General features: G+C 34.2%; 4 long non-coding RNA genes across 5 annotated transcripts; all 4 read right to left on the reverse strand.

The window, feature by feature from the left end:
* Window positions 1–17,350: 17,350 nt before the first annotated feature.
* Window positions 17,351–20,158, reverse strand: LOC130014591 (uncharacterized). The gene is made up of 3 exons (XR_007638447.2): window positions 19,996–20,158; window positions 18,653–18,738; window positions 17,351–17,431 (listed from the first exon to the last, which is right to left on the reverse strand). It is a non-coding gene; the product is annotated as an uncharacterized LOC130014591 (long non-coding RNA).
* A 4,307-nt stretch (window positions 20,159–24,465) lies between these two features.
* On the reverse strand, window positions 24,466–27,295 carry LOC126669331 (uncharacterized). Its single transcript, XR_007638449.1, has 3 exons — window positions 27,110–27,295; window positions 25,768–25,853; window positions 24,466–24,546 (listed from the first exon to the last, which is right to left on the reverse strand). It is a non-coding gene; the product is annotated as an uncharacterized LOC126669331 (long non-coding RNA).
* A 4,283-nt stretch (window positions 27,296–31,578) lies between these two features.
* On the reverse strand, window positions 31,579–34,408 carry LOC130014572 (uncharacterized). The gene is made up of 3 exons (XR_007638451.1): window positions 34,223–34,408; window positions 32,881–32,966; window positions 31,579–31,659 (listed from the first exon to the last, which is right to left on the reverse strand). It is a non-coding gene; the product is annotated as an uncharacterized LOC130014572 (long non-coding RNA).
* Window positions 34,409–38,692: 4,284 nt separating this feature from the next.
* LOC126669332 (uncharacterized) lies at window positions 38,693–41,211 on the reverse strand. Of its 2 annotated transcripts, none has more exons than XR_007638460.1 (2): window positions 41,159–41,211; window positions 38,693–38,773 (listed from the first exon to the last, which is right to left on the reverse strand). It is a non-coding gene; the product is annotated as an uncharacterized LOC126669332 (long non-coding RNA). The 2 variants fall into 2 exon arrangements; XR_007638461.2 differs by lacking the exon at window positions 41,159–41,211 and adding an exon at window positions 39,995–40,076.
* Window positions 41,212–72,089: the final 30,878 nt, after the last annotated feature.

Below are 72,089 nucleotides of genomic sequence, written 5' to 3' on the forward strand. Positions count from 1 at the left end.
AGCGTCGGTTACGATGCTGAGGAAATCGGATCGTGACAACTTTATTTATAAGAACACTGCTTATTCAATAAATTATTTTTATGAGAGAAAAGTAATTTAAGAATACCAGTCCTTTGCATATTATCCTTACATGTCTCTCCATATAACCAGAAAATAATGAGGATTAAGTTCTTTAAGTTTAACATAAATAAGAGGAGTTACAATGTCCATTTTGAAAACATGAGAGCTACTTTAACATAAAGAAGTGCATAAAGAGCATATGTGCTCTCCGTTTAGGATCATTTTGTATTTTTTTCTATTGTTTAAATTACAATTGACATGTTATCCACATATTTATTTTAGGCCTAATCACTCAAAAAACCCTCACCTTTAATTTTTTTTTCAATTCCACCCCGACGTTGAAAATTTGTCAATTTTACCCACTTTTGAATTTTCCGTTTTCAATTGTACCCCAATTTTTTAATTTTCGTTAATTTTTTAACTTAAATGATGAAATCATTCAATTAACTAAGTTTAAATATGAAATTAAATTCTTTTTTATTCAAAAAAGTACAAATAAGTCCTTTATTTTTAAAAACTAACTAAAACCCATAATCATATTAACACTAACTTAAATTCTTAATTAATTTAACTAAATTTAAATAAATTTTAAAAACATACAATTAATATATGCTAGACATGGAGAATGTTTTAAACAAATTTCCAAACGAAAAATACGTTAATTTAATTTTTCAGGGTACAATTGAAACACAAAAATGCAAAATAGGGTAAAATTGACAAATTTTCAACGTCAGGGTATGATTGAAAAGGGGTTAAAAGGTCGGGGGTTTTTAAGACATTAGACCTTTATTTTATATAAACTGAAATTTCTAATTGGGATAATGTCAAAAAAAATCACGAGCTTTACATGTTTTCTCATTTTAATCACGCAATTTAAATTTTATCATTTTCATACACGAACTACCACTTTTTCCCAAATTCATACACGGTGCTGAGCTGTCATGGTTTCATTGGTGTAATTTGCTGAGGTGAAGATCATTTTACACCAATGAATGAGTGACACCTCAGCGCCGTGTATGAATTTGGAAAAAAGTGGTAGTTCGTGCATGAAAATGACAAAATTTAAACTTCGTGATTAAAATGAAAAAACATGTAAAGTTCGTGATTTTTTTTTGACATTAACCCTTTCTAATTCAAACTCTTTCATTCACATTACATAAACTGACTATCTATCTTCACGTATATTGCTGAAAGGTTTACTTTTGTATTCATTCGAAGAATTATCAATTTTTTTTCATAAACTATGTTTTTGTAATTCTAAGCACTTAGAAGTGTAAAAAATTAAAATAATTTGCACTAACCTGACATAAAATAAAACGGTTGAACAATTATGTTTATAGCATTGTTCACAACCCGCCTTGTAAAAAAAATATAAAATTTCATAACTGTTTTAACATAAAAAGAATCAAATTTCTAATTTTATAACAGAAGACTCACAAATTATCCACAAAAGAGTGGCATACAAATCTTTCATAAAAAAACGATAGACATGGTTTTTTTAATAAAAAAAGACATGCAATAAAATATAATATTTGAAAAAAATATTATAGTTCCTAAATGATTCAATATTTGTAGTAAAATGGTATTGATCTATTTTTGATTTTTGATTCATGTACAAATTTAATTTGATATGTGCTTTTTCAATGAATTAAATTAACCACAAAAAAAAGATGGTTTTTTTTTATACTTTTTATATTTTATAAAAATAAAGCAACATAAAAAATAAAATGGCCACCGTTAATGGTAAAAATTATTTTATAGTCTATTGTTTAAATTATTTCTCTATCATACAAATAATTTATTAAATAATCAAACATTATTCTTTTATATAATTTAAATAAGTGAATAAAAGCACATAAAATAGATAATTCAACATACAAAAAAAATAGTCAGTGTCTCGAATTGCAAAAATATGAAAGTTCATGATATTCCCAAAATTAAAAATACATGTTAAATATGCAAAACACGTTAAAGTTGGTGATTATTCGTGCAATGAAGCCATTATTAGATGGAGAAGACCTTTCACACATGGCATGCTCCGATGTCCACATAAACAGCTTGACGAATTCAACCGGTGTCTCGAATTGCATAAAATGTGAAAGTTCATGTTTGCCAAAATTTAAAGTACATGTTAAATATATAAAAGATGTTAAAATTGGTGATTTTTCGTACAATAAAGCCATCTAAATATAAAGCATGTTCATCATAAAGAGTAAATAATATTACACAAATCTATATGTTTTTTTTGTGAATATAAATCTATATGTTACTTTAAACAGTACACTGAGCAGCAAATTTGAAAGCCTCAACGGAAAATCATATGATCCCTATTTGTGCTACTGCCTCAAACTGAAAAATGGCAAGACTCACTAATTGTAGCCTCGAATTTATTAATCCTTAAATAACAATTTAACTATATAAGAAAATTTCGGTGAACTTTTACTTAAAATAGTCTGTGAAAATGAAGTAATTTATATTTGTTGTTTTACAATTATGGAGATAGCATGAACAAGTCAAACCTCTAAATTTAGCTAGCTAGCTATTTAGGAAACATAACAAAAGAAAATCCCAGTTTACAAGTTTTAATAATAATTTTAAAACACAAATTATTTAATAATAATTTTAGTCAAACCTCTAAAATTATTTGATAATAATTTTAAAACACAAATTTTGTAAAAAAGTAAATTAATCCAAGAAGATGGGTTACAAATGTTTGGTGAGAATGAGAATGATAGTGCTGTGTACAATGTTTATAATGGGAAATGGACAAGAAAAAGCAACAATAGCACAATGTATAAGCGATTGCATGCCAATCTGCATGAGATTAGAATATGCATTTGCTGATTCTTGTGCAAAAGGATGTAATATTGGATGTGAACAATTACAAGGTAGAGGTCCTCCCCATGATATCAACACTTCCAAAACCAAAGAAGAGGATAACACTCAATTTTAATTCTTTCAGTAAGCCCTCCCTCTTCTTTTTTTCTATTCAATGTACAATTTCTAACCTTTCATTTTCAGGGAGAAAGAAAAGTTAATTACAATATAGCCATTCCGTTTCATTGTCGTATATTTTCTCCCGTTTAAAATGAATTTATCTCGGATGCTATTTAAATATGGCTTAAATGCATCAAAATTACCGACTTTTGCGTTTGTTTGGTATTTTAATAAACTTTAAATTTTGCATATTTAACATGAACTATCCAATTTTGCAATTATGTATTACGTTTGTGTTTTTTATTTAAAACGGTGCCGTTTTATATCCAAAACGGCGCCGTTTTATACCCAAAATGGTATCGGTGTCATTATTGTAAAATTTTGAAAGTTCATATATGTATATGCCAAAATTAAAAGTTCATGTTAAATATCAAAAACTCGCGAAAATTGATGTTCTTTATGCATTTAAACCTTTAAATATTTATATATGACAATACCCTTAAAATAAGAGATTCTAATTTTTAAAATGTAATATCATTGTTGCTAAATATATCTACAAATACAATGATTGCGATTGGTCAGGATGAAGATTTAAACCAAATAGTACTATAAGTATTACCAATATCTATTAATAAGGGGATAACTTATAATCCTGATGGTTTCTAATCTGTTAATTTTTTTTATATTGGCGATTAAGCTTTAAATTGTTTTTATTTGATTTATAAACTTTAATCATTTTTTATTTTGGTTTTTTCTGATATATAGCTGGCAGCCGAACATTGTTAAATGGTAGCCGGATTTTACTATTTTTATGTTGGAAACTTATCAAATATACATAATTTTTATTTTAGAGGGATGTTTTTAGTTCAAGTTTTCAGGTAAAAGTAAATATATTATGACAGCCACCTAAGCATTTACTTTTCGAAAAAACAAAATGAAAAACAAAATAGTAACTAAAAAACAATTCAGTCATCAAAATAAAAAAAATAGTTTAGATACTCTTGGCAACAATTCATAATAAATCAGGCTTCTCGTAAGTTTATTTTTTTTTAATCAACTTCTTATTAAGTTAAAACAATTTTAATCAGATGATCATAAAGTAATTTTTGACAAACGGCTCTCCAACTTTACTATTCCTCCACCATCAATTTTTAATATATAAAATGTATTCAAACAGTCTTCTTATTCCAAATTTATTTTTCAATTGCCCTTCCATAAGTTTTTTTGTTAATTCTATCAATTTTTATGACATGACATCCCATTTAGACGGCTGATTGATTTTTCTTTTGGCTCTATAGCTCATGCCACAAATTAAACCACATAATCACCATGTCACCCCCTATATGTATTCTAGAAAACAGCTATTTAGAGAGAGAACTTTTCATCATTAAATGTCTCATATCTGTCGCTAATCGCGTTTAACGATGCATTAGCGACGGGAAAAAATCCATCATTAAACGGTTAGCAACAGCAAAACAAATTATCATTAAATTAGCGATAAATTTACGACAACGATAAATTGATTTGCAAAGGAGATATTGATTTTTCAAAAAATTCGCGATCATTTAACGTAGAATTAGTTATAGATTTTCTTAAATCGCAAGAGATAGGAAGATTTACACTCTATACCACAATAAGATAAAATTTTACAAACATACTATCTTATCTGTTTTTTTTTTTAAAATTTTTCTTTATTTCTAAAAATATTACCTTTCTCTTTTATTAAAAAAAAAAAAACATTTTCCTCTTTTTTTTCATCTTCTCCATCCAAACCCTAATTTTATTTTTTCTCTACCTCCACTAACATCGTAACCAAATTTCATTTTCAAACCACACCACCACCATTCTTCTTCTGTCACTGCCACTCTCCCCTCACGCCGTCCTCCTCGCTCTCGCTGCACGCACTCGCCGCCGCCCTCTCTTACGACCTCGCTGCTGCTCTCCTCGCACACTGTCACCGCTGCCGTTATATGTTTACGCCGCCATCTGAGTATATTTTTCGAAATGAAATCTAAAATGTTATGAAATCATATTTGTATGTGTAGATTTATGATTTATATGTCTAGAACTATAACTTGTTTTGTCTTTGTATGTATAGGTCTAGGATTTATTATATATGATTTGTAATTTGAATTTTCAAATCTTAACACTTGATTATCAATTGTCTTTTTGGTTTTGGATTTTCTGTCTGTCTTCATCCTCATCTCCTCTATTCTTTAGATATGATATTTTTAGATCTGAATTTTTTTTTAAATTGTGTACGATCTGTATTATATACAAATTATATACGAATTAATTATAAATTTAAAAAATTATATACAGATAACATACATATTATATCTATATTATATACCAAATAAATACAAAAACTGGAAAATTTGAAATTTTATATAAAAATCGTATTTTTGTAATTATTTTTTGTATTTCAGTTAAAAAAATACATGTGGCATGTTTGTAAATATTTTCATTTTGTCCGGTATTTATATAAAAACCTCTAATATATATTCATTTTAACTACTACTCAATCCATCAATCACCCAATAGGTCACCAAATCAATTTATCGATTCCCCTATAGGTCATGTACCTGAGATTTTTGCAAACTTCCTAGAAACGTTATACCATTAGTCCAACCCAAGACTCTTTAACTCTCAGGTTCCCTCACACTTACCTCCATCTTAACCAACTCAGATTTTTATTACATATCAATCTAAATTATATTAATATAACTAAAAAACAAATATTTACTCCCGCATTTTAAATAATTATTATTTATTAAAGAATATAATTATGTAGATAATTATATTTTAAATTTTTTTCTTTTTAAATAAATTTTTTCTTTAAATAATTACTTTTTCAAAATAAGTTTTTAAATAAGTTTTTGTATCAATAATTTTTTTTTATTATTAACAAAAATAAAAAAGTAATTTAATTAATTTTTTATTTTTAGCGACGGATTAACGAGGTACTTCTGTCATGACCCAAATTATTGAGCCGAGACCGGCGGTACGAAATGGGAGTGGTAGCTCCAAAACCCGTAGCAAGCCTAAAACCATAAAAACGTTTTTGCAAATAACAATTATATTAGGACTAAACAAACAGAAGCACATACACAAACATGTACACATATATATACACTAGTCGATCGATCAAACATATGGGCATCTAACTTCCGTACCACGTACGTACTAGCCCCACAATACTATATACATACTAGTGTATCTAGGTCATATCACGGGTAACTGACTACGTGAACCAAAATACAACAACTGGCGTAGCCTACAAATGATATACATAAAGACAACAAACATATAACAAACACAATACATGGTTGTCAAGGCCATGACTCTGTCAACAGAGGACTACTAATGCAGCTCTACGGAAGTTAGGAACTATACATGCAACTGTAGAATTCTGAACCCAAAAAGGTGGAATCTAGCCAAGTCAAGACTCTAAGAACCTGATATTGTTAAACACAACGAGTCTAATTCTTTTTTCCAAGACTTACCCGACACTAGTGATCACACAGCCTATTGACACCCAATAAGTAGCTTGTTCCCTCGGATCACACACCAGATTCTTATACTTAAAACAATCAATCAACGATATACTATATAAATCAAATCATATAATATGCGATGTAAGCGATAATACTATATATAATATATCAAATAGCTTTTACTAATAGTGCACGAAAGTAAAATGTAACTCACATGGACTGCTATCCAATCTACTAGGTTATCGATATATGATAGTAAGCCTGTACTAATCCAAATTCGTCGACCTCGTAGCTTGCCAGTATGTCTGTTACATGTTCAAATCAAATACACGTTTAGTATATAAACGTGAACCTTGCATATCTAAGCAAAACCCTAAGTTACAAACTTAGGTTATTGCAATTCGATCCTAATACGGTTCGTAAACTCGATAATCTTAAATCACATTCTTACACTTGGTTAGTACCATTCCTGGTATTCAACTAATCGATTGCTTTGTTTGATGTATCCCTTTTGAAAACCTAACTCAAAACGCCAAGTTCTATCTCCAATTTCATTATTTTCGGAGTCCAAAACGTGGTATCGGGCGAGGGTACGTCATGTCGGGCCTCGGCACGTCGTACCCAAACTAAAACAGGTTGGGCACGACGTGTCGTGCCTTCTCATGACGTGAGAGGGTTGTCTCGTGACATGAGAGGGTTGTCTCACGCCGTGAGACATCAGTCTCACATCATGAGACAGTCGAGACTAGCTCTTAAAGCTGTTCCGACACGTCTTTGATGTAAAAAATGCCTCAAATCAACCCCAACCTGTTACCACTTCAATATCACACAAAATCCATCTCTAAAACCATCAATACGACGATAACAACATGATTCCGACGTGTTCGATTCGACCGAACACAACATAACTCAAAACGACCCTATTATCATCAAAAACTTAAGCCAAGAACATATCGTTAACTTGTGCTGATGCTTCAGGAGGATAGAGGATTGAATTTCGGAGAGATCGATATGAAGAACGCCCGATTACGTCAAGAATTGATCAAACCCTAGCCATCACAACTTTTTCTTTGAATTTCTCTATCTCAAGCCTTTTTTCCTTCTTGAATTCATATGATTCATATGAATTTGTATATATATTATGGCTAATTGACATCTTTAATCCTTCACTTCTTTAATCAATACAATTTTTTCTTTTAACTTTCCTTTTAATAAAACGGTCAATTGCTCACTTTAACTCAAATACATATGTATTATTTATACCCAAATAAATAATACTAATTCATAATTATTATTTTCCGTCGATAATCTTTTAATTGCAGTTCCCGATAATTAATTTATTATTTACCAATTTGAGATTTAACTTTATTTTAATAACTTTTCTTACCGTTTTCTTTAGTCCCAATTTTTATCCTTTAATCTAATTCTAATATCAAATTTTAGATATTAGAATTCTCAAAACCGATCTACTCGGGTCTCGTCTTTAGTATATAGCTTCAATATTCTTCATACTACTAGCTCGGGTTATCAAAAAGAGACAAATTGCCTACTTTGGCAACGTCAAACGTACAGGGTATTGTAGCTAATTAGCAACGGAATTCATTGCTAAATGAGGCGCCAAACTTGCCGCATTTCATTGTAGGAATTTAGCGACGAATATAATTTCTCCAAAAAAAAGGCGCCAAAGTTGGCGCCTCATTTAGCAACGGATTCCGTTGTTAAATGTTAGCGCCTAATTCCCGCTCAATTTAGCGACAAAATCCGTCTCTAATCTGTAAGAAATATAGCAACAGAATGTAATGTCGCTAAATAAAAAATTAGTGACGAAAATAGAGTCTATCCCTAAAATGTTGTTTTTTAGTATTGTATGTCGCAACGATAAAAATTAACTTATTTTAATTTTTAAATAAAAAAATTGTTGTCATTAAACTTTTTTAAAAAATAACATTGATGACGGCAATGTTAATAGCATGTGTAGTGTAAGGGTGAAATATAAAGAAATTGTTTTTTTTGTTTTTTAGCACATGTGGAAACCACGTGTAATATGTGGATGATACCATTGTGATTTAGTGTGTGACATAAGAAAAAACACATCGTCAGCCGTCCAAGTGGAAGGCCATGTCTTCAAAATTATATAATTAACAAATAACTAATAGCAAAAACTGTTGGAATATAAATCGAAGGATATTAAACTCTATAAATCGTTAGAATTTTCTCAAACTTTAAAAAAGTTATTAAACATATTTTTCTTACAAAATAGTTACTGGACTATATTGTTGTTACAAAAATATTTCTATTGTATAAAAAGAACACTGAATTTTTTGTGAATTACAAAAAATTATTAGATTATACCTTTTATTACAAAAAGGTCACTTGACTATATCCCTTTATATAATTTCTTCTTTCCACTTAAATAAAATATTTTGTTTTTACGTCAAAACGATATGTTTTATATGGGTAAACCCCTTTGTATCAAAAGGTATAATTCATTGACCATTTTATAATAAACGTTTGCTTAGTGATTTTTCTGTAATTTGAGAAAAGTCTGATGACCTACAGAGTTCAATATTTAAAAATTGAAATTTAAATCTATTAGGATATATTTTGAATTTTAGAAGCATTCGGGAGAGACAAACAAAAATTAGAAAACCATTGATGAAAATTATCTGATTATTGTACCATTTGATGGTATATGCTTTTTTTAGACAAGATGGCAATATATAAACGCTTTTATTAAAATAATCAAGCAAAAGATTTAATAAATTTTTCTTATTGATGGAGTCTACCTTCTGATCCGCTGGATTAACCTGCAAAACAGAGTAGATGGCTAACCGGACGGTGGTTTTCCGATTAACTCTCCGATGCTAAAGTCAGTATTTAGCTTTGAGCAGTGTTTTTGAGTATATCAATGTAGTTGCGTGTTTCGGTATACCTCATGCTCCTTTTAATAGTAGATGATTGCATACCTATTAGAGTTGTAGTAGGAAAGGCAATCATACTTGGTAGAATTTAACCCTCATTAAGAGTGTCCTTCCTTATTCAGACAGGAGTCCTATTTAGGAACGTCTTCCTAAATAGTCTCGTCTTCCTAAGTTAGAGTCTGTACCCAAATAGGAAAGATACTTCGAGATTATAGAGTATATCTGGTAATTTATCCGAATCCCAATGGTCGACGCGCTTTGTCCGAGTTCTCAAGGATTCGGTCTTTATCTTGTTGGATGATGTTATGTTCCAGTCTAGGCGGATCCTGAGGATTCGGCCACTGGTTTATCTTGATTCAGCCCTTTGGGCGGGATTCTGGTGTCGTCTGAGAATAGATCTTCTACGACTCGGCTCCATTATAAGTAGAATATGATTTGGTATCAATCATTAGCCCCCCTGCAAGTGAGCTGAAGTCATAGTATTTTATGCCTTGTATTCCGGCGCTCCTTTTTGCTTCTTGAGCAAGTTTTCCATTTTTCTCCTCTTCGCCATGTGCCGACCATCAACAAGTAGAGTTTATTAGATGATGGACAAGTGTCATTTTGAAATGACATTTATCACTCATCCGGAGCGACCCTTAGGGTTCTGCCTTTTCGACTTTGTAATCCCAATTTTTTGGGTATAAAGTGTTCATCTTCATTTTCTCTTTACACTTTCATTTTCTGCAAATTTTCCAATCTTCAGAGCCATTTCTTTCTTTGTTGTGTTAACTGCAAGATTTCTCATTTTACGGTTGCTCCCTATCTTTCATTCCATCCTGCATATTTAATCTCAAGTTATTGTGCTTCCCTTTTATTCCTTTAAACTTGCGCTTTTTGATTTCTGGGATTCTTTTTCTTCTGTTCTTCGTGTTCATCTACTTTTCTTTACTTTTTTCTTTGCTTTGATCCTTTTGAATTTGAAATTCTTCTGCTTCCCCTGTTTCCCCCTATTAATTTTGATTTTCAAAATGTCTGAGAGTGAGATGACTCAGGGTGCTCGTGAGGATTTAGATGTAGTCCGTTCTTGTTTGTCTGCTGAGCAAATTATTGAATATGCTCAGGAGTTTGACATTCCCAAATCTTACCAGGTGATGAGGCCTGGAGAAGTGTCGGGCGAATCAGTCGGAAAATTATTGTCTTCCATGAGCAGCTTCAAGCTGGTCTTAGGTTTCCCCTAGAACCTCATTCGGCATAAATCTTAATAAATCTTCGAATTCCTCTAGCTCAACTTCATCCCAACGCGATTCGCGTTATATTCGTTGAGAATTGCGTTTCTCGAGATCAGCTTCCTTCTTTGAGTTTTTTTAATTATTTTTAATCTTTTTCTCGTCGCAAAGATGAAGACTTTATCTTTGCTGGTGGTAAGGCGAATCGCTTGCTTGTTTCTCTTCCATCCTCCCCCAAGGGTTGGACTCCAAAGTTTTTCTTGGTTAAGCACGAGTCGTTTGCTTCTTTTACTCAGGAGTTTACGAGTCGTAAAGTATCCCTCTCTTCTCTTTGTTCCCTTTCTGCTATCGAGACAAGCTTCACCGAGGTGCTTTTTTCTGAGTGCAGGGCTGATAAACCGAAATCAGATATTCTTTTAGGGAAATATTTGATTCGCCGTTCTTCCTCTTTGATTAGTTCTTCACGAGGTATGTTTCTAACTTTATTTTATCATTTTGTAGGATGTCGACTTCCCTTGATCATCTGCTAGAAAATTTTAACGTGGACCTCTCTGTAGATATGGGCGAGGTGTCCGGGGGAGTTTCTTTTCTAAAGGCTGTAGATACGAGTCCAAGCTCGACAGCTGTACTGAGCCATGAAGCTAGCAAGGTTCCAGGCGTGGAGTAGGAGGCTATTCTTCCTCGAGATAATGATGCTGAGATTCCGAAGGCGCATTCGACGTCACGTGGTAAGAAGAGATCGTCTGAGGATCAGGCGGACCCTTCATACAAGAGGCTGAAGAAAGCTCACAAAAAGGCATTCGCCAACGGAGCGCCTCGTTTTGCTGATTAGGCATATCAACAGGATCCGCCCAGGCTTTCTAATGCTAAGGTTCTCCGTGCTTGCATGGAGAATATTTCTTTGAAGTAGGACGTCGAGTCCATCAATCGTGATCATGGCGATGATCTTGCTGAGCTCGCTTGCCTTGACGACTTTTCGGTGAGTTTAATTTTTATTGTTCCTCTTTTTTTTATATTGCTACAACTTATCGTTTCACCTTCTTCTCTTTTGTAGGTGGTTCAATCGATTCCCGTTCTGGAGAGACGCTGCCGAGACGCTATTGATCAACTGGAGAAACTCCGTTCAGAATGCAAATCTTGGCAATCTGAGAAAGAGAAGATGGAGCTGGAACTTGGCGAGGCCGAGGGTCTCACCCAACAGATGCGCTCTTCCTCAACTGCTAAGGATAAGACAATAGCAGTTTTAGAGACTCGAGTTCAGACTTTGTCTGAAGACACCTAGTCTCTGAAGTCCTCTTAGATGCTCTTACTAATGGAACGGGAGTGCCTTCGCCGTCGGCTGGCCGAGTCAGGGAGTTTTTATTCCCAGGTGATGACTCAGTATCGGCTGGCCATTGGGGTGAAGTTGCGGGAGAAGAACCCTGGCATCGACCTCTCCGGGGTGAATCGGTTAGATCCAGCCTCTCTGGCCAAGGAGGTCAAGGCGAAGCTTGATCTGCAGAAGTTCGAGGCTCTTATGAGAGTATCTTAGGTTTTTGTATATTTTTTGTATTTGCGTCTCTGACTCCTCCATGTAATGGCTTTCGATCAATTAATATAAAGATGTTTCCATTTTGCTTGTTGTTTGTTGTTTATTCCAAGTTAATTTATACTCGCATGTATTTGCTTTCTTTGTGTATTTTTCGCGAATCTTCACGGTAGCTTTGAATGTGTTTTCTTTATTCCGAGTTAGTTTAAACTCGTTCTTGTTTTTGTTTTTCCTTGTATATGTTTCACGAATCTAGTTGAGATTCGGATATGTTTTTTGTTTACATAGATCCAAACAGATCCTTTGTATTTTTAGGCTCAAGCGAGTCTATTATTTTAATGTGAGCTCAAACGAGCCTTGTTAGATTTTAAGGTGACCTCAAGTGAGCCTTGTTAAATTTTACAGTAAATTTAGGCGAATCATCTGGATTTTTAAATCATGAATGAAATTTTGTTACATGCTACATGGCAGTCTACTGGTAGTATTTCCTCAAGTGCTCCACATTCCAATATCTTGGGACTATAGATCTAGTCAACTTTTTAAGCTTGTAAGCGCCTTTCCCAATAGATTCTTCGACTATATAGGGTCCTTCCCAATTTGGCTGCATCTTTTTAACTTCGGCGTTTCCTCTTCCTATCTTGGAGTTTTGTAGGACGAGATCTCCCACTTTGAATTCCCTTGGGCTAATTCTTCTGTCGTGATATTTAGCGGTATGCTTCTTATAAGCTGCGGCTCAGATTGCTACTTGATTTCTTCGCTCTTCCAGGAAATCTAGACATAGTCTTATCATTGCTTCATTCCTCTCTTCTTCTAAGTAGTCTACACGGATGCTTGGTATTACGGCTTCGGTTTCGTAGGCAAGCCAAAATGGCGTTTCGCCCATTCCCTTTCTTGGTGTGGTTTTGTAGACCCATGACGCGATAGAGTTCGTCCACCCTTGTATTGCGCTAGTCTGTTTTTGATTCACGTTGTTATGGTTCGGTTGGTCACTTCGGTCATGCCATTAGTTTGAGGATGTGCAACTGATGTAAATTTTTTAGATTTATCGTCGGGTCTTCGCAGAATTTCTTGAACCTCTTGCAGTCGAATTGTTTTCCGTTATCCGCCACTATGGTGTGGGGTATATCAAATCGGCATATGACTTCATTTTTGAAGATTTTTTCCACTTTTACTGCTATTATAGTTGATACTGATGCGACTTCGACCCACTTTGTGAAGTGTTCGACTGCCACGATTACAAACTTCATTTGATTTTTTCCTATCTCGAAAGGTTCGACTATGTCGATCCCCCAGGTGGCGAATGGCCAGGGACTTTCTAGGGACCCCTGGGGTACCGCTGGTCTGTGGGTGATGTTGTCGTGTCTTTGACATTTGTCGCATTTCTTTACAAGAGTTTGGCGTCGTCCTTAATTGCTGGCCAATATTATCCTTGGAGCATCGTTTTTCTTGCTATTTTAACTGTCCCTTTGTTTGCTCCCCATATGCCTTCATGTATTTTCTTTAGGATCTGGCTTCCACTTTCGGCCGAAACACATCTCGCCCATGGATGGGTCAGGGAGGTTCAGTAAAGAATCCCGTTGTCGTATGAGTAATTAGCTGATTTTCGGATGATTTTGATGGCTTCGACATCGTCTGGTGGCAATGCTTCTTGATCGAGGTACTTGATTATTGGAGTCATCCAGAAGTCGGATTCATCAATTGCCATTATTTCTTCGCCCTTAGTACTCAGTTATTAGAGTGTTTCTTTCAGCTGCATCTTTTGGAAAAGGTCTCCTTGTTCGGAGGCTGATTTTGCGATGGCATCGGCCTCGATATTTTGCTCACGTGGGATCTGTATGATTTCCCATTGTCCTCCTTGTGCTTCCAATTTTGGAGTAGTATCATTACTTTTCCTAAGTATTGCATCATTCCTGTTTCCCTAGCTTGGTAATCTCCTTTGACTTGGTTTACCACTAGCTGAGAGTCGCAGTAGATTTTCAAGATTTCCGTTTTTGCTTCTAATGCTAGACCGAGTTTGGCGATTAGAGCTTCGTACTCGACGACATTGTTGCTTGCGACGAATTCGATCTTTACTCCATAGTCGATCCTTAATTTTTCGGGTCCCTCGAGGATGGCTCTGGCTCCTGTCCTTTTTATTTTGATGCTCAATCCACGTGCAATTCCCATTGGAAATCAGGTGTGATTTCTTCTTGTTCGTCGGGCGTGATCTCAGCAACAAAATCCGCCAAAGCTTGTGCTCTAAGTGTCGGGCGAGCCTCGTATCTGATATCGTGCTCTCTTAATTGGATAGACCAATGGACGAGTCGCCCAGACGTCTCCGGTCTCTGGATCGCCTTTCGCAAGAGCCGATTCGTCCTTACTACCACATTGTGGCTTTAGAAGTAGTATTTCAACCGTTTTTCCGTAGTCACAACGGCGAGCGCCATTTTCTCTATTTCAGGATATCTAATTTCTCCTCCTTTCGGCACTCTACTAATGTAGTAGATTGGCTTCAATTCTCCATCTTCTTCTCGTACTACTACCGTTCAAATAGTCTCCTTTTTCGCACAGATGTACAAGTATAGGGTTTCTCCTTTCAATGGTCGACTTAGCAATGGTGGTGAGGTTTGGAATTTCTTCAGTTCCTCAAAAGCTTCTTCGCAATCATTGTTCCACTCAAATTTTTGTGTTCCTTTTAGGGCTTTGAAGAAGGGTAAACATCTCTTCGCTGAGCAGGATACGAATCTCCCAATTGTCGTGATCCGCCCGTTGAGCTTTTGGACTTCATTTATATTCTTCAGTGGCTTCGTCTCCAAAGTTGCTTTGATCTTATCGGGGTTCGCCTCTATTCCTCTCTGGGAGTTATGAATCCCAGGAACTTTCCTCCTTGCACGCCGAATGTACATTTATCAGGGTTCAGCTTCATCCCAAATTTATTTAGGATCTTGAATATTTCTTCTAGGTCTCTTGCGTGGCTTTCCTCCTTTTCACTTTTCATGATTAGGTCGTCTACGTACACTTGGACTCGTTTTCCGATTTCATCTTTGAACATAAAGTTCATTAGTCTTTGGTAGGTTTCTCGAGCGTTTTTTAGCCTAAAGGGCATCGCCGTGTAGCAGTAGGTTCCTCTTTCTGTGATGAATGACGTTTTTTCCTGGTCTTACTTTTTCATCTGAATTTGGTGATAGCCTTGAGCAGCATCTGCTAAACTGTGCATTGCATGTCCGGCACTCGAATCCACGAGTTGGTCGATGTCAGGTAGCAAATAGCTATCTTTGGGGCATGCCTTGTTCAAGTCGGTGTAGTCCACGCACATCCTGTTTTTTCCATTAGCTTTCCTCATGATCACCACGTTAGCTACCCACTGCTTTTTCTAGTTTTTCTGCTTCTTCAACTATTATTTTTTGTTTTTCTTCGAAAAAATTTCCTTTTCTTCTATCTGACGGGATTCGCCTCTTCAGCCACGTTCAGCTCATGTGTAATGACGTTTGGATCTATTCCAATGATTTCTGAGGCTTTGGAGGCGAATGTCCTGATGTTCATTTTTAGTATCGTCGTGATTTCTTCTCCGATTTTGATATGATGTTGGCTCCCAGGTTCACTTTCTTTTCGTCGTCAAGTTCCAATTTCCTCGTCTCGCCTTCTGGGGCGGTTTCCTTCTCTTCTATGTCATGGTTCAAAGTTTCCTCGATCGGCATGGTTTCAAGGGATTCTTTTAGTGCTTTGTCGTAGCAATCTTTTGCAGTGGTTCGGTCTCCTCGTATCGTAATAATTCCTTTCCTTATAGGTATCTTCATTGTTAGAGCTTTTATGCTCGTTATTGCTGCCGAATCATGGGGAAAAGGCCTCCCCAAGATGGCGTTGTAAGGCAGGTCAACGTCAATGATGCTAAATCGCGTTGGTAGCTCCTCGCTTCTTCTCTCCCTTCCTAATTTGACATCAAGAATGATTGTCCGCATTGGTTTATTGGGCGATCCTCCAAATCCAGTAACTGGAGTTGCATTCCTTTTTAGTTCTGCTAGGACTCTCCCCAAGCTTTCATAGGTCTTTCTCGTCATCAAATTAATTGAGCTCCCTTCATCGATGAAAACTCTTTCAATATCCCTATGTTCAATGGTCATAGAAACCACTAGAGCCTCGTTATGGGCTTCTGATATTCTTCCGAAGTCTTTGTCATCAAAAAATACCAGTGAAGGCGATTCGAATGACGTTTTTTGTTTCTTTTCCGGCGGGTAGCGTGTCCTGCTATTCCTGAATTTGAGGTTTGATCCATCAGAAGTCATCTTTCTTAATGAATGTTTTTTTTGAGTTTAGAAAAGCCCCTTCCGTTTGAAGTTGTTAAGAATTTCCCAAAGACGGCGCCAATTCATGGAGTCTGCCTTCTGATCCGGTGGATTAACCTGCAAAACAGTGTAGATGACTTACCGAACGGTGGTTTTCCGATAAACTCTCTGATGCTAAAGTTAGTATTGAGCTTTGAGCAGCGTTTTTGAGTATATGAATGTAGTAGGAAAAGGAATCCTACTTTGTAGGGTTTGACCCTGATTAGGAGTATCCTTCCTTATTCAGACAGAAGTCCTATTTAAGAACGTCTTCTTAAATAGTCTCGTCTTCCTAAGTTGAAGTTATCTTCTTAAGTTGGAGTTTGTATCCAAATAGGAAAGATACATTGAGATTATAGAGTAGATCTGGTAATCTATCCGAATCTCAGGGTCGACGCGCTTTGTCCAAGTCCTCAGGGATTCTGTCTTTATCTTGTTGGATGATGTTGTGTTCCAGTCAAGGCGGATCCTGTGGATTCGGCCACTGGTTTATCTTGATTCAGCCCTTTGGGCGGGAGTCTGGTGTCGTCTGAGAATAGATCTCCTGCGACTCGGCTCCATTATAAGTAGAATAGGATTCGGTATCCATCAGTTATTGACATGTACTTTTGAGATACTTAATTAGTAATGCAATTAAAAGTATTTTATTATTTATATAAAGGAAATAAATGTCACGACCCAAATTTATGAGCCGCGACCGGCGCTAGGGAATGGGAGTGGTAGCTCCAAATCCCGTAGCAAGCCTAAAAACCTGTGTAAATTTTTTTTCGCAAATCAAAACATATTTCATATATTAAAATACATGTGACCCCGTTTACAAATAATATCAGAGTTAAAAACGCGTTATACAAAATTCTAGTTAAAATATCTAGACTACTGCGGACCGCTAGAATGAAAACCTTCTTTTTCTTCTTATACAAATGACTTCCGAGAATTAAAACTTCGGAAGCTTAACTCTTCAAATCATATCATACCATCCCTGAAAAATGGGAGGAGCAACGGGGTCAGTATAAAACTGAGTGAGTTCACCAAATTACACGCAATATCACATAAAGGGTTAAAACATTTGAAAACCCATTTTATATATAGAAAATACTCTTTTGAAATCACATTGCATACTTTATTTACTTTCCTTCATAAATCTTTGTTTATTTCATAAACTTATAGTTTATACGTATTTGGCATCTTCGATTTCTTGTTATGGTGTTGATATTTTTCTTTCTCGTTTTGTTGCATTAGTTTTCAACAGAATCTTAAATCTTAGTTTATATCATCATGATTCTAAGTCGAATTAAATCATTGGCAAGTCTCTTGTGACTTGATCCTTATGGTTGGGTCCCGAGATAGTTCAACCGAGTTACCTTCAACCATATGGTACAGTCCCGAGATAATTCAACCGAGTTACTTGTACCATTTCTCAATCCCAAACGATCGATAGGAGTCCCGAGATAATTGAACCGAGTTACTCCTTAGACACGGGTCCCGAGATAGTTCAACCGAGTTACCTTCGTGTCTACATTCGGACTCTGCACCCTGCAGGTCTTTTGAACTTAATTGTCGATTCATATGATTCCTATTGACATTTAATAGGAGTGTTTGTTCACATAGTGTCTCGATCTTGTTTCGTATTGATTCTCGATGTATCACACTTACTTTTTATTTCGTATGAGTCCCAAGGACTCTTATCGAGAATGGATGAGATACAGGTCCCGGGATAATTCTACCGAGTTTAACCTTGTATCTCAGTTCTTATTATTGGGTGTACCATAGTACAATTCTCGTTTTACGTTTACTAATTGATTTTGTATTTTTCGTTCTGTTATATTGATCCTTTGTGGACCATGGCATGCACATTACAATCTACACGCATACATCTATCACACGCACGTATGGGTATTTATTATGTTTGATAGTACATATCAGAATGTACTATATTTCCTTATTCATATTTGATTCGATACTTGTAATTTATTCGATGTTCGATTTCATATTGTATAGCTTTACCCTTCCCCGGTATTTAAATAAGTATATTCTCTTTGTTTATTTATGTTATTATGAAAATAACAAAACAGGTATTTCAAAACATATATACGTAGTACATTTGCAAACATATATTTCAAATATATAAATATTCATATAGCCTTTCGTATGAAAATACGCGGCTTTATGAATATTGACGAGTAATTTAAAGTGTACTCACCACTTGCTATCCATTTACTCTAATCAAGCAAAGCGTTAATCTCGATTCAAGAACTTTGAACTCCGTCGATAGTCGCCTCGTCGAATCTACGCAATTACGATAATAGCGCAATAAATAACAATTCTCATCTCCAATTTTCTATTTAAAGGTTGTTTTGTAGCTCACTTTGGCTATCAAAACGCTTATCTAAAATAATCCGACCTCTAAACAAAAGTGACATTCTTATAGTTTAGAACGTCGCCTACAACTTTTGTTTAGGTCTCGGACCATGAAATGCACTCGAAGGTGTCGAAAACAAGCTTCGAAGTTAAAACCTCAAGCTGTCCAGAATAACAGTTCAGACTGCACACAAAAATGTTTTGCCTCAGATGACCATCTTAGAGGCAGAATTAGAGAAATATTAAAACTAGACAATTGTAGTTAACATCCCAAAGTTTCCGTACCAGAAAACGGAACTTAGTTTGGAATCATACAGCCCGAGATATTGCCTTTGCAATATCGCTGTTTGCAAGACGTTTTATGCAAAACGTCAATTCAATTCGGAACTTGATACACAACAAGACTAACCTATTGATACCGAATTATAACCTCAACATAATTCAGACACCTCGATCAAGCCATCTCTTAACAAATTATTCAATTCATTTCAAACCATTTTTCTACTTGTCTATGCAAATATACGTATCGGCATAACCATCGTTGTGCATAGCACGGCTGCCTACACCGACTATAGCCAAAGATTTATTCAATTAACCTATCAAATGGCCATATTTTTCTCTGAAAATTTTATGTCACTTATATAACATATATTTCTAAGTGCATACCAAAAATTAGGCCAAACTAATGTGTTTAAGGTCCTCAAATAATTAACTTACAGCAGCAGCCTTACACAATTTATAAACAGAGCACTAGGTGCTATTTAATTTTTATCTCAATATCCAAATTATGAAAAATTCTGAAATTTTTTATACACCAACTTAACTCATATACTCAGAACATATAAAAATTCCAGCTCAAAAAAACATTTCTAAGTGTTTCGAAAAATTCTAGTTGTAGACAGCATCAATTCAACACCAAACCAGAAAATCCAACTTTAAACTTAACCAAAACTCCACTCAATTCAATCAATTCATTACCAAAAGTCTAAAATTATGAATTTATACCTTTGTTTGATGGTATAACCCTTTGGCTGAATGAATTCCTCCATGAACAACCATCAAAAATTCCATAATCATAGCTCCTAATCATCATACACCATGATCTCCTAATTGCCGAAAATAACAGCCCACAATTCATCAAAATTCGTCCAAAATTAGCCATAAAAATCGTGAATTGATGCTTACCTTGAGTAAAGGCTTGAATCCCGAATCCATAGCCACCGAAATCATCAAATTTGGTCGAGAAACGAGCTCCGTAGCTCGATTTGAAGTTGAATGCTCCATTTTCCCCTTTCTCTCATCTTCTCCATCTTTTTCTTTCTTTCTTTCTATTTCTTTTTAATTTTGAGAGAATGAAATGAACATGGGACATTAATTCCTTGACTTAGCCTATAAGTTGTTGGCTAAAGTTTACTTAAGCCCTTAAAGTTGCCACCTCCTCATTTCTTAATCCATAACTTTTCTTTCGTCCAATTTAGTCCACTAATCCTTTAATCATTCGATTCTCGATAAATTCCGTATTATTTATTTTCCAAATAAATAACATTAGTCTCATACCTTAAAATATCACTTTCCAATAATGTATTTTGGCAATTTTGGCCAAAAACGCTCAAGTTTCCATTTTGAGCTAACTTGCACTTTTTCTCACTTTTTCGTCCAATTTTCATATTAATGACTATCGATAACCACTTTATCGATATTATTTTCTTATCTTGAGAAATTAGAGTAAAACACAACTTCCTCCGGAAGTTTGTGGTTAAAAGTCCATTTTAGTGCTTGAAGTGGTTAATTTACACTTTCGCCCTTATTCTTAATTAATTGTCAAACTTTCTTCTAAAACGATTTCGTATACTTACGAAACTTTGACGATCATTTATTAATAATATTTCACGGACCTTGCCGTGAATATTATTAGCTCTGGCTTTCCAACTCATTTTATTTTACTTCCTTTTTGTCCCGATTAAATTCAATTTATCGCATAATAATTTTCCAGGTAAATTCTTATTTTACGATAATTCCAATAGACCTTCTTCGGTCTAAGTCCTTATTATCCAATCCTAATCTGATATTCTCGTTCTTAATCTTTACGATTATGCCTCGTGGCACTACACGTAATACCTCAAAAATTTCAGTTATTACAATCTTCCCCCCTTATAAAAATTCGTCCTCGAATTTTCATAATCTTCTTATATTACTTAACCAATCTTTATTCATAACTTATCGTTTTTTTTTTCCACACTTCCGCTGCGATGCCATAATTAATCATTCCCTAACTGTTGACTTTACAGTTAGGTTTATACGGTCTCCCATCTATTACCATCCTTAAATAAAAGTACCTCGATATACGTATCGAGTAACTCCTTATACTAACAATCCTAACCATCTTGTTACTTCTTGATTCATAACTATTATGAATCAATTCTCTTTATTCGACCTTTCTGAACAACATATGTTTGTTCGTAGGGTTCATATCTCCTAACGTAACTAACTTCTATGTTCGATTTCCTCGTCCTAGAGGTAAACGTGCTTCGAATTTAAACACGTCCGCTGTCACTTTACATGTTTGTAAAGTAGCGTCGTTGTTCTTGTATTTAATATACAAGACCACCTTAGAGATTTGCAATTCAAATCTCAATACGTTGCGATTCGCATTACACTACTCGTCGTTCTATATACTTGTCGTGTTACATACGTATGTTTTCATATAGGCCTAACAAGATGATCAGTCTTGTCCTATGCCTCTATATACAGAGTCCCTGTCTGAGCTTACTTACGTTTAAAAACTTATCCGCTTAAAACCATGATACCTTTCATTTCTCAAATCATGTCATAATTGTGCACCGGTGTGATGACTTCTCTCATCACAAGAGTTGCAATGACACTCCTCTTTTCTTTTCAGACACACAATGTATATGATGCATGTCCTACTAGTGAATGCAATATGGATGTAGTGATGCAATTCTATTCGTGTCAATGCAATGTTTTTATGATTCGTGTCCGGGCACAATTATGTCTTTTCAAAACATTTCATTTCAATCAAATACTTCTCTTTTCATAAAACGGTTTTACGTAAGTTTCTTTCGACATCAGACTCTGTATTTCTATTCGTTCTTATCGTTTGTTGTTTTGCCGTTCGTAATCTATATACATCTTTTGCACATGAAAAGATGTGGTTCCACTCGTCTCGTTCAAACGTCGTTTGAAGAGTACGTTCTAAACGTTCGTGTCTATACTAGACTATCTCGAAAGGTTTAATCGTTATTGAGCTTCTAACGTTCGGACTTCACGATGTTTTCTTCAACTACGCAATCTATTTGATTGTATTTAACCAGAACACATCGTGAGAACTACGTCTTTTAGGAGACAGTTGATTCGCGTCATCTGTGGTATTCCACTTACACGGACTGCGAGTATTCCTTATCATAGTGACCTTGTTGTCCACACCAATTGCATACATTGATTATAGCTTGACCTTTACCCAAGTGACTTCTGCCGCGTTGCGGGCACATGGGATTTGCAAGGTTGGAAATTCTTTGTTCCAAAGACGGACGAATAGTTTCTAGCATCCTTGGCTACTTTCCCTTGTCTATCGTTCTTATGAGTCTGGCTGCATCGCCTTTCGGTCTTTTCACTTTTGTCGTTATTATTTTTTTTTTTTTTTTTGCGTCTCCTGTTATATTCCTCTCATTAACCTTCATCATATCTTCTGGTCTATGTGATACACTTCGTTTATTTATTCCCGATGAGTTTCTCAATTTATTCAACCTTTCTTACCATATGCTGCCTTTAGCAGTTTCTTTACTTCCACGCCTATCACTTATCTTGATTATTGACTCTCGGGTCTGTTAACCAACTCCCTTTCATTTACTCTTATCTATCTTCTTACTCGTGCAGAGAAGTTTGCTAATTCTTATGGCACTTACTAACATCCTTTATAATCTTCACGATATCATAATCCTATTGATCACTATCTTGTTCGAATCCTCTTTGCCACCTTATTGGCCCCTAACACGTATTCACATTAGTTCCCTTTGGACATTGCTTTTCTTCTTATTATATTCTCACTATTCACCTTATTGCGATTCGTCCTTTGGGTTACTATCTACTGTAACACTAACCCTTGGGTTATACTTGCTGTTAATATCTTACTCTTCACTTCTTTCTAGAAACTCTAGTGTATCCTTTGATCCATCAGACTCCTTTTGGGGTATAACTCCATGTATGCTAATATCCATCTCTATTTGTGTTTCTCTCTTCACGTTGATACTGTCTTTGTATCAACTGCCCCATCATTGGCATACAATTCCTTATATCAGTTATTTCTGTTGTTAACTGATTAATATTGACATTGGGTTGCTGCGGCACTCCTGGTGCCCATATATTTCCACTATGTCTATACCAGGTTCTTCTTGATCTTTGCCTCGTCCCTGGCCTCTATCGGCCGAATGGATTAGGTTACATTGACCTTCATTACTTCTGGCTTCTCCTTGGGCCTCGTGCACTTACTGTGCAACAACACGTGCTCGAGCAATTCTTTGTTCATAGTATGGCGGATATATATAAAGGAATCACGATGAATTCCTTAAAATATAGCACATACTAGTCATCACAAATAACAGTCATCCGCGTAAGTTGGATCCTTAGGGATACCTCCTTCCTCTAGGCTTTCTACGATTACTTCTCGTATTGCAAGTCTTCTGAGTGTTCTTACTCATTGTAGACTTAGCAAAACATCAAAACATATAATCATGATATCTATGTTCTACGCGCGTCACTATCGTGGCTATAAGCATATATGTTGACCGAGTCCAAAGAAAATCAGTGTTTCCTAGATTTTCCTCGGTGGCGTCGCGTACTTTAAGTCTTGCGAGCATTCCACTCACTATAGACTTAGCAAAATTAAACAGCATCCAATCAATAAGCGCAAGTTCTATCCATAATAACCATTCATAAACACACATGTCACGTATCGCATACATTATCACAGGCGTACATACCTGTGAGCATATCACTCTCCTGAGTGATCGTGTTTAGTAGCGCATCGCATATCTCATCAATCATATACTATTAAATCAATTAATTCAATCATAGTCCATAACGATATTCTTTTATCATATGAGTCTCGAGAGTATATAACTCTTCGCAGACTATAGATACTCGAAAGCGTATTGCTTACTCGAGTAAACACAAAACACAATTTGTGCTCATGCACACTTCTAACTCGACTCCTAATAGCACGTATAGGAGGGGATGTCTTTGTAAAACGTTTGAAAAAATCGATGAAAACATTGATAACGTTCAAAAGACATGACTGGAAATCCCTATAATCCGCAGTAGTTCCTATATATTGATCGACACTTTCCTATACTTCAATCATAAAAGAACAATTGCCTAGGAATTCTAAACCATTGCTCTGATACCAACTTTGTCACGACCCAAATTTATGAGCCGCGATCGGCGCTAGGGAATGGGAGTGGTAGCTCCAAATCCCGTAGCAAGCCTAAAAACCTGTGTAAATTTTTTTTCGCAAATCAAAACATATTTCATATATTAAAATACATGTGACCCCGTTTACAAATAATATCAGAGTTAAAAACGCGTTATACAAAATTCTAGTTAAAATATCTAGACTACTGCGGACCGCTAGAATGAAAACCTTCTTTTTCTTCTTATACAAATGACTTCCGAGAATTAAAACTTCGGAAGCTTAACTCTTCAAATCATATCATACCATCCCTGAAAAATGGGAGGAGCAACGGGGTCAGTATAAAACTGAGTGAGTTCACCAAATTACACGCAATATCACATAAAGGGTTAAAACATTTGAAAACCCATTTTATATATAGAAAATACTCTTTTGAAATCACATTGCATACTTTATTTACTTTCCTTCATAAATCTTTGTTTATTTCATAAACTTATAGTTTATACGTATTTGGCATCTTCGATTTCTTGTTATGGTGTTGATATTTTTCTTTCTCGTTTTGTTGCATTAGTTTTCAACAGAATCTTAAATCTTAGTTTATATCATCATGATTCTAAGTCGAATTAAATCATTGGCAAGTCTTTTGTGACTTGATCCTTATGGTTGGGTCCCGAGATAGTTCAACCGAGTTACCTTCAACCATATGGTACAGTCCCGAGATAATTCAACCGAGTTACTTGTACCATTTCTCAATCCCAAACGATCGATAGGAGTCCCGAGATAATTGAACCGAGTTACTCCTTAGACACGGGTCCCGAGATAGTTCAACCGAGTTACCTTCGTGTCTACATTCGGACTCTGCACCCTGCAGGTCTTTTGAACTTAATTGTCGATTCATATGATTCCTATTGACATTTAATAGGAGTGTTTGTTCACATAGTGTCTCGATCTTGTTTCGTATTGATTCTCGATGTATCACACTTACTTTTTATTTCGTATGAGTCCCAAGGACTCTTATCGAGAATGGATGAGATACAGGTCCCGGGATAATTCTACCGAGTTTAACCTTGTATCTCAGTTCTTATTATTGGGTGTACCATAGTACAATTCTCGTTTTACGTTTACTAATTGATTTTGTATTTTTCGTTCTGTTATATTGATCCTTTGTGGACCATGGCATGCACATTACAATCTACACGCATACATCTATCACACGCACGTATGGGTATTTATTATGTTTGATAGTACATATCGGAATGTACTATATTTCCTTATTCATATTTGATTCGATACTTGTAATTTATTCGATGTTCGATTTCATATTGTATAGCTTTACCCTTCCCCGGTATTTAAATAAGTATATTCTCTTTGTTTATTTATGTTATTATGAAAATAACAAAACAGGTATTTCAAAACATATATACGTAGTACATTTGCAAACATATATTTCAAATATATAAATATTCATATAGCCTTTCGTATGAAAATACGCGGCTTTATGAATATTGACGAGTAATTTAAAGTGTACTCACCACTTGCTATCCATTTACTCTAATCAAGCAAAGCGTTAATCTCGATTCAAGAACTTTGAACTCCGTCGATAGTCGCCTCGTCGAATCTACGCAATTACGATAATAGCGCAATAAATAACAATTCTCATCTCCAATTTTCTATTTAAAGGTTGTTTTGTAGCTCACTTTGGCTATCAAAACGCTTATCTAAAATAATCCGACCTCTAAACAAAAGTGACATTCTTATATTTTAGAACGTCGCCTACAACTTTTGTTTAGGTCTCGGACCATGAAATGCACTCGAAGGTGTCGAAAACAAGCTTCGAAGTTAAAACCTCAAGCTGTCCAGAATAACAGTTCAGACTGCACACAAAAATGTTTTGCCTCAGATGACCATCTTAGAGGCAGAATTAGAGAAATATTAAAACTAGACAATTGTAGTTAACATCCCAAAGTTTCCGTACCAGAAAACGGAACTTAGTTTGGAATCATACAGCCCGAGATATTGCCTTTGCAATATCGCTGTTTGCAAGACGTTTTATGCAAAACGTCAATTCAATTCGGAACTTAATACACAACAAGACTAACCTATTGATACCGAATTATAACCTCAACATAATTTAGACACCTCGATCAAGCCATCTCTTAACAAATTATTCAATTCATTTCAAACCATTTTTCTACTTGTCTATGCAAATATACGTATCGGCATAACCATCGTTGTGCATAGCACGGCTGCCTACACCGACTATAGCCAAAGATTTATTCAATTAACCTATCAAATGGCCATATTTTTCTCTGAAAATTTTATTTCACTTATATAACATATATTTCTAAGTGCATACCAAAAATTAGGCCAAACTAATGTGTTTAAGGTCCTCAAATAATTAACTTACAGCAGCAGCCTTACACAATTTACAAACAGAGCACTAGGTGCTATTTAATTTTTATCTCAATATCCAAATTATGAAAAATTCTGAAATTTTTATACACCAACTTAACTCATATACTCAGAACATATAAAAATTCCAGCTCAAACAAACATTTCTAAGTGTTTCGAAAAATTCTAGTTGTAGACAGCATCAATTCAACACCAAACCAGAAAATCCAACTTTAAACTTAACCAAAACTCCACTCAATTCAATCAATTCATTACCAAAAGTCTAAAATTATGAATTTATACCTTTGTTTGATGGTATAACCCTTTGGCTGAATGAATTCCTCCATGAACAACCATTAAAAATTCCATAATCATAGCTCCTAATCATCATACACCATGATCTCCTAATTGCCGAAAATAACAGCCCACAATTCATCAAACTTCGTCCAAAATTAGCCATAAAAATCGTGAATTGATGCTTACCTTGAGTAAAGGCTTGAATCCCGAATCCATAGCCACCGAAATCATCAAATTTGGTCGAGAAACGAGCTCCGTAGCTCGATTTGAAGTTGAATGCTCCATTTTCCCCTTTCTCTCATCTTCTCCATCTTTTTCTTTCTTTCTTTCTATTTCTTTTTAATTTTGAGAGAATGAGCTGAACATGGGACATTAATTCCTTGACTTATCCTATAAGTTGTTGGCTAAAGTTTACTTAAGCCCTTAAAGTTGCCACCTCCTCATTTCTTAATCCATAACTTTTCTTTCGTCCAATTTAGTCCACTAATCCTTTAATCATTCGATTCTCGATAAATTCCGTATTATTTATTTTCCAAATAAATAACATTAGTCTCATACCTTAAAATATCACTTTCCAATAATGTATTTTGGCAATTTTGGCCAAAAACGCTCAAGTTTCCATTTTGAGCTAACTTGCACTTTTTCTCACTTTTTCGTCCAATTTTCATATTAATGACTATCGATAACCACTTTATCGATATTATTTTCTTATCTTGAGAAATTAGAGTAAAACACAACTTCCTCCGGAAGTTTGTGGTTAAAAGTCCATTTTAGTGCTTGAAGTGGTTAATTTACACTTTCGCCCTTATTCTTAATTAATTGTCAAACTTTCTTCTAAAACGATTTCGTATACTTACGAAACTTTGACGATCATTTATTAATAATATTTCACGGACCTTGCCGTGAATATTATTAGCTCTGGCTTTCCAACTCATTTTATTTTACTTCCTTTTTGTCCCGATTAAATTCAATTTATCGCATAATAATTTTCCAGGTAAATTCTTATTTTACGATAATTCCAATAGACCTTCTTCGGTCTAAGTCCTTATTATCCAATCCTAATCTGATATTCTCGTTCTTAATCTTTACGATTATGCCTCGTGGCACTACACGTAATACCTCAAAAATTTAGGTTATTACAATCTTCCCCCCTTATAAAAATTCGTCCTCGAATTTTCATAATCTTCTTATATTACTTAACCAATCTTTATTCATAACTTATCGTTTTTTTTTCCACACTTCCGCTGCGATGCCATAATTAATCATTCCCTAACTGTTGACTTTACAGTTAGGTTTATACGGTCTCCCATCTATTACCATCCTTAAATAAAAGTACCTCGATATACGTATCGAGTAACTCCTTATACTAACAATCCTAACCATCTTGTTACTTCTTGATTCATAACTATTATGAATCAATTCTCTTTATTCGACCTTTCTGAACAACATATGTTTGTTCGTAGGGTTCATATCTCCTAACGTAACTAACTTCTATGTTCGATTTCCTCGTCCTAGAGGTAAACGTGCTTCGAATTTAAACACGTCCGCTGTCACTTTACATGTTTGTAAAGTAGCGTCGTTGTTCTTGTATTTAATATACAAGACCACCTTAGAGATTTGCAATTCAAATCTCAATACGTTGCGATTCGCATTACACTACTCGTCGTTCTATATACTTGTCGTGTTACATACGTATGTTTTCATATAGGCCTAACAAGATGATCAGTCTTGTCCTATGCCTCTATATACAGAGTCCCTGTCTGAGCTTACTTACGTTTAAAAACTTATCCGCTTAAAACCATGATACCTTTCATTTCTCAAATCATGTCATAATTGTGCACCGGTGTGATGACTTCTCTCATCACAAGAGTTGCAATGACACTCCTCTTTTCTTTTCAGACACACAATGTATATGATGCATGTCCTACTAGTGAATGCAATATGGATGTAGTGATGCAATTCTATTCGTGTCAATGCAATGTTTTTATGATTCGTGTCCGGGCACAATTATGTCTTTTCAAAACATTTCATTTCAATCAAATACTTCTCTTTTCATAAAACGGTTTTACGTAAGTTTCTTTCGACATCAGACTCTGTATTTCTATTCGTTCTTATCGTTTGTTGTTTTGCCGTTCGTAATCTATATACATCTTTTGCACATGAAAAGATGTGGTTCCACTCGTCTCGTTCAAACGTCGTTTGAAGAGTACGTTCTAAACGTTCGTGTCTATACTAGACTATCTCGAAAGGTTTAATCGTTATTGAGCTTCTAACGTTCGGACTTCACGATGTTTTCTTCAACTACGCAATCTATTTGATTGTATTTAACCAGAACACATCGTGAGAACTACGTCTTTTAGGAGACAGTTGATTCGCGTCATCTGTGGTATTCCACTTACACGGACTGCGAGTATTCCTTATCATAGTGACCTTGTTGTCCACACCAATTGCATACATTGATTATAGCTTGACCTTTACCCAAGTGACTTCTGCCGCGTTGCGGGCACATGGGATTTGCAAGGTTGGAAATTCTTTGTTCCAAAGACGGACGAATAGTTTCTAGCATCCTTGGCTACTTTCCCTTGTCTATCGTTCTTATGAGTCTGGCTGCATCGCCTTTCGGTCTTTTCACTTTTGTCGTTATTATTTTTTTTTTTTTTTTTGCGTCTCCTGTTATATTCCTCTCATTAACCTTCATCATATCTTCTGGTCTATGTGATACACTTCGTTTATTTATTCCCGATGAGTTTCTCAATTTATTCAACCTTTCTTACCATATGCTGCCTTTAGCAGTTTCTTTACTTCCACGCCTATCACTTATCTTGATTATTGACTCTCGGGTCTGTTAACCAACTCCCTTTCATTTACTCTTATCTATCTTCTTACTCGTGCAGAGAAGTTTGCTAATTCTTATGGCACTTACTAACATCCTTTATAATCTTCACGATATCATAATCCTATTGATCACTATCTTGTTCGAATCCTCTTTGCCACCTTATTGGCCCCTAACACGTATTCACATTAGTTCCCTTTGGACATTGCTTTTCTTCTTATTATATTCTCACTATTCACCTTATTGCGATTCGTCCTTTGGGTTACTATCTACTGTAACACTAACCCTTGGGTTATACTTGCTGTTAATATCTTACTCTTCACTTCTTTCTAGAAACTCTAGTGTATCCTTTGATCCATCAGACTCCTTTTGGGGTATAACTCCATGTATGCTAATATCCATCTCTATTTGTGTTTCTCTCTTCACGTTGATACTGTCTTTGTATCAACTGCCCCATCATTGGCATACAATTCCTTATATCAGTTATTTCTGTTGTTAACTGATTAATATTGACATTGGGTTGCTGCGGCACTCCTGGTGCCCATATATTTCCACTATGTCTATACCAGGTTCTTCTTGATCTTTGCCTCGTCCCTGGCCTCTATCGGCCGAATGGATTAGGTTACATTGACCTTCATTACTTCTGGCTTCTCCTTGGGCCTCGTGCACTTACTGTGCAACAACACGTGCTCGAGCAATTCTTTGTTCATAGTATGGCGGATATATATAAAGGAATCACGATGAATTCCTTAAAATATAGCACATACTAGTCATCACAAATAACAGTCATCCGCGTAAGTTGGATCCTTAGGGATACCTCCTTCCTCTAGGCTTTCTACGATTACTTCTCGTATTGCAAGTCTTCTGAGTGTTCTTACTCATTGTAGACTTAGCAAAACATCAAAACATATAATCATGATATCTATGTTCTACGCGCGTCACTATCGTGGCTATAAGCATATATGTTGACCGAGTCCAAAGAAAATCAGTGTTTCCTAGATTTTCCTCGGTGGCGTCGCGTACTTTAAGTCTTGCGAGCATTCCACTCACTATAGACTTAGCAAAATTAAACAGCATCCAATCAATAAGCGCAAGTTCTATCCATAATAACCATTCATAAACACACATGTCACGTATCGCATACATTATCACAGGCGTACATACCTGTGAGCATATCACTCTCCTGAGTGATCGTGTTTAGTAGCGCATCGCATATCTCATCAATCATATACTATTAAATCAATTAATTCAATCATAGTCCATAACGATATTCTTTTATCATATGAGTCTCGAGAGTATATAACTCTTCGCAGACTATAGATACTCGAAAGCGTATTGCTTACTCGAGTAAACACAAAACACAATTTGTGCTCATGCACACTTCTAACTCGACTCCTAATAGCACGTATAGGAGGGGATGTCTTTGTAAAACGTTTGAAAAAATCGATGAAAACATTGATAACGTTCAAAAGACATGACTGGAAATCCCTATAATCCGCAGTAGTTCCTATATATTGATCGACACTTTCCTATACTTCAATCATAAAAGAACAATTGCCTAGGAATTCTAAACCATTGCTCTGATACCAACTTTGTCACGACCCAAATTTATGAGCCGCGATCGGCGCTAGGGAATGGGAGTGGTAGCTCCAAATCCCGTAGCAAGCCTAAAAACCTGTGTAAATTTTTTTTCGCAAATCAAAACATATTTCATATATTAAAATACATGTGACCCCGTTTACAAATAATATCAGAGTTAAAAACGCGTTATACAAAATTCTAGTTAAAATATCTAGACTACTGCGGACCGCTAGAATGAAAACCTTCTTTTTCTTCTTATACAAATGACTTCCGAGAATTAAAACTTCGGAAGCTTAACTCTTCAAATCATATCATACCATCCCTGAAAAATGGGAGGAGCAACGGGGTCAGTATAAAACTGAGTGAGTTCACCAAATTACACGCAATATCACATAAAGGGTTAAAACATTTGAAAACCCATTTTATATATAGAAAATACTCTTTTGAAATCACATTGCATACTTTATTTACTTTCCTTCATAAATCTTTGTTTATTTCATAAACTTATAGTTTATACGTATTTGGCATCTTCGATTTCTTGTTATGGTGTTGATATTTTTCTTTCTCGTTTTGTTGCATTAGTTTTCAACAGAATCTTAAATCTTAGTTTATAACATCATGATTCTAAGTCGAATTAAATCATTGGCAAGTCTTTTGTGACTTGATCCTTATGGTTGGGTCCCGAGATAGTTCAACCGAGTTACCTTCAACCATATGGTACAGTCCCGAGATAATTCAACCGAGTTACTTGTACCATTTCTCAATCCCAAACGATCGATAGGAGTCCCGAGATAATTGAACCGAGTTACTCCTTAGACACGGGTCCCGAGATAGTTCAACCGAGTTACCTTCGTGTCTACATTCGGACTCTGCACCCTGCAGGTCTTTTGAACTTAATTGTCGATTCATATGATTCCTATTGACATTTAATAGGAGTGTTTGTTCACATAGTGTCTCGATCTTGTTTCGTATTGATTCTCGATGTATCACACTTACTTTTTATTTCGTATGAGTCCCAAGGACTCTTATCGAGAATGGATGAGATACAGGTCCCGGGATAATTCTACCGAGTTTAACCTTGTATCTCAGTTCTTATTATTGGGTGTACCATAGTACAATTCTCGTTTTACGTTTACTAATTGATTTTGTATTTTTCGTTCTGTTATATTGATCCTTTGTGGACCATGGCATGCACATTACAATCTACACGCATACATCTATCACACGCACGTATGGGTATTTATTATGTTTGATAGTACATATCGGAATGTACTATATTTCCTTATTCATATTTGATTCGATACTTGTAATTTATTCGATGTTCGATTTCATATTGTATAGCTTTACCCTTCCCCGGTATTTAAATAAGTATATTCTCTTTGTTTATTTATGTTATTATGAAAATAACAAAACAGGTATTTCAAAACATATATACGTAGTACATTTGCAAACATATATTTCAAATATATAAATATTCATATAGCCTTTCGTATGAAAATACGCTGCTTTATGAATATTGACGAGTAATTTAAAGTGTACTCACCACTTGCTATCCATTTACTCTAATCAAGCAAAGCGTTAATCTCGATTCAAGAACTTTGAACTCCGTCGATAGTCGCCTCGTCGAATCTACGCAATTACGATAATAGCGCAATAAATAACAATTCTCATCTCCAATTTTCTATTTAAAGGTTGTTTTGTAGCTCACTTTGGCTATCAAAACGCTTATCTAAAATAATCCGACCTCTAAACAAAAGTGACATTCTTATAGTTTAGAACGTCGCCTACAACTTTTGTTTAGGTCTCGGACCATGAAATGCACTCGAAGGTGTCGAAAACAAGCTTCGAAGTTAAAACCTCAAGCTGTCCAGAATAACAGTTCAGACTGCACACAAAAATGTTTTACCTCAGATGACCATCTTAGAGGCAGAATTAGAGAAATATTAAAACTAGACAATTGTAGTTAACATCCCAAAGTTTCCGTACCAGAAAACGGAACTTAGTTTGGAATCATACAGCCCGAGATATTGCCTTTGCAATATCGCTGTTTGCAAGACGTTTTATGCAAAACGTCAATTCAATTCGGAACTTGATACACAACAAGACTAACCTATTGATACCGAATTATAACCTCAACATAATTTAGACACCTCGATCAAGCCATCTCTTAACAAATTATTCAATTCATTTCAAACCATTTTTCTACTTGTCTATGCAAATATACGTATCGGCATAACCATCGTTGTGCATAGCACGGCTGCCTACACCGACTATAGCCAAAGATTTATTCAATTAACCTATCAAATGGCCATATTTTTCTCTGAAAATTTTATTTCACTTATATAACATATATTTCTAAGTGCATACCAAAAATTAGGCCAAACTAATGTGTTTAAGGTCCTCAAATAATTAACTTACAGCAGCAGCCTTACACAATTTACAAACAGAGCACTAGGTGCTATTTAATTTTTATCTCAATATCCAAATTATGAAAAATTCTGAAATTTTTATACACCAACTTAACTCATATACTCAGAACATATAAAAATTCCAGCTCAAACAAACATTTCTAAGTGTTTCGAAAAATTCTAGTTGTAGACAGCATCAATTCAACACCAAACCAGAAAATCCAACTTTAAACTTAACCAAAACTCCACTCAATTCAATCAATTCATTACCAAAAGTCTAAAATTATGAATTTATACCTTTGTTTGATGGTATAACCCTTTGGCTGAATGAATTCCTCCATGAACAACCATTAAAAATTCCATAATCATAGCTCCTAATCATCATACACCATGATCTCCTAATTGCCGAAAATAACAGCCCACAATTCATCAAAATTCGTCCAAAATTAGCCATAAAAATCGTGAATTGATGCTTACCTTGAGTAAAGGCTTGAATCCCGAATCCATAGCCACCGAAATCATCAAATTTGGTCGAGAAACGAGCTCCGTAGCTCGATTTGAAGTTGAATGCTCCATTTTCCCCTTTCTCTCATCTTCTCCATCTTTTTCTTTCTTTCTTTCTATTTCTTTTTAATTTTGAGAGAATGAGCTGAACATGGGACATTAATTCCTTGACTTATCCTATAAGTTGTTGGCTAAAGTTTACTTAAGCCCTTAAAGTTGCCACCTCCTCATTTCTTAATCCATAACTTTTCTTTCGTCCAATTTAGTCCACTAATCCTTTAATCATTCGATTCTCGATAAATTCCGTATTATTTATTTTCCAAATAAATAACATTAGTCTCATACCTTAAAATATCACTTTCCAATAATGTATTTTGGCAATTTTGGCCAAAAACGCTCAAGTTTCCATTTTGAGCTAACTTGCACTTTTTCTCACTTTTTCGTCCAATTTTCATATTAATGACTATCGATAACCACTTTATCGATATTATTTTCTTATCTTGAGAAATTAGAGTAAAACACAACTTCCTCCGGAAGTTTGTGGTTAAAAGTCCATTTTAGTGCTTGAAGTGGTTAATTTACACTTTCGCCCTTATTCTTAATTAATTGTCAAACTTTCTTCTAAAACGATTTCGTATACTTACGAAACTTTGACGATCATTTATTAATAATATTTCACGGACCTTGCCCTGAATATTATTAGCTCTGGCTTTCCAACTCATTTTATTTTACTTCCTTTTTGTCCCGATTAAATTCAATTTATCGCATAATAATTTTCCAGGTAAATTCTTATTTTACGATAATTCCAATAGACCTTCTTCGGTCTAAGTCCTTATTATCCAATCCTAATCTGATATTCTCGTTCTTAATCTTTACGATTATGCCTCGTGGCACTACACGTAATACCTCAAAAATTTCAGTTATTACAATCTTCCCCCCTTATAAAAATTCGTCCTCGAATTTTCATAATCTTCTTATATTACTTAACCAATCTTTATTCATAACTTATCGTTTTTTTTTCCACACTTCCGCTGCGATGCCATAATTAATCATTCCCTAACTGTTGACTTTACAGTTAGGTTTATACGGTCTCCCATCTATTACCATCCTTAAATAAAAGTACCTCGATATACGTATCGAGTAACTCCTTATACTAACAATCCTAACCATCTTGTTACTTCTTGATTCATAACTATTATGAATCAATTCTCTTTATTCGACCTTTCTGAACAACATATGTTTGTTCGTAGGGTTCATATCTCCTAACGTAACTAACTTCTATGTTCGATTTCCTCGTCCTAGAGGTAAACGTGCTTCGAATTTAAACACGTCCGCTGTCACTTTACATGTTTGTAAAGTAGCGTCGTTGTTCTTGTATTTAATATACAAGACCACCTTAGAGATTTGCAATTCAAATCTCAATACGTTGCGATTCGCATTACACTACTCGTCGTTCTATATACTTGTCGTGTTACATACGTATGTTTTCATATAGGCCTAACAAGATGATCAGTCTTGTCCTATGCCTCTATATACAGAGTCCCTGTCTGAGCTTACTTACGTTTAAAAACTTATCCGCTTAAAACCATGATACCTTTCATTTCTCAAATCATGTCATAATTGTGCACCGGTGTGATGACTTCTCTCATCACAAGAGTTGCAATGACACTCCTCTTTTCTTTTCAGACACACAATGTATATGATGCATGTCCTACTAGTGAATGCAATATGGATGTAGTGATGCAATTCTATTCGTGTCAATGCAATGTTTTTATGATTCGTGTCCGGGCACAATTATGTCTTTTCAAAACATTTCATTTCAATCAAATACTTCTCTTTTCATAAAACGGTTTTACGTAAGTTTCTTTCGACATCAGACTCTGTATTTCTATTCGTTCTTATCGTTTGTTGTTTTGCCGTTCGTAATCTATATACATCTTTTGCACATGAAAAGATGTGGTTCCACTCGTCTCGTTCAAACGTCGTTTGAAGAGTACGTTCTAAACGTTCGTGTCTATACTAGACTATCTCGAAAGGTTTAATCGTTATTGAGCTTCTAACGTTCGGACTTCACGATGTTTTCTTCAACTACGCAATCTATTTGATTGTATTTAACCAGAACACATCGTGAGAACTACGTCTTTTAGGAGACAGTTGATTCGCGTCATCTGTGGTATTCCACTTACACGGACTGCGAGTATTCCTTATCATAGTGACCTTGTTGTCCACACCAATTGCATACATTGATTATAGCTTGACCTTTACCCAAGTGACTTCTGCCGCGTTGCGGGCACATGGGATTTGCAAGGTTGGAAATTCTTTGTTCCAAAGACGGACGAATAGTTTCTAGCATCCTTGGCTACTTTCCCTTGTCTATCGTTCTTATGAGTCTGGCTGCATCGCCTTTCGGTCTTTTCACTTTTGTCGTTATTATTTTTTTTTTTTTTTTTTGCGTCTCCTGTTATATTCCTCTCATTAACCTTCATCATATCTTCTGGTCTATGTGATACACTTCGTTTATTTATTCCCGATGAGTTTCTCAATTTATTCAACCTTTCTTACCATATGCTGCCTTTAGCAGTTTCTTTACTTCCACGCCTATCACTTATCTTGATTATTGACTCTCGGGTCTGTTAACCAACTCCCTTTCATTTACTCTTATCTATCTTCTTACTCGTGCAGAGAAGTTTGCTAATTCTTATGGCACTTACTAACATCCTTTATAATCTTCACGATATCATAATCCTATTGATCACTATCTTGTTCGAATCCTCTTTGCCACCTTATTGGCCCCTAACACGTATTCACATTAGTTCCCTTTGGACATTGCTTTTCTTCTTATTATATTCTCACTATTCACCTTATTGCGATTCGTCCTTTGGGTTACTATCTACTGTAACACTAACCCTTGGGTTATACTTGCTGTTAATATCTTACTCTTCACTTCTTTCTAGAAACTCTAGTGTATCCTTTGATCCATCAGACTCCTTTTGGGGTATAACTCCATGTATGCTAATATCCATCTCTATTTGTGTTTCTCTCTTCACGTTGATACTGTCTTTGTATCAACTGCCCCATCATTGGCATACAATTCCTTATATCAGTTATTTCTGTTGTTAACTGATTAATATTGACATTGGGTTGCTGCGGCACTCCTGGTGCCCATATATTTCCACTATGTCTATACCAGGTTCTTCTTGATCTTTGCCTCGTCCCTGGCCTCTATCGGCCGAATGGATTAGGTTACATTGACCTTCATTACTTCTGGCTTCTCCTTGGGCCTCGTGCACTTACTGTGCAACAACACGTGCTCGAGCAATTCTTTGTTCATAGTATGGCGGATATATATAAAGGAATCACGATGAATTCCTTAAAATATAGCACATACTAGTCATCACAAATAACAGTCATCCGCGTAAGTTGGATCCTTAGGGATACCTCCTTCCTCTAGGCTTTCTACGATTACTTCTCGTATTGCAAGTCTTCTGAGTGTTCTTACTCATTGTAGACTTAGCAAAACATCAAAACATATAATCATGATATCTATGTTCTACGCGCGTCACTATCGTGGCTATAAGCATATATGTTGACCGAGTCCAAAGAAAATCAGTGTTTCCTAGATTTTCCTCGGTGGCGTCGCGTACTTTAAGTCTTGCGAGCATTCCACTCACTATAGACTTAGCAAAATTAAACAGCATCCAATCAATAAGCGCAAGTTCTATCCATAATAACCATTCATAAACACACATGTCACGTATCGCATACATTATCACAGGCGTACATACCTGTGAGCATATCACTCTCCTGAGTGATCGTGTTTAGTAGCGCATCGCATATCTCATCAATCATATACTATTAAATCAATTAATTCAATCATAGTCCATAACGATATTCTTTTATCATATGAGTCTCGAGAGTATATAACTCTTCGCAGACTATAGATACTCGAAAGCGTATTGCTTACTCGAGTAAACACAAAACACAATTTGTGCTCATGCACACTTCTAACTCGACTCCTAATAGCACGTATAGGAGGGGATGTCTTTGTAAAACGTTTGAAAAAATCGATGAAAACATTGATAACGTTCAAAAGACATGACTGGAAATCCCTATAATCCGCAGTAGTTCCTATATATTGATCGACACTTTCCTATACTTCAATCATAAAAGAACAATTGCCTAGGAATTCTAAACCATTGCTCTGATACCAACTTTGTCACGACCCAAATTTATGAGCCGCGATCGGCGCTAGGGAATGGGAGTGGTAGCTCCAAATCCCGTAGCAAGCCTAAAAACCTGTGTAAATTTTTTTTCGCAAATCAAAACATATTTCATATATTAAAATACATGTGACCCCGTTTACAAATAATATCAGAGTTAAAAACGCGTTATACAAAATTCTAGTTAAAATATCTAGACTACTGCGGACCGCTAGAATGAAAACCTTCTTTTTCTTCTTATACAAATGACTTCCGAGAATTAAAACTTCGGAAGCTTAACTCTTCAAATCATATCATACCATCCCTGAAAAATGGGAGGAGCAACGGGGTCAGTATAAAACTGAGTGAGTTCACCAAATTACACGCAATATCACATAAAGGGTTAAAACATTTGAAAACCCATTTTATATATAGAAAATACTCTTTTGAAATCACATTGCATACTTTATTTACTTTCCTTCATAAATCTTTGTTTATTTCATAAACTTATAGTTTATACGTATTTGGCATCTTCGATTTCTTGTTATGGTGTTGATATTTTTCTTTCTCGTTTTGTTGCATTAGTTTTCAACAGAATCTTAAATCTTAGTTTATATCATCATGATTCTAAGTCGAATTAAATCATTGGCAAGTCTCTTGTGACTTGATCCTTATGGTTGGGTCCCGAGATAGTTCAACCGAGTTACCTTCAACCATATGGTACAGTCCCGAGATAATTCAACCGAGTTACTTGTACCATTTCTCAATCCCAAACGATCGATAGGAGTCCCGAGATAATTGAACCGAGTTACTCCTTAGACACGGGTCCCGAGATAGTTCAACCGAGTTACCTTCGTGTCTACATTCGGACTCTGCACCCTGCAGGTCTTTTGAACTTAATTGTCGATTCATATGATTCCTATTGACATTTAATAGGAGTGTTTGTTCACATAGTGTCTCGATCTTGTTTCGTATTGATTCTCGATGTATCACACTTACTTTTTATTTCGTATGAGTCCCAAGGACTCTTATCGAGAATGGATGAGATACAGGTCCCGGGATAATTCTACCGAGTTTAACCTTGTATCTCAGTTCTTATTATTGGGTGTACCATAGTACAATTCTCGTTTTACGTTTACTAATTGATTTTGTATTTTTCGTTCTGTTATATTGATCCTTTGTGGACCATGGCATGCACATTACAATCTACACGCATACATCTATCACACGCACGTATGGGTATTTATTATGTTTGATAGTACATATCGGAATGTACTATATTTCCTTATTCATATTTGATTCGATACTTGTAATTTATTCGATGTTCGATTTCATATTGTATAGCTTTACCCTTCCCCGGTATTTAAATAAGTATATTCTCTTTGTTTATTTATGTTATTATGAAAATAACAAAACAGGTATTTCAAAACATATATACGTAGTACATTTGCAAACATATATTTCAAATATATAAATATTCATATAGCCTTTCGTATGAAAATACGCGGCTTTATGAATATTGACGAGTAATTTAAAGTGTACTCACCACTTGCTATCCATTTACTCTAATCAAGCAAAGCGTTAATCTCGATTCAAGAACTTTGAACTCCGTCGATAATCGCCTCGTCGAATCTACGCAATTACGATAATAGCGCAATAAATAACAATTCTCATTTCCAATTTTTTTTATTTAAAGGTTGTTTTGTAGCTCACTTTGGCTATCAAAACGCTTATCTAAAATAATCCGACCTCTAAACAAAAGTGACATTCTTATAGTTTAGAACGTCGCCTACAACTTTTGTTTAGGTCTCGGACCATGAAATGCACTCGAAGGTGTCGAAAACAAGCTTCGAAGTTAAAACCTCAAGCTGTCCAGAATAACAGTTCAGACTGCACACAAAAATGTTTTGCCTCAGATGACCATCTTAGAGGCAGAATTAGAGAAATATTAAAACTAGACAATTGTAGTTAACATCCCAAAGTTTCCGTACCAGAAAACGGAACTTAGTTTGGAATCATACAGCCCGAGATATTGCCTTTGCAATATCGCTGTTTGCAAGACGTTTTATGCAAAACGTCAATTCAATTCGGAACTTAATACACAACAAGACTAACCTATTGATACCGAATTATAACCTCAACATAATTTAGACACCTCGATCAAGCCATCTCTTAACAAATTATTCAATTCATTTCAAACCATTTTTCTACTTGTCTATGCAAATATACGTATCGGCATAACCATCGTTGTGCATAGCACGGCTGCCTACACCGACTATAGCAAAAGATTTATTCAATTAACCTATCAAATGGCCATATTTTTCTCTGAAAATTTTATTTCACTTATATAACATATATTTCTAAGTGCATACCAAAAATTAGGCCAAACTAATGTGTTTAAGGTCCTCAAATAATTAACTTACAGCAGCAGCCTTACACAATTTACAAACAGAGCACTAGGTGCTATTTAATTTTTATCTCAATATCCAAATTATGAAAAATTCTGAAATTTTTATACACCAACTTAACTCATATACTCAGAACATATAAAAATTCCAGCTCAAACAAACATTTCTAAGTGTTTCGAAAAATTCTAGTTGTAGACAGCATCAATTCAACACCAAACCAGAAAATCCAACTTTAAACTTAACCAAAACTCCACTCAATTCAATCAATTCATTACCAAAAGTCTAAAATTATGAATTTATACCTTTGTTTGATGGTATAACCCTTTGGCTGAATGAATTCCTCCATGAACAACCATTAAAAATTCCATAATCATAGCTCCTAATCATCATACACCATGATCTCCTAATTGCCGAAAATAACAGCCCACAATTCATCAAAATTCGTCCAAAATTAGCCATAAAAATCGTGAATTGATGCTTACCTTGAGTAAAGGCTTGAATCCCGAATCCATAGCCACCGAAATCATCAAATTTGGTCGAGAAACGAGCTCCGTAGCTCGATTTGAAGTTGAATGCTCCATTTTCCCCTTTCTCTCATCTTCTCCATCTTTTTCTTTCTTTCTTTCTATTTCTTTTTAATTTTGAGAGAATGAGCTGAACATGGGACATTAATTCCTTGACTTATCCTATAAGTTGTTGGCTAAAGTTTACTTAAGCCCTTAAAGTTGCCACCTCCTCATTTCTTAATCCATAACTTTTCTTTCGTCCAATTTAGTCCACTAATCCTTTAATCATTCGATTCTCGATAAATTCCGTATTATTTATTTTCCAAATAAATAACATTAGTCTCATACCTTAAAATATCACTTTCCAATAATGTATTTTGGCAATTTTGGCCAAAAACGCTCAAGTTTCCATTTTGAGCTAACTTGCACTTTTTCTCACTTTTTCGTCCAATTTTCATATTAATGACTATCGATAACCACTTTATCGATATTATTTTCTTATCTTGAGAAATTAGAGTAAAACACAACTTCCTCCGGAAGTTTGTGGTTAAAAGTCCATTTTAGTGCTTGAAGTGGTTAATTTACACTTTCGCCCTTATTCTTAATTAATTGTCAAACTTTCTTCTAAAACGATTTCGTATACTTACGAAACTTTGACGATCATTTATTAATAATATTTCACGGACCTTGCCGTGAATATTATTAGCTCTGGCTTTCCAACTCATTTTATTTTACTTCCTTTTTATCCCGATTAAATTCAATTTATCGCATAATAATTTTCCAGGTAAATTCTTATTTTACGATAATTCCAATAGACCTTCTTCGGTCTAAGTCCTTATTATCCAATCCTAATCTGATATTCTCGTTCTTAATCTTTACGATTATGCCTCGTGGCACTACACGTAATACCTCAAAAATTTCAGTTATTACAATAAATGAATATATTAACGAGATTATTACTTTGAACTCTCAAAAATTTGACATCTTACATTAGTTAGACTGTAAAATTATACTAAAACATTCCTAAATTTTGTGATATAATACTAAAACACCATTACGTTAAATTATCACTTAATCGACCCATAGATGTTTGACGTTGACCGATAGTTAAAAATATACATATATATACCCATTGAGGTTTGACTTTACTGATCGACCCTTTTATCTTGCAATATAACATACTTTAGCAATATATTTAAAAAAATATATTAAATTCTCCAAATTTAATAAAATAAAATAAAATATAAATGATAATAAAAATTATAAGTAATTTATTTTCAATTTATAATAAATATATAGTGGTAAGTATGAGTTTATAATATTATTATATTTATATATTTTGATAATATATATATATATATTGATAAAAATAATAATAATATGATATTTTATAGCGGAAAGGGCCATGAGTCCAATTCACTCGGACTCATGGAAACCGTGTTGGTACAAACTCGAAAGGAGTCGTCAACTAGTCGTACTAGGAATACCTTTTGTACTGACTAGAACATCCCACTCACTTGTGGATGCATATGATGTCATGCATCAAACCGAAATATCTGGGTTTATGGACACAAATTGAAAGACTTGGAATTTATTATTTTTATTGATTTACATGTATACTCTAGGTAAATATTTATCGTGTTATATTATCATCTCGCCGTACATCGAAGAAAAACTAGGACTAATAGATGTTGGAAATATTGCGCAGATGCAATACAATAAAAAAAAGTGACATATGACTCGATCTGAACTAACATGGCAAACATGAAACATGTAATCCTAAACAAGCACCCAATTACATGCAAAAAGCATCAACTATATGTTGATTTTAATTTGATCATCAACTTGAATACATATGCAACCACTAATCATATTTTCATGACAGTCCAGATGTTTCTATATGTTTGAGTTAATCTAGAGCTAAAATAACATAATTATCTCGATTAACCTTTTAATAATGGATCTAACATACATTCAAAGCAAGAAACATGACCAACATATCCATACAACAACTGATATGCATATAAGATTAGAAACACATTTTAAAATTTAAGGCGTCTGGCATTTGGCTTACTATTATTTTTAATTACAGAAAAAAACAATGGCTAGAAAATATATTAAAACATTATAGATGTCAACACAAGACTATAAGTTTAATCATGGTGTGATTTGGAATTATTTTGTGGTATAAAGAAAAAAAAGATTCTAAATTGTTGTTGGTGCCATAACTTGGTGTGATAGTGCAATGGACCAAGCCATAACACTATCCTTGGTTAACAACGGTGCCATCTATAGATGGCGACTGGATTTGGAGGTTCTTGTGGGACATCGCCATATGCAGACGGCGATAAGACTTGGAATTTCTAGGGGGACATCGCTAGATGGCCTTGCTAATGAACAGGTGGCGCCAACGCCATCTCGAGATGACATAGAGTTAGTTCAGTTACTAGTGTGCCTTTTACACATTTTGGCTACTTCACTTTTAATAAACACAAAATAATAATAAAAGGTTATGGGATTATTCTAACATTAATATACATCACAAATATAGCTAAATCTAGACTAAAATCGCATCATCGGACAATTTTAGAGCAATTATGACATATGTGCATAAAAATATAAAATCACTTAGATCGTGCAAGTTTAGCGAATTTTTACATACAAAAACAAGATATATGATACTTATGTACTACATAGACTGGTTTGGGGTCTTCAGAATACCCTTGAAGTCCTTGGCTTGTTTTTTTAAATCTCCGGTTGAGAATATAATACAGTTCTTTATGTAATCAACTGATTTTAATAATTCAAATTTGATTATGATTTTATTGATTTTTGATGGCATGAGGGTTGTTCTTGCTGGTCAATATTATTTATTAATTTTTTAAATTGTTCTTTGTTTTAAAATTCAGATGTATTTATGGAATAATCCGTAAAATTTTAAAGTATTTGATCGTGCCACGTGTCCTAAATTGCAAAATTTAAGTTAAGTAGGTCGGAATTGGAAATCAAGTTGAGAATCGTAATCGGAAAAAGTTTATTAAGTTAATCGCGGAATAATAATTTTATTTGATAATTATTATTCGTTAGAACGGGTATTAGCGGGACTAAGGAAGATTTAAGAAAAATTAATATAAAATAAAATATAGGTCCAGAGCTAATAATTTTTACGCTGTCGTGCGTAAAATAATTTTAAAAATTTATTGATAAAGTTTGTTGTTATTTGGAGATTATTTTAAAATTGGACGCGGACGTTAATTAAGGAATTGAGTTAAAATACTAGATTGAGCTGCTTGAGTTAAAGTGTACTTTAGCCAACCTATATAATATTTCATCTTCAACTTCATTGTTAAGTTTCAGAAACCAAAATCTTGACTTTTCAACGTTAAACATCGATGATTCACCGTTTCATCGATTCTCGACCAAATTCGACGGTTTTTGTTGCAAAGCGATCCTAGATCAAAGGGCCATTAAGGTAAGCTAGATGTTTTAAGATCTTTTTGGGTTATTTTGATGAGTTTTTGGATTTAAACGATGGGTTACGGTAAAACCGTATCGCGATAATGTATTTGATTCGTTTTATACGTTTCTATTACATTTTTGGATGGATTTTAATGTCGTTTTGGTGTCAGATACGTTCAGGAGTGAGTTAAGCATAACAGGGAGTGAATTAGGTGACGTTTCGGAGCAGCGAGGGCTGCTGCCCTTTACCTCACTTCGCGCCATCCAAGGGCGGTACGTGAGGGAGTGCGTCGCGATGCGAAGGCACCCTTCGCGGCGTGACACAATTTGGCACAACGTGCCAAGGTCAAATTCGGGCCCCTAGGCTGTTTTCGACCCCTTCTGATGCTCAAAACTTGGATTACAGGATTCCTAAATCGGTATGAATCTACGAACTTTGCAAATCTGCAATTTGGACTTGGAGCATATAGAATGAGAGTAGGCTTTTGATATACGGTATGAGACGATTAGGGTTTAGGTTTAAGTTAAACCTAAAGCCATATAGCGTTAGTATCGAAGAACGTTAAGCAACGAAGGAATAAAGTGAGATTAAACACGATTAGAAATTGGCGAGTTACGTTTATGTTTATATCTCAAGTCTAGAATGTCTATAGAGTTAGATTCTTACTCGAGTTATGTTTAGATCCGGCAAGGCAACCATCTACCGGACAAGGAGCTTGACGGGTGTCGTGTGACCAAAGTTTTTGGAATGGCAAGCAGTGAGTTTATGAATGTTTACTTTTGATGTATTGAAAATGTATTGCTTTCTAAACACCAATGTTTTATATGAATCGCATAGCATGATTTATTATCGAAATGCTTTGTATGAAGTGCACGAATCATTATTTTGAAACCAGCATAGATCCGATGAAACATGCTTTCCTTTTGGGCGGTAATAGGACTATGTGATCACTAGTATAATCGAGCGATATATATTTTATGGTGTGGTTAATATGATACGAGGTCAGCTTGGTTGAATTATCCAGCGGCCTGTATATAGTGAGTCGCCATGGTTGAACTATCCCGGGACTCCGCTGTATTGTTGGATTAAAGATGGTATGCTCATTAGTAAAATATGAACTCACTCAGTTTCGACTGACCCCGTTGTTTTTAAACAATTTTCAGGTGAATAGTCTGTTTGACGTGAAGGACTTCTATCCTTACTTTTGAAGTCTGTTTAGAAGTATGTAAAAAGGAAGTGTGTATCGATAGTGCTGCAGTAGACAAGTCCTAGATGTATATGTGGTTTCGTCAAACGGTTTTATGTATCTTTATACTCTGATGTTTTGTAAACTATGTTTTGCTGCGCTTTAAACTGTTTTCTTTTGATGTGCAAAACAGGGTAATGTTTGATGTGGCATCGCAGTGTAAGACCCTAGTTTCTATGGATGGTTTTCAGAATGTATATAAATGTTTGAAACATCTTCTCGTTTTAAAAGTTTGTCTGAAAACGCTTGCTTAATTAATATTTGATTTGTATTGCGAAAAGTTTATAGTGGTTTTAGGCTTGCTACGGGTTTTGGAGCTACCACTCCCATTCCCTAGCGCCGGTCTAGGCTCGATATTTCGGGTTGTGACAATTTATAATAGTTAACTAGGTTTAGAGTTTACATTAGATTAAAACACTTAATTTAAAAAAAAAATTAGGATTAAATGTGTTGTTTTGTAGGAAAAGTGACAAAAGGACCATTTTGTCCATAACAGTATCTATGACACTAGTCGATATGAAAATGTTTTATGAAGAGAATATTTTCAATGTACGCTAATTAAGAACATTAGTTCATTAGATGCATGGAACATTCATTTTTATTTGGATAGTCGTGATTTGTTGCTAGACGTCACTCATAATTTACAAGAGTTAATAGTTAAAGGTGATTTAATTATTAAAGATGAGAAAGTTGTATTTTATGTTTCTCGTTGCCATCTAGACGTGAACCTATTTAGTTTCACACAATAGGGTGTTCAACCGATTATGTTATGAAAGATCGAATTTGAAACAGATACTAGCATATCTCAAAATTTGATATATGCTGAAAACGAAGTTAAATTTAAGGACTAATTTATAAGAGCTATAAATTACTAGGAACCTAATTATATTTTAACCAAGTTTAGTAACTGGTTGCTAAAATGAGTAATTTTTGGAATTTTCTCATGCTTAAGCACTGATTATAATTAGTGGATTTATTGAATTAGCACTAATTGCATGATGAAAATGTATTAAAACAATATGATTCTGTAATACGAAGGTTGTCTCGTTTGGCAACACATAAGCATGTTATGGGTCTAATGGTGGCAATTATTAAGATAAATGTGTGACACTTAATACAATATATGCGTTAAGAATAGTAAGAGCTCTTGCCTATAGAAAGAGATGGATTTTTCTCTCATAATATACTACAACACAAGTCATTCTTAATCTAAAGTAAGTTTTTAGTTTTTGATAGCATTAAGTTAAAAGAGTTCAAGTGGGAGTTTTGAGAAAGCTTAAAGTTTCTTGAAGGAGTTCAAGCAATAAGTTCATTAATCATTAAACCCTTGGAGAAGTTTTTCAAACATCGAGTAAGGAGGTGATTATAGAGAGAGTTGAGCTTTGGGTCTCTCAATAAGAGGAACTCGAGCGGATCACTTCGAGGCTAGAGGTCGCCGTACTTTCAAGACTACAAGAATCTTTGCGAATCAAAATATGTATTCTTCTTATTATTCCTAGATGTAACTTTTAATACTAGATGATACAATGATCCAACGTACTGATGTAATCAACATCTAGATTGTGATATTTCAATTTTGAATTGAAATGTACATTCCGCACCCGCACCCTCTACTTCCCCAAATATGGTATTAGAGGAAAGGATAATGGTAGACAATCACCCATAGATGGTATGAAGATTATGGAGATTATTCAATTTTAAAAAACTCTCACTCATGATCATGTGACGAAGGGAGGCTCTCCGCCCTAGAGCGTATGTGATGCGTTATTTAGTAGGTGCATAAGGATGTCATCCTATATGATATGAACGAGTCCATATTAGTCAATAACCTCAATATTGTCTCACACCAACAGTGCTATCACAACCACTGTATCATCGAGTATTAAGGCCTTATGATTGAATCATTGTTTGAATAAATACATGATCATGGACTTATACATTCAATGATGCTTGAATAAGTTTTTGGGTAAAGTTTCATGAAATAAATGTTTGAATGAAGAGCATGGCCCTAAGGATCATTCTCCAGGCCACTCCGACGTGCTCCGACCTAAAATTCCCGCTCTAAACACTAAATAACACTCAAAATAATCTAATTCTGCAATCGGAACATGAAATCGATTCGATTCGATAACCATTATAAACTCAAATATAATCCAAATAATAAATAACCAAATTCAAATTAACGGTTATTACCTCGAATATTAGTTGATTCTGGGAAAAATTCGAGTTAGAAACGAGAAATCGGATCGAAAATGCTAAACCTTAATCTCGCGCGAAGAAAAAAAAAGAACGGAAGGTTTTGGTTTATGTATCCTTCATTTCAAATGAAATGAAAGGCATTATAGTTTGGCTAAAAGCCAAACTAGTGTCTAGTGACTTTAATTATCTAATACAGAAACTAACTCCTAATTTCATAAAATTTTATCCAAAAATTTCATAAAATATAAAACGAATAAAAATATAATTTTTATTTTCATGGGACTTTTATTTTTAATAAATCTTTAAAGATTATTGGGCTCTGATCACGCCCACCTAATATAAAAACTACGTCCAAATTTTATGAAAATTTGACGGTAACTTTCTAAAAAAATATTTTATGAATATTAACTTCAAAAATATTGACTCAAGACTTATAAACTATTTTATATTAATTTATAAGCATTTTCTAATTACTCATTAATTCCGTTTCTTAATTTAAATTCCCAAATTTCGATTTTAACTCTTATAACTATAAAATATTTTAAGAAATATTTATAAATTAAATTTATACTTAAATTTAATTTGCGTTCTTTCGGTCCTATTAAGTCACTCTACATGGCTTAACTAATGACATAAAAAGGTCTCAACTATACTTCACAAGTGTTTTAAAACATTTTCTGAAAATATAATGAAAACACTATGATTGTATCTCTAGAATTCAAGGCGTACACGTACATTCCATACAACATAATAGCCCTGTCCGAATACAATACCAACAGAATAAAACCAGCTAACATAATAAACATGTTAGTGATATGCACTAGGTCAATCATGTTTGACCATGTATTGACTTTATCGTTTTGTTATTTATTGATTGACAGTTTTTTATCATTTTATATTATTATTAAAATACTTGAATGGTTAATTCTTTCTACGGTCATTAAGTATGTGACTTGATAGTAGAACCCTTAGGTTTTACAAAGAATTATATTCCATCTATCCCTAGTTTTGATAGTACATTGAGACTAGTATGATGTTGACTGATGATTAGGTTTTACTAATCATGTATATGAGATATAAAGTCAAATCATAGGTGTTATTTGAGAAATAAGGCACTGGATGACCCACCTTGAGAATACTATATAGATAACTGTCATAAGTAATTCTCATTACAGTTCTATTAGTATAATCCTTTGACCTTGAAATTACCATGGATTTCTACATAGCAATTTCATGTTTTGATACAGTCTTACATTATCTTTAATAGGATAGTGGAGTAGATTGTCATTGGATATGAAGTAACTATGTGAGAAATATGAGTGAATGAAAAGGGATTTATCCCTCATTTATTTGAGTAAGATATCTATGGGCCCCTTGAAGAAGATATACTGAAGGAAATGCATGGCCATGCTAAATGAATCGATAAAGAGCTATCATTTTTAATCTACCTGGAATTAGGAAACTAATGATTAAATATTATAAGGATGACAGGACTATGACTTATATTTAATCAGGATATCGAGAGACAAAGGGATTAAAATATTATTATAAATGGTTAATTCAAATTATCGGTATTCATATAACTTGGGTAGTCATAATGCCTTGCTAGAGGCCACTTATGACTTGTGGGCTGAAATAAGAATTTTGGGCTTACTGTAAACGTTATATGAACCTTCAGGGTCGCACACTAAGAACAGGCCCAAAACAATTATGGGTTGTACAATGCCAATGAAATTAAGTGATTAATAGATTGTTATATATATATATATATATATATATATATATATATATATATATATATATATATATTAATAAATATATATTAATTCGAAATTTGAGGATAAGTGTTTTCCTTAAGGTATTATCTTTTGAAGATAATAGTAATAATTAATATATATATGTAATTATCAAAAAGAGTTTTTGATAGACATGAACTCAAAAGAGTTATAAAAAACGTAGTGTTTGCATATGATTGCAAAACACATTTTTGAGTAAACTCTAGATGTCCTATTTTCCTATAAATAGACTCTTAAGACTAGGGTTTTGAGTTATGTGTTTTTCGAAATAAACACAAGACACAATCACTAAATTCGAAATTGCTTTGCAAAGCAATAGTGCTAGAACATAAGTATTAGTTTTGGCTAAGGTCTGTTCGTGTCGATACTCGTAGAGGACGCATTCTTTTGGAGGCGTTTCTGATCCGAGGCCAGGTATCACCAAAGTGAACCACCTCCTTCCTTCCTACATTGCTGTTTGAATTTGACATACAAGTAATATTAATTATTTTATTAATATATTTATTCAAATTACATGGATCTCAGTTTGGGTTTTTGATAAAAAATTTGAAATTCCGTAGCGTTATGAACCTAGAAAACCCAACAAAACAACTGGTTAACACATTTTTATACAAACACGCAACATTCAAAACCATATACACAAAATAGTAGTTTCATATCAGAGTAACCCATTTAGTAATGAACTATTGTGGGATAGACCGAACTACTTTGCATCTCTAGAGTGATAATACTCAAAAATAACTTCCTAAGAAAGGGTTGGAAGACTTATCACGTCAAAACTCTATTTAACTGTAAAAGGGAATATCAACGGGGGTCAATATTGAGTGAGTTCATATAATTTACTAATAAATATTATTTAAAACAAATCGCATGTTACAAACATTTTATTACATATGCAATCCTAATACAAAACCGAATGAAAAACCTAATCCTAAATCATATCCGTGTCTAACCATATCAAACAACTTAGTCCTTATGGCACGGTCCCGAGAACATTCAACCTAGTTACCGACACCATGTGGCATAGTCCTAAGAAATTCCACCAATTTACTGATACCGCTACTAAATCCTGAATTATGAGTCCCGATAATATCAACCGAGTTACTTACTAGATACAAGTCCCGAGAGTATTCTCCATTGACATTCCTATCCCGAGAGACTTCACCGAATTATCTCTTATATAATAAAGGAATTCCAATTTATGCTTAACATACACAAATATATAGCTATAGTTTAGATCGAAACTGGTGATCACACAGTTCTATTCCCGCATAATAGGAAGGCACGTTCCATCAGATCTATATAGGTTTCAAACTAATTTATGTATGCAGTTCATATAAAACATTTTGCATTGTAAAACAATGCACATTTGAATTCTCAAAAGTAAATATATACAAACTGCACATTTGAATACTCAAAAGTAAATATGTACAAACTCGTAGAATGTCATAACCGTAACCTAATCTCGTTTAGAATAAGTAATTTCATTTAGAATTCATTATGCATTGCATATCATGTATAATTATTATAAAAGAGAAATTGAAATAAGGATATAGGCATTTTAGATGTCAAAAATAATTTGATAGCAAAAATTACGATTAGTTTAATTGAATTGGTATAATTGAACAAAAGGAAAAACTCAAGGATTGAAAGATATGTTCAATATATCATTGAGGGATTAAGAGGATGTTTGTATTAAGCATATCTATCTATGTGTAAATGTCAAAATTATCCTTAAAAGTTGCTAAGTGTTTAGCCAATGTTAAAGATCTAAGTAAATTTTGGTAATTTCATAATTAGTTAGATTAATTAAACATGGAGACTTTGCAAACAAAATTCACAACATAAAACCTAATTCTAAAACTCCAAAGCTTCGATTCTGATTGTTCTTGAGGTCTATTAATAGATTCAAGATCATTTGGTAAGAAATTTTATCTAAATAGCTTGTATATTTGAAGTTTACCTAGTGATATCATATTCTGTTTTTGAATTCAGTATTTGCAGTTTAGTGCGAGATGCATATCTCGAGTTCTATAACTCCAAATTATGTTCGGGTTTCTGATTTAGAAACTTTAGTGTGTCTCCTACAACTTTTATTCTTTGAGGTTAATCTGGTTCGATCTTATTAATACCGTTTTTGACCATGACATTTTATTACTTTAGCTTTGAAGACAGTCTGAACACACTTCACTAAAAATCGTATAACTCATTGCTTAGATATTGAAATAATGAAATTCTTTTTGATTTGGATTCTAGACTCAAAGGGAAAAAATTTTATTGAAGGGTTTGTTAAAATTATGTCAATACTATTCACATGACATGTTTGAATAGAGGCTTAATGTTCTGCCTACTAAGGCAGATTTGTTACCAAGTTCATAATCATACATAAACCATATAGAAATCCATTTTTAGGTGCTGTATTTAGGTTAAATCAGTATTAGATATATGTATAAGTTTATATATGTGATTGTGATTGAGTTTTGTGATTTACAGTACTCATTTAGGTGCTCGTTTTGGCAACGACGGTGGAACTAGGAAGTAAGGCAGCTTTTGACGATATTTTGGACTAGTTTTGGTTTTTGTGTGGTGAGTAGATATACTAGACCTTGCTACTAAAATAGATATGCTATTTGACATTCAAAATGTCAAGGTTTATTGTGTTTTAAATGGTTATATATGGTTGTTTTGGAATGCACGCAAGGTGTTCGATGAAATGCATTGTTTAAATATTTCAAATACTACCTTTGGTAAATGTTGTATAAAATGAAAGAAGTTTTGAATTGAATCTATATAAGTGTTTGATTTTAGTAAAGCTTTGATGCTTTTGATATAATGAGTATTTGTTTATGAATGTGTAATACCTTTCGGCAATTCAATAGTCGTTTTATTTGGTTAAGTTTTGAATGAGATTTGAAATGGTTTTACTATTGAATTGTATTACGTTTTTTATGTAATGATTTGAGATTTCTTTTTATATGATATGCCTACTCTGTAATGGTACATATTTGAGAGGTGCTGAGTTGTGATTTGCACCTGGTTATGTGCTGAGTTAGTGATATGCACATGTGAGATAATATGAGTGTCAATGCGCATTTGACACAGGGCACTTGATTGATGGTCAGTGAAGGGAGAAGGGCTGAGCCGTGCTAATGATGAAGAAGGATTAGCCATCAAGTGTTCCTAGATATGTTGGTTAGACTGTAGATCAATGTTGTGTTCCTGATTACAGGTCTATGGTTTATATTATAGTTACAGGGTAATATATCAATCTTAGAATTGATGATTGATACGAACTACATTTCATATTTAAAGTGAAATTGTTTTGATATCGTTTATATTTGTAAATGCTTTCGTGATGAACTTTACAAGTATTTTGGGTTGCATTGAACTGTTTTCTAGTATACATTATTATATGATACACTTACTTTAAGTATATAAATGTTTTATGCTTGTTATGTATTCACCGAGCCTTCGCTCATTTTAGTTGTTTTAAAACCTTTTCAGGTAGCAAGGCAATCTACAGTATAGTTGACTAGAGAGGGAGTTGGGCTTAGTGTTTGGGCTTGAGACATAGAGGTTGGCCACATCTCCGAGCTTTGAGATGCCTTGATGTTTTGGTTTATAATAAACGTATTTGTACTTATAGATATATTTTGAATCATATGTATAGAAGTTTGTAACAATACTTAGTTTTTATACAGTAGTTTTAAATATAATGTTGTATAAAGATTTTTCATATAATTGTGCTTAATTGTTTATAAAACACGATTTACAATTGTGATTTGGAGATAAAGATATTTTAAATGACTGTCAATCTCGTGCTAAGTAAGGGGAGGTTTGACATAGAAACCATTATCCCAAAATCAAACTTGATTACTCTTTAGGTACAGTAGCTCGCTGGCTTGTCAGATCTTTGTCATAATTCAATCGATAAAACATAATACAAATAAGAATTCTAACTCTAAAATATCGGCAAACTAGACATACAAAGCAAACCGACTATCTTGACTTTCGGTATAAACTTGTAGTCCTCTTATCATTAGTCGACTTGATTAATGCATAGATTTATTAAAGCGCCATATCGTTTTAATAATTAGATATCATTATATGTCTATGTTCTTTTTAACCTTTTACAAGCTCTAATTTACATTTCAAAGTCTAATAGAATCAATATCGAACCTATTGTTTGAAATGGGCGAAAAATGCCCGACCCGCCTTCGCCGTTGCTGTGCGATTGCACAATATGGCTGTGCGATTGCACAACTTTCACTTGATGTGCTGATCGGACAGCCCCGATATCATTCCCCGGGCCACTCCGACGTGCTCCAACTTAAAATTCCCGCTCCAAACACTAAATCACACTCCAACCAATCCAATTTCGCAATCAGAACTGAAATTTATTCGAATTCGATCGATTCGATTAAATAACTGTTATAAACTAAAATATAATCCAAATAATAAATATCTGAACTTAAATTTACGGTTATTACCTTGAATATTAGCAGATTCTCGAAGAAATTCAAGTTAGAAATGAGAAATCAAATGGGAAACGCTAAACCCTAATCTCGCGCGAAGAAAAGAAAGAACTAAAGATTTTGGTTTCTATAACCTTCATTTCAAATGAAATGAAAGGTTTATATAGTTTGGCCAAAAGATAAACTAGTTCCTAGTGACTTGCACGTCACTTTAATCCAAAAGCTTAATTATTCGTCCGTAACTAATATGGAAACTAACTCCCAATTTCATGAAATTTTATCAAATATCCCATAACATATAAAATGAATAAAAAAATAATTTTTATTCTTCTGAAACTTATATTTTATTTTTAATAAATCTTTGAAGCTCTATTGGGTCTAGTTGAGTCCCACCTAATATAAAAAATACGTCCAAATTTTATGAAAATTTGATGGTAACTTTCTAAAAATATATTGTGAATATTGACTTCAAAAATATTCACTTGGGGCTTATAAATTATTTTATTTTAATTACTAAGCATTTTCTAATTTCCAATTAATTTCGTTTATTTAAATTTTAAATTTTAAATTGCAACACTTATAAATATAATATATTTTTAGAGACATTTATAAATTAAATTTATTTTACGTTCTTCCAATCCTATTAAGTCAAACCACGTGGTTTGACTAATGATCTATTTTTTTGGGATGTTGCAGCACTGAAGTAAGATCTACCACGAGTAGTGATAGATCCAGTTTAAAAAATACTAAAACTTATCAAGAAGCAAAAAGAGTATGCTCTACTACAAAGTGTTGACCATGTAGGGCTGCTCGAGGGGGGATTGAGCTTTTGAAAATATTAGTCTGATAAAAACACTTTAATGAAATTATTAAAAGACAAAGTAATTTTGACAAACTAAAACTTAAAATACAGAATTGAAAATACTTAAATACAATAACACATAAATTTATTGTGGTTCAGCAAACGCTTACATCCAATCTCCAAGGTATCTCCATTTTGAGTATTCCACTACTAGTTTTTATTACGGGCTAAAAATAAAAGCCTTAAAAATACAACACTAAAAACTATCCTTCTTAGTCTGATTTTTCCAAGATCCAGAAACTCAAACCTAGTAAACTTATCACCTAGGTGTTTATAAAACCTTTAAACAAGAAATATTCTATGTGGTGTATAACATTCACTCAAAAATATATATCAACTTAAGTATTTTGACAATGATGCAAAAAAAAACAAAAATAGAAATTCATTTAAGTATTCAAAGGTGTAGAGAATAAATCATGACAATGATGGAAAAAAAAAAAGCGGTGTCTCACTATAAACTCTGTTTTTTCACTGAAAATATTCTCTCACTTCGTGAAAACTACACATGAAGAGAACGCTCAATATATAGAGAGGAAGGATATTTTTTTCTATTAAGAAAAGAATTTGAAAAATGTCTTTCTCTTTTGTTTTTCAAAAGTTAAAACTTCCATTGATGACAATGAAAATTACAAATATGAATAATTCTTCAATAAATTGAAAGAATTATTCTAAAATAATGCGAGAACTGTTATTACAGTCATCGAATAGGAATTTTTCGACCATCAAAAAGTTACCCAAATACATATATGGTTCAAATATTAAAATTATGATCTTGAAACCGTTTGATTCTTGAAGTTTCAAACAAGTCTCATCTTCAATATAAATTCTAAAGTACGATGCGCTTGATCCATCGAATCCTAATTTTTCTATCTTCATCTTCAATAGATCTCAAAAAAATTAAATCAAACACATTCTGATAAAAACTTCATTCAAACACAAGAAAAATTCCAAATGAAAAAAATTTATTTAATAAAAAGTAAATATCATATAGATAAGTAACAAATTGGGCAGAGAAAAGATGATTTTTCGATTAAGATCGGAAATTATCTTCTCCCACCCTTTAAAAGTTCAAAATTAGGAAAACAAATTTAGAAAGAAGAGAGAGGTATTTTCTAAAAAGAAAATGAGTTAGAGAGAAGTATTTTCTATGAACTTTTTCTGACAGAATGAGGTCAGTAAAAGGAATATTAAATCAGTTAAGAAAGATTTTGCTAAAAACACAATATATAAAGACGTTATACACATAGTTTGTTTTTTTGTCCACGTAGACAAGAAGAATACATTTTTTATATTAAAACCCATTGTTTCTTTAAAAGTATTGCATTCATAAGAACATTACCAAAAAAAGCATGGTAAAATATTTTAGAGAAAGAGTTTATGTGTACCTTTTTGCAATTCTAAGGTTCATCCCTTTTCTCAGTTTCTTCTAGGGTTTATCCCTTCTCTACTGTTCATCCCACTTCCAGATTTCAAATACACTCCCTAATTTCACTACACTCTCTTTAATTCCATTCTCACTATCTGTTTTCTCTACCTGGCCCTTCAACCATTTTTATTCGCCGCCCAAATGCTATCCACATTTGACTTTTGATTGTTCTATTCTCATTAACACCAATTCCTTCACTCACTTATACCTCCACTCTCTTTGATTATAACTACTCTCTAACCCCCATTCTTGATTACTATGGCTCTCTCCACTATTCTATTCTCTCCAATGTTCTTGTGGGTTTTGTTTCCAAAGTGAATAGTCTAGTGCAGTTATGAAAGAGGGGTAAGTTGAAGCAAGTGCCCAACTTCGTCTGACTGAGTAGCATTGCAAGTTGCAATGGAAATTCTTAACTGAACCTCCAGGGAACCAGAAATCCTTGGACGGTATGTGCACTTAAACACACTATTCGTTCTAATTCTCCTGACATCTTTATGTTATTGGAAACTAAGCTTTTAAGTAGTGAATTGGAAAGTATTCATATGAGTTTTCCTGCTTTTAATTGTTTCGTGGTGGACTCCATTAGTAGAAAGGGGGGTCTCGCACTCTTTTGGAACAAAAGTTTTGAGGTTCAGGTGGATAACTACTCTCTAAACCAAATTACTTTTGGAATGACATATGCCTCGACTGATTTTTATTGGAAAGGAATGGGGCTTTATGGTTGGCCAGAAAGTAATAATAAACATCGCACGTGTGAGCTGATGACGAGACTATGCGCCAACGTGAACAACTCTTTTTTGCTGTTTGGGGATTTCAATTTGTTTCACTACAATTACGAGAAGCAAGGAGGGTGTATCATAAATCAAAAGGAGATTGAGTTGTTCTGGAATACAATTGATGAATGTTGTGTGGCCGATTCAGGATTTTTGGTTCAGCATTCATATGGACTAACAAAAGGAGTGCTGCGAACCATATTCAAGCTAGGTTGGACAAATTCTTTGCTAATGAAAAGTGGCAGGATCATTACGTGAATTGGCAAGTTACTCACCTGGGCAGAATTCAATCAGACCACTGCCCTGTCCTCCTCAATACCCTGAACAGTAAGGATCAAAATGGTAATACTGGTTCGAAACAGTTTAGATTTGAACAATTTTGGATGCGACATGATGGATTTAAAGAAGCATTGGTTATGGCGTGGAGTATGGAGAGGCACAATGGAATGACTTCATGCGAAAGCTGAGCTCGTGTGGGGCAAATTTGAAGGATTGGGCATACTACAATATGGGTAGTATCTGTCACAAACTAAAGCAGTGTACGACTGCCCTTAAGGAAGTTCAGGAAAAGGTCAGCCTTAACAATGATGGCAGAGTTGCAGCTGTTATTCAGTCAGAAATGGACGAGCTGCTGCTCTGGGAGGAAGTGTTATAGAAACAGCAATAACAGGCTGATTGGTTAGTAGCCGGAGATCGTAATACCAAGTTTTTTTCATCAAAAAGCGTGAAATCGAAGAAACAATAATCTCATTAACCGACTCAAAGATGATGCAGACTTTTGGCAGTATGAAGACGCTATGCAGAGGGTTGTGATCAAATACTTTCTGGATATTTTTGCAACTTCCAACCCGACTAATCAAACTGAGGTTATTGATTGCATTTATTCAGCTATTACAATAGATCAATAAGAGTCGCTTAACCATCCTTTTCGAGCAGAGGAAGTGACAACAGCTCTGAAACAAATGGGTCCAACAAAGGCACCAGGTCCGGATGGGATGCCTGCCATTTTTTATCGTTCATCCAGGAATGTGGTTGACAAAGATGTGATTGGCTGTGTTTTACAATTTTTGGAAGAATGATATTATGTCGGAGAAGTTGAACCATACCAATATTGTGCTTATTCCAAAAATTACTTCTCCGTATTCAATGAAAGATTTAAGGCAGTTAGTTTATGTCACGTTATCTATAAGCTGATTTCCTAGGTGTTAGCGAACTGACTGAAGGCTATCCTATACTCGATTATCTATGAATCCCAAAGTGTGTTCGTTCCGGGACGGCTCATTACAAATAATGCCTTAGTAGTTTTTGAGATGTTTCATTCGATGGCAAAGCAATCTTAAGGTATACATGGTATTGTGGCAGTCAAACTTGATATATAAGTAAAGCTTATGATCGAGTCGAGTGGAACTTTATTGAGGGAATTATGAGAAAGATGGATTTCCCGGAACACTTTATTGGTCTTATTATAGTGTGTATCCAGTCAGTTACTTTTTCTTTTATGGTTAATAGGACTCCTTGCGATTTCTTACAACCTCAAAGAGGGCTTCGTCAAGGTGACCCGATCTCCCCTTATCTATTCCTCCTGTGTTCAGAAGGTTTTTCTGCTCTGCTTCATCGTGGGATTAGGAGAGGTGTCTTATTGGGTGGGAAGCCTTGTAGGGGGACCGCTTATTAACCACTTGTTTTTTGCGGATGATAATATACTTTTTGCTCGGGCTAATTCGTAAGGATGTCTTTATCTTAAGAATATAATCAGGGTGTATGAGTTTGCGTCAGATCAGAGAGTAAATTTTGACAAATCAAAGATGTTGTTCAGTGCGGGTGTTCAGGCCAACAGAGGAGGGGAAATTCAAAAAATCTTAGAAGTCCAAGTGGTTGAGCATTTTGAGAAATACCTTGGGATGCCTACGATGATAGGGAGGTCCAAGAAACTGATTTTTTTCTTTTCTCTGAGACAGACTTCATAAGAGGATTTCAGGGTGGAAGGAGAAGTTGTTATCGAAAGCTGGTAAAGAAGTGCCTCTTAAATCAGTGGCCCAATCAATCCCGACATACATAATGAGCTGCTTTGCATTGCGGGTCCCCTTCTGTCATGACTTACAAAGCTCCATCTCCAGATTTTGGTGAAATGGGTCAGATGAAAAACAAAAAAGTGTGGAGGTCATTGCTTCAGAAATCTTCGGGCGTTAAATATGGCGATGCATGCTAAACAAGTGTGGCGGCTGTTCCAGAATCCATATTCGCTGTGTAGCAAAGTCTTCCAGGCTAAATATTATCCTTCGACGAGTTTCCTTTCAGCCAGTACCCACCGCAAGTCTACTTTCGTTTGGCAAAGTATTCTTGAAGAAAAAAGGTTCTACCTGCTGGTTTGGCTTGGCGCATCGGCAATGGTCGGTCTGTTATGGAAAAAACGGATAAATGGATTTCAACTTCGAACTTCAAACCTCCCGGAAAACTGCCCGGTTAGTTTATTCATTAATGAAGATAATGGCTGTTGGGATACATGCAGAATTAATCAGGTCTTCTTTGAACAAGATGTAGGCAATATTCTGCAAATTCCAATTAGTCTTAGGCTGCCTCCGGATAAACTTTTCTGGTCTCAAAATAAGAATGGCATCTTTTTGGTTAAATCGGGGTACTATACGACTGCCAATTTGCTTCAAAAAGATAGAACTATCCCATCAGAGGAGATGTCTAGGACTGAGATGTGGGGAAAAATCTGGCAGTGCCCGATACCTCCGAAGGTTAAGCACTTTCTGTGGCGGATTTTCCATAATTCTCTGGCTTGTAAAATGAATGTAACTAAGAGAAAAGCGGCGGTCTCACCTTTATACCTGAGAGGCTGCCTGAAAGAAGAAACACTGCTCCATTGTTTGAAGGATTGTGATGAAGTTAGGGGTCTTTGGTTGTCTTCTCCATTGAACCTGAGAGTGGATAGATTTAAGCGTTGAACTATGCTGGAATGGTTGGCTCTTATGTTTAGTACGCTGAAACGAGAGGAGCTGCAGTTTTTTTATCATGTCTTTGTGGATGATACGGAATGATGGGAACAATGTCGTTTTTAACAATGATCGGCTGCCTCCTCCTTTTCTTTTCAGGTGCATCCCGTCTATGCTTAAGGCCACCTGTAGCCAGCCATGAATTAAACAGGCAAGGGGAACTATCTCAGATCAGACTTGGATTCCTCCTCCCTTTTTAGTTCTGAAAATAGAATACAAATGTTGCAATATCTACGGAGAAGAAGATGGCAATTTTTAGCGCTGTTTGCATAGACTCTTCGGGTACAGTCCTTAGTTGTGGTGTCTCGATTCTGAATGGTATTCAAAGCGCTGAAATAGCTGAAGCAAGAGCTGTAGCTTTCGGCATGGAGATGATTGTATCTCTCTCGTTTGAGAAGGTTATTTGTGAGCTTGATGCTCTGATAGTAGCCAATAGACTCCAACAACAAAGTGTAGCTGCTCATTATATGCAAATTATCGTTGAGGATTGTTTTGCGATTAAAGGTAATCAAAATTTTCGTTTTCAATATGCTCGCAGATCTTCTAATCTTGTTATCCATGCGCTTGTTTGATGGGGTATTTTTTCTGTAGGAGTTGCTTATTTAACGGAAACGTTCCCTTTCCGGTAAACGAACTTGCAACCTTTGAAAATCGTTAATAGAATGCAATTCTTTCTCTAAAAAAAACATTTTAGAGCTATTATTTTTTAATATGCTTTAAATTCAAATACATTTACAAGAAGGGTCATTCACACGTGGAATTTGGCCTAGCCGGATAAAATAAAGGTCTTGAATCTTGAGTGCCGAAAACCCTTATCTTGAGTCTTGTCTCGTGATATTAGCTCAATAACATTTCAACTATCATTATAAGTACTAAACAACCACATTAAAAAATTACGAAGTCAAAATTATATATCATCAAAACATGAGGAGTAAGCTTTAGGCAAAAAAAAACAACCACCGCTTGTGGTAGTGCCGGAACCAAGCGTTGCGCGAATATAGCAATTCTCTTAATTATTACAAAATGAGATGATTTTACTTTTACGTTCACAAAAGAAGATGATTACAAAATGAGAAAAAGCAATTCTCTTAATTATCAATAAAAATACACCAAAAGTATCCATAATTTAAGATTTGACCTTTATAAGGCCGCAATCAAATTTACAACTTTGGACAACTAATATCCCCACCAAGCCAAAGGTTTGTTTTTTTTAACAGAAGTAGTCCATACCTTTAGATATTGAAATATTTTGTTAACATATTTAGGTTTTATTGTTGTGGAGCATTAGACATTTTATTCTCCTTTTGCATTGCATGATTGTGTTATCTAACTTTAGAAAATTGTTATCTTTTAGCTATGTAAAGTGTTCAAAGTTATCCACTAGTCTGTAATGGCCCACATATTTGAGACACATGTGCCTTGATTGGTGTTTTAAATTGGTCTTCATGAGGACATTTTCAATAGTTGAAGCTAAAATAATGTAAATTTTTACATTAAAATATCTCCAATAGTTAGACTCTAATTTTTTTCACACAAAAATATTTCTATAATATTTTTATTCAAATAAATTATTTAAATATTTTACATGTACATCCATACTATTCAATACTTATAAAATATATTTATATATTTAAACATGTTCATATATTTTTAAATAATTAAAAACATTAAAATTTACTTATTTATAAAGTGTTGAATTAATTAATAAATATCTATTTTATTTAATATTATATATTCAGATTTTTGATTAAATTGAACATATTTATCTTGATTATATTATAATAAAAACTAATTAATGTTTAATAATAAAATTTATAATAAAAGTACACTATAATAAAGTACTCTATTTCATCAATAATATTCTATTTTAATATTTACTGATGGGTACCGAATCCTACCTTAAATACAATGGAGCCGAGTCACAGGAGATCCACTCTCAGGTGATACCGGACTCTCATCAGAAAAAAAATGCATATAAGGAAGATGGCTGAATCCATAAGATTCGCCATTATGTCATTCAACAAGACGAAACCGAATCTCTTAGAACTCGGCCAAAACGCGTTTATCCTGGAATTCGGATAGATCGCCAAATCTACTAAATAATCTCGAAGTACCTTCCTATTTGGACACAAACTCCAAATTAGGAAGATAAACTCTAACTTAGGAAGACGATACTATTTAGGAAGACGTTGCTAAATAGGACTCATGTTTGAATACAAAGATCACGCTAAATCAGGGTCAATCCGTACAAAGTAGGATTCACTTTCCTACTACAACACTGCTAGGTATGCAATTATCTAATATAAAAGGAGCATGGGGTAATGCCTAAAAACACAACTACATTCATATACTCAAAACGCTGCTCAAAACTCTAAACTGACTTTAGCATCGGAGAGTTAATCAGACAACCACCGTCCAGTTAGCTTCTACCCGGTTATGTAGGTCTCATTCGCTAGTTCAGAAGGCAGACTCCATCATTTACTATAATAAAGTGACTTTAAATATAGAGTAAATGTGAAAATACATTATAAGCGCATCTTCAATAGTAGGAGTTAAATTTTACATGAAAACTCACTGTTATAGTATTTCATCTGCAATAGTTAAGTCTATTTTTTTTACACTAAACAATATTCTCAGGATATTTTTTTAAATATTATTATAAAATGACTATATATATTAAATAAAAAAGTAAGATACACTATAATAGAATTAGATATGGAGTATTATTGAAGAGAATTTTATATTAAAAATGATAAAATAAAAAACTTTTAGAATTGGTCTAATAGAGTTGAATATAGAGTATTATTTGAGAGGAATTACACACCAAATTGACACTTTGATGTGCTATTGGAGATGGCGTTAGATTTTTTAATTTTTTTTTGTTTGCAATTGACACCTTATGAAATTTAAAGCATCAGAATAATTTTTTATAATAAATATGAATTTTCTTGCGGTTGACACCTTTCTGGAATTAACGCATAAAATTGATTTCTTGAATAAATAAATGTGACTAAAACTTTTTTTAAAAAAGTGAGGAATAATTAATTTTTTTGATGACTTATGGAATCCAAGAACAGAGAGCATGTGATATGTCCAATCTCTAAAGTCTGGCCACGGGACCTATTACTATGCAATACCTAATTCAGAATCCACATTTTGACTAGGGGGTTATTCTGAAAATATCAAGTGCAATTATTAGCAAAAATAGGGACTCATTCTTTTTTTATGAATAATATTTATATTAAGCCATAAAAAGTGACAAAGCCAGTTCCAAACTTTTACACATGGAGTGGCTCGTTCAAGACGGCACACTAGAAACTATGATTTGGAGAAAGGCGAAAATCAAAACCCTAAAAAGAGAATACAAAATGGATTTCTGTAAAAAAAAATAGGGACTCATTCTTTGTTGATATATTTGAATTCGGATTCCGTCAAATTTATTTTAAATTTGAGAGGATCATATTAACGATTTATACTGTTTATTATAAAATAAATAATATAAATAAACAAAAAATTTAATCAAATTTATTTGCAACGTTCATTTTATAATGAATGGTATAAATTATGAACATTGACCCTTCAAATTTATTTGAACTTGAAAAATTTCAATTCGATATATTTAGTTTTTCTTTGCATGATATGTACGTGGTTGGTAATATCACATGTTAATAATTAAATAAATCTTTTTATTTATATATTTTATTAATAATTAAACTACAATTTCTAAAATAGTTAATATTAAATTTAACTAACTCATCTTCCTCCAAATTACAAGATTTGTATTGTTCGTACTACGGTACATTATAGTCAAAACTTTCAAACAGCAGCATATAAATAAAAAAATAATCTGTATCTTTTTTTAATGGTTTTTGTTTTCTTAATGGAACTTAATTTGCTTTTCTTTAGCATACATAAATAAAGACTCCATTCGTGCCTTCGTATCTACACTTAAATGTTGAAAAATCTAATATATAAAGTGATTATAAACGTTCTTTTAGTGTAATACGTTGAACAGTGTTTACATATTTTGTTTTCACTTACCAGACTAATAACATTTAATTTATTTCAGAAAACAAAACATGTTAATCATCATACGACTATAATTTAAAATAGTAAATCATTTGGTTGGTGACTTTTTTCTGATTTATATAAGTTTTGATCATGATTTATTTAGCTAATTCGTAACTTAAAATGTAACTTTAAGTAATTTTTAAATTACATTATTACATAGGAATAATTTTATTTTGACAAATGATTAACTTAAAAAATAGGGTTAATGTCAACAAAAATCACGAATTAATTTTATACGTTTTCTCATTTTAATAACGCAGTTTAAATTTTCTCATTTTCATGCATTAACTGCCAATTTCTCACAAAATCATGCACGGTACTGAGGTGACACTCATTCATTGGTGTAAAATGACCTCCACCTCAGCGAATTATACCAATGGAGTCGTGACACCTCAGCACCGTGCATGAATTTGAGAAAAAGTGATAGTTCGTGCATAAAAATGAGAAAATTAAAATACGTGATTAAAATAAAAAAACGTGTAAAGTCAGTGAAAATCTATGACATTAATCCTAAAAAATAATAGTATTTAAGTAATAGCTTATTGTATATTGATAACATAATTGATAACATAGTAATAACACATCTTAGGAGTGAAGCAACTTCACCAAAAAACAATATCACTAAGTCAAGCGAATAACCAGCAAGACTACACAGGCTTGCGAGATACCATACATAACACGTATCTTGGTAGAAGTTATCTGAAGTACAGCACGAAGTTCAGCTTAACGATGGATAAGAGGACTAAGGTAAAAGAACCTGATCATTATCTCCAACAATATGCAAGCCAAACAACCAGGGTAAAGCATATCACTAACATCTCGAAGAAGGTTATATCTCGGATAGCACGCAAACCTAACAACCTTTTGGGACCACAATAAATTCTCTAACACATGAGACAAGTGTCCCCCTCGTCGCGCACACCTGACAAGCCACTCAAAACATGATATAATGTGCCACCTCAAAATAACAGAAAAGTGGGAACCAAAGAAGAGAAGAAAAGAGGACAGTCAGGTTTGCACGAGTTGGGCTATAAAAGCTACTTTGCGTGCAAACCTTAGAGTTACTTTTTTTCATCATTTTATCCTCTTTTTTTCTCTCTTCTTTCTTTCACTATACTGATTTGAGCGTCGGAGAGGACAGCTAGTGAACCCCACCAGCGTTCCTTCTAACCTCAGTTTCTTTTATATTCCAAGAGGACATCCCGGTTGTGATTTATCACTTGGTACTTTCATTGAGAGTTGATATGTGTTTTCTGATTTCTCAACTCTAAAGTTTGTAGTTCATCGGAGCATGGATGAAAGTTGAGGATCCAATCATTGTTCGAATCACTCCTCCGACCTCCACGGGAGAGGAAGGAGTGAGAATTTATGAAGGAGTAAACACGGAGACTCGAATTCCTAGAAACTTGGCTTTCACGCCATTGGTCATAACTCAGGTGGGAAGCATCCATGCCTCAGGTAGCACCTCAAATTTTATACCTTTTTATGATTTTAATGGCTATCAAAGTCCTCCCGTGATGTTTCAACCGGTAAGATTCAAGTGGACATATAAGTGTGAAGCTAGTTTTCATAAGCTGAAAGAAATTTTCACAACAACACCTGTGTTACCATTACCTTCGGGTGTTGATATTATTACTGTTTAAGTGATCCGTCAAGAGTTGGATTGAGTTGTATTTTGATGCAACATGGTCATGTAATTGCTTATTGTAGACACTTATTTTCCAAATATGCAAAAAATAATAAAGGACTGAAGCGTGCAATGATGATTTCCAGAGAAATCTGTCCGGGTGACGAGCGACAGATTAGTTTGCTGGAATCCAAGTAGGCGTAATATGTTCACAGGTGCAAACTTGGAGGATTAAAACGTAATTAGGCATAAATAGCCCATAAAAATCCAAAGAGATTGTAGTCTAAGTCCAGAAATTGGACTAATTGCAATGTGTTAGAAGATAATGGGCCAATTTGCAAGTTTTATGGACAAAATTGACCATACCCAAACTCACAGGGTCCCAAGAGTCGTTTTTAATACTTTCGGGCACCAAAACTAACTTGTAACTAGGTTTAAAACAAACTGTAATCTATCACTTAACACTTTTTAAGTTTAAAACAACCTGTAACTAGGTAAATAGTAATTTAAAACTAACTGAATCTCTAGCTAATTCTAGGTCACCCCTGACCACTATAAATAGAACCCCTAATTGGCATAGCAATAGGTGGCACAAAAATCTTAGAAAATTAGACAAAAAAATTCGAGCACTCCCCTAGACTAGCCATTACAGAATATTCAGCACACACAGGCAAAATCACATCAATTTTCAGTCTTAAAACACTAAAACACGTGTTAATTCTCTAAGAACGCAGCACCAGTATCAGATTCGAAGCTAGATTCTGCATCCATTTCGCCAGCAAACAAGCCAAGGATTCAGACAGGTAATTCTGAAGACCCTCTATCATTCCCTGTATTATGTTTTATGTATTTTGTTTATAAATGTTGAATTATTGTGAGCTGAGATGCATGATTAGATTAGTTTCATCATATTTGCCATAATTGCCAAATTATGTGTTTTTATTGAAATTTCCATGAAAATCGATGAACAAGCATGTTAATAACTGATTTAATATGTTTATATATTCAAAACCAGGAATCCAGTTAATTATAGGTCTTAAGATGCATATTTAGTGTGTTTTTAAGCTTGTTTGCCATGAAAAAAGCTATTTTTAAGTTGCTGTAATTTTATATATTTTCGTTCAAATCACCTTAAAACACTCCGAAACTATTGTTTTTGAATTTCTTGTTCAATTTTATGCGGTTTTGACTTCTTATTCATGAAAAACAGAGTTAAAACGAGTGAGAACGAAGCGAAACAATACGAACTATGATCCTGCCATCGAACCGCCGCCACCGCCACTGAAACCGGCGGTGCCGCAAGAAAAAGGTGGTGGGCTGCCACTCTGACCTGCCGGCGTCGACAGTCACACCGGCTCCGTGTTCGTCGTTTATCGGCTTTCCAGATTCGCTCGCAGATCTTCCCAGATTCGATCCAAACTTCCAGACGTGTGTTCAGACTCATCCGGACTCCGAATCAGGCCCGGTTTGAACCCAGATGTAGATAATTTTATGTAGTTTAATATTCTGTATTGTAACGGGCCAGAACTGATGTAAAACATATTGATTTTTTCGAGGTTCATAACGCAGCGGAATATCAAAAATTTATCAAAAGCCCAAGTAAGATCCATGCAATTCGAATAGAAAGACAGGTTATATAATTAAAAGTTACTTGACTGTCGAATTCAATCAGCAATATAGGAAGGAAAAGAGGTGGTTCACTTTGGGGATACCTTGCCTCAGATCAGAAATGCCTCCAAAAGAACGCGTCCTCTACGAGTATCCACACGAATAGACCTTTGCCAAAACGAGTGATTGTATGCTAGCACTATTGCTTCACCAAGCAATTACAAATTTAGTGATTTAAGAATTTCGAATCTTTTAACCCTATTTCTAAGTGTGTATTTATAGGCATACAACAATACTAGGGTTTGAGTCAAATACGTGTGTTTCAATCTTATTGTAACACTATGTATTATAAGTTGATATTTATCAAAAATCTTAATGATAAACATACTTAATTAGTTATCTCCAAAATATAATACCTTAAAGATAACCATTATCTCTAATTTTAAAATTCACTTAATTAATAGTTATTTATATTTAAAAATAACATTTATATTTAAACAATAACTAATAATGAAATCTAGTTAATTTATAGTTATAATTAAGACAACTCTTTATCCTAAAACAAATTAACTATTAATTCAGATCAATAACTATATATTCTAAATATATCTTATATATTTATTTATCACATTATTTTTTCGGTCTTATAAAACCCATATATATTTTGGGCATGTTCTTAGTGTGCGACCCTGTAGGTTCATACAACGTTGGCAGTAGGTCCGAAATCCCTATTTCGACCCACAAGTCATAAGCGGCCTCTAGCAAGACATTATTACTATCCAAGTTATATGAATATCGATTATCCAATTTAACCCCTTACAATAATATTTTAATCCCTTTGTCTCACGATATCCTAATTGAATATAAGGCATCTTTAGTTTCCTTATAATATTCAATCATTAGTTTCCTGATTCCAAGTAGACTGAAAATGATAGCTCTTTATCAATTCATTTAGCATGGCCATGCATTTCCTTCAGTCTATCTTTTCAAGAGGCCCATAGATATCTTACTCAAATAAATGAGGGACAAATTCCTTCTCAGTCAATCACATTTCTCACATAGTTACTTTCATATCCAATGACAATCTATTCCATTATCCTGTTAAAGATAATGTAAGACTGTAACAAAATATGAAGTAGCTATGTAGAAATCCATGGTGATTTCAAGGTCAAAGGATTATACTAATAAAACTGTAATGAGAATTACTTATGATAATGATCTATGTAGTATTCTCAAGGTGGGTCATCCAGTGCCTTATTTCTCAAATAGCACCTATGACTTGACTTAATATCTCATATAGATGATTAGCAAAACATAATCATCAGTCAACATCATACTAGTCTCAATGTTCTATTAAGACTAGGGATAGATAGAATATAATTATTTATTAAATCTAAGGGTTCTACTATCAAGTCACATACTTAATGATCTTAGAAAGAATTAACCATTCAAATATTTCAGTCATAATATAAAATAATAATAAAAGTGCCACTTAATTAATAACAAAAAGATAAAGTCAATACATGGTCAAACATGATTGAACTAGTGCATATCACTAATAAAACGGACCTCGAAGTCCACTAATGTACAATAAAGTATAAACCGGGCAACGGGCCCGAGGCCTGCAAACCTAACAACTTCTAGAGCAGATTTTTGGTTCACCAAAACTTGGAATCAACCGCGGTTTAAACCGAATGAACCATATTGATGATACGAACAACTTCCATGTTCTGGCCGAGAGCCAATTCCGACCAAACAAATGGTTAAAACCTGCGCGAGTTCCAGGCATTCAAAGTCAACAAGGTTGAAGAGTATCTCTAACCTTGTATGTATACCAAACTGCCCCTGAGCATGCCTACAGCGTTTACCACTTTCTAAAAGAAAATTATACCCGGTTAAAGGACTAATCACATATTTATCCAAATAATGTAACTCCAGCCAGTCACTTAGACATCTTAGGACTAATATGAAAAAGTAGTAACAGTTGTATAGGTTAGTCAAGATCACCTAATAAAATCAATCAATCAAACAATTACATCCGGTTTAGTCTTTGTGCATGTAAAATATCCAGACCAGCCAGACTTATGCTATTTGCTAGAAACCTCTAAGGTTAGATGTATGTTTAGGAGTACCTGCTACTTGCCTCAAATGCCAGTCCAGATTGAATCATATGCGCGTCAAACGTGTTTACTACTTTCATACATGTTTATTTACATCTTTCATATCCCATGAACTGCATATAATGTTGAGATGAGAAGAAAACAAATATGTCTAGAAAATAAAGCCGGTTACAGATAAGCCAAGAACAAGAGTCTCGGGGAGGTCCACAAACCCTAGTCTTTGGTCTGATGCATAATAATCTTACCGGAGGCGAGTAAGTTTAACTAGTCGGTTAAAAGGCATTTCCTAGTAGAACTAGGTGGCGACTCCATTTTTTAAACCATTTCCAGATCAAAAATTCAGCCATAAAATCTATTTTTTATTGGTGTGAATTGAACTTGAGGCAAAGAAGATGGTTAGAGGTTCTTAAGGATTATGATTGTCAATTTAGTATCATCCCGATAAAGCCAATGTCGTGGCAGATGCTTTAAGTAGAAAGTCGTCTAAGAGTTTAGCTCATATGTCTGAAGAACGGCAAAGGCTATTTGTTCAAAAATGGCATTAGTTGTACGCGATGAGTTTTTGTCTTTGGATTTATGTTTCGGGAGATCTTGTGGCACATTTAGAAGTGCAATATGTTTTAATTGAGCATATTAAAGCTTTGCAAGCTGAGAATCCCAAGTTAAGGAAGATTATGTCAGAGGTGTATCAAGGAAGTAATTTGGATTTTGTTCTAATTGATGGTGTGCTGAAACACGATACTAGATTGTGTGTTCCAGATCTAGAATTTGAAACAATAGATTTTGAAAGAAGCGCACAAGTCTATGTATAGTGTTCACCTTAGATATACTAAGATGTATCATGATATGAAAAGTGTTTACCGATGGAACAAAATGAAAAAGATATGGCGGAGTTTGTTTCTAAGTTTTTGACTTATTAACAAAGTTACAACATCAGAGATTGTTAGGTTATTTGTAACTGCTTCATGTCCCTTAGTGGAAATGGGAAAGAATTAATATGGATTCTGTAGTTGGGTTACCGCCTCTCAGTAAGGTTTTGATGTCATTTGGATAATCTCTAAGCGGATGACTAAATCGGCTCATTTCATCCCTATCAAGATTTCATATAAGGTACCGAAACTGGCAAGGCTATATATTGATAGAATTGTGTGTCTTCATGGAGTACATGTTTCAATTGTTTCCAACAGAGATTATGTGTTTATGTCTCGTTTTTAGAAGGAATTACAGGAAGCGTTGAGAAGTCGTTTAAATTTTAGTACTACTTTTCATCCTCAGACAGATTGTCAATCCGAAAGGACAATTCATAGTTTGGAAGATATCTTTGGATATCTATTATCCATTTTGGCGATAGTTGGGATATCTACTTATCATTGTTTGAGTTTTTATAAAATAATAGTTACCATTGAAGTATTAAATGTGTACCATATACAGCTTTCTATGGACGGAAGTATTGATCTCCATTTTTTTGGGAGTAAGTCGGCGAGCGTAAATTATTCGGATTACTTCAGAGAAGGTTCGAGTTATCAAGCAAAGGAAGGGAGCTGGGTTTGCGGCCGCTCGCTTAGGCTTATGACTGACTTCCGATCTGATTAGGTTTTGAAAATAATGGAGTGGTTGTAATATCCCAGGTTTTTCCGGTAGTTTTTCAAGGTTTTGTTTTGTTATCGAAACAGTCTCTGATTAGTTTACGTGTTGATTTTTTCCATGTAATTAAACTTGATTGGTTTGATGTTTGATTGATGCTTTGGTTGAGTTTCCAGGGTGTTCATATGATTATTTAAATGTTTGGAAAGTATCGGGTTTGAATTGAGTTTGAAAATTGTCGCATATCGATTTTGGTTTAAAGTTTTAATACTGGTTTTTAGCCTTTGGATGATCGTCTAAATTTTTGGACGATCATCTGTTTCCAATATTTTGTCTGAGTTTTGTTTCTAAAATTGTTTTTACTCAAAAATAGAAATTTAAGCTTCCACTTTCTCTCCCAACTACTAATTTAACCTAGCTATCATCAAACCTTGATGAATTAAAGTTTTATTATCAAAATCAAACACCCTTTTCAAGATTA

Source organism: Mercurialis annua, linkage group LG2 (genome assembly GCF_937616625.2).
Source record: "Mercurialis annua linkage group LG2, ddMerAnnu1.2, whole genome shotgun sequence".
In the NCBI taxonomy this organism is placed as follows: Eukaryota; Viridiplantae; Streptophyta; class Magnoliopsida; order Malpighiales; family Euphorbiaceae; genus Mercurialis; species Mercurialis annua.